At 39.1% G+C, this 60,948-nt stretch overlaps 1 long non-coding RNA gene across 1 annotated transcript; it reads right to left on the bottom strand.

Moving 5' to 3' along the window:
* Positions 1-7,487: 7,487 nt before the first annotated feature.
* LOC120487756 (uncharacterized) lies at positions 7,488-27,552 on the bottom strand. Its single transcript, XR_005624490.2, has 5 exons — positions 27,196-27,552; positions 18,870-19,195; positions 15,373-15,495; positions 13,980-14,155; positions 7,488-8,034 (listed from the first exon to the last, which is right to left on the bottom strand). It is a non-coding gene; the product is annotated as an uncharacterized LOC120487756 (long non-coding RNA).
* Between the last annotated feature and the right edge of the window lie 33,396 nt (positions 27,553-60,948).

Here is a 60,948-nt window from a genome sequence, read left to right as displayed (position 1 = left end):
TTTCCAGTTGTGGAATTGTACCCATGAAGTTGGTCAGATTATAAGATCACCACACCAATATGGAAGCTGTGTGTAGTTTGAAGTCTGACCGGTCAATGTCATTGTTTTGTAGTAAGAGAAGAGACAATAATATCATGCAATCCAGAGAGCCTTTTCATGTTCCTTCGCTTATTGTTTGGTGGACAGGGTCTCTTAGAAGTGGATCATGATGATGGTGCTGCTCAAAATAAAAAAGATGACACTCAAAGTAAGGTTCTTAAGTGTTGCTCAAGACCTAGTGTACAACTTCAGTTGTGGTAAACACTGGACTCCCAATATTGGTCTAGCAAACACATTGCACCAAGCTACCAGATCAAAAGAACTGGTTGAGCTGTTTCACATGGCTGGTCACTTCATAAGCTACAACAACTTAAAACAGGTTGATACAGCTTTGGAGGAGAGAGCACTTCTTACAATGGACGTGGATACAGGAGCAGTGGTTCCACCAAACGTTGTACCCAACAGATTTGTGCACTTCCAATGTGACAATATTGATATCAATGATAGCAGTTTTGATGGTAAAAACAGCTTTCATACAACTCAAGTCGCTGGATGGCAGAGGTCCAGAAGAAGACATGGGACTGAATGATCTCCATCCATCTACAAAGACTAGTCTTCAAGTTCCTGAAATCATGGAACAACGTTCTCCAGCTGCAGTTGTGTCAGGAAAAACAGAACCAGGATCAATTATACAAACCAACTAGGAATGGTACAATGAAGAACTCCTTGATAATCTATCAGCATGTGTAGCACTTTCCAAGGACATGGCGTTTTTCATCAAATGGCAAGATGCAGATATTAAGACAGGTTAGACCAATTTCACGGTCACAAGTATTGACTATATGCCAATTGTACAAGCTTCCGCCAATGAACTTACTCAACACAGTAATACAGAGATGCAGGCACACTGCAACAGCACTCGGTCAACAACACGTGGTCCTTACAGTTGACAAAGCACTTTAAAGTAAGCTTATGAAACTCAAATTAGGGTCCGCTAAGACGACGCCGCTCTCTCTAAACAGACTTTAAACTGAACCTGTGATAAACGCTGATGGCATTCACATGCGCATTAAAAATTGATTCTATAGTTATGTGCATTTGAATATATGTGCGCAGGTTTGTAATTCCCTACAAACCATGCCTAAACAAACTATGTCTTGCCTATAATTTTGATACAGAATTTTATTTTATTTTATCACTTCGGGTAGGTACGCGAACCGAATTTCCCACAATGCTTTATCAGTAGAGTGGAATAGGGACCCTCCATAGGGAGAGGCTAGTTGGCACCTCAGCACTGTGTTGTCATAGGGTCCAGGCAAAGGTCCTTCAAGCAAACAAGCGGTATGTCTTCCTCCGCCAGTGGGGTGAAGACTGGAAGATTCTACGCTGCTGCCCATCTTGATGTCACTCCCTCCAGTCCCAGACTACTGTTTGGAATTGATCAGCTGCAACTGCTCCAAGATGTATGAGTGCACGATGTAAATGTAAAAAGTTTCGTCTGCATTGCTCTGCTGCATGCAAGTGCAAGAAAAGTGATGCAGAATGTAGCAGTTGCTGAACTGAATAAGAGCACTGCTCTATGTTGTTGTGATCATATTTGAGAATCTTGTCGTTCCATTGTTTAAATTCACATTCACTTTTATATGCCATGCAGTTCATGTTTTAGTTAGTATTCAGCTACTGTCCAACTTCATAAGGTAATTTTATGCCAAGTTTCCTGTATTTCCTTTATCTGTTCAAAGCTAATGTTAGTGGTGTGGTGTGACACCTTGATATGTGTTGATAATTTGGTCATTTGTCTCAATTTGTAATATTTACAACCAATCTTTCTGGTAATATCTTTTCCATAAATAACCCAAAAGAAAATTTAGTTGAGTTTAGGTGAATTTTCAGGCCTTAAACTTGTTTACATGGACATGTAAATATTGAAAAGTAATAAACACTCTTAACATAATGTAATAGGATGATGGTTTAAGATATAGGCCTTTTGCAGCCACCAGTATGATGTTGATCTTCTTACATGGACATACTCAAATACACAAAATAACAGGTCAGTGTTTACCAGAAATATTGTAAGACAGAATATCTAAATTGTTCTGACTATTCAGTTTGTTTCCTTTACTCAATAAATGCTATATCACAATAAAAACTGTTTATCTTTGAGCTAGTGCTGCGAAATTTGGTCATTTTGGCGTATGAGGCGGTCATCTTGAATTTTACACTCCACTGAGTTTCACGTAAGAGATAGAGCTTGGCAAACAGCAAAAATGGATTCAGCATGAAAAATACCCCTAGAATAGTCTATTTGCCAACTTTTACTCAAAAATGCCTGAAGATTTTTATTCAGGCACATTTTTGTGATTTCCACCTGGTCTATTAGCTCACCTTATTAGATAGGCTCCTTGCATGCTGGCTAATAACTTTTTTAAAGCTGGTTCTCCGACATTGACAGCGCTGTGTTGGACTGATTTGTGCAGCGGTGTTCCAAAGGGCAACATGATCAAGACTTTTGCACCGGTGTTCCAAAGGGCAACATGATCAAGACTTTTGCATCAACATACACGCCACTTTCAAGTCAAGTGGCATGTTATCTATACACATTTTGAGCCATTTTGTGAGATCAGTCTGCAAAGGGAGAGAGAGAGGGCGTGCATTTATCGACGGGCAAAGTTTGCACAGACATGTAAGATTTTCCCATCCTCACCGACCTCATAAAAGCCTTTTAAATGATCTTACGACGCCTCCTCGCTCCTCGGTTCACAACCACTTGAATGAACGAGTTCACTGTAACGTTCATCAGGCAGTAATACAGTAGGCTACGTTCAGTTCACGTTCGCCCAAAATATGAACGAGTTCATTAACTATCGTTCATTGAACGCGTTCAGACACAACACATATTACAAGCTCAAAATAATTATTCTCACATTGTTTTAGAGCAGGGGTATCCAACACGTCGCTCGCGAGCTATCAGTAGCTGTGGCCTGATTTTATTGGTGGTAGCTCGCCTGCTCACATATCGCGTTCACATATTTTGCACGCTCAAGTACATTTCAAATGTAGGCGCGCATCAAGCGCCGAGCGCGCTCATAATTGAAGCGACACGCTCATTTTTTCCAGGCGCAGTATATTTGTACTTCGTGGTTGTCTATGACAACTATTGACAACAAACCCACGGTAAGCAGTCACGAGACTATATATGGTAGCCCATAAGGGATAAAAATAATAATAATTTAAAAAAAAAACGCGGCAAACGCAACGGCGGGCCGCACTAACATTAAACTTTAACATCAAGTAGGGGGCCACAAGTTTGAGACCTCTGGCCTAACAGCTTGGATAACGTGCACAATTGTGTTACGATTCAAAAACTTTATTGTTCATTAGACGAAACAAAAGCATTTCATTTTCAAATTCGTGTAAGCCGTGAGAAAGATTGCATACGTAGGTATATATTTTTTAAATATATATAAAAGCAATATTCGAATAGTAACTTCAGCGTTTGAATAGTATAGGTTTTTTAAATATTCGAATTATATTCGAATTTCGTTCCAACAGCCCTAATATATATATGTGTGTGTGTGTGTGTGTAAAAAATTAATATATATATATATATATATATAAACTAGTCATAGTGGCCATTGTAAATGAGGGCCACCACTGGTCCCTAGTTGTAATTATTTGTGGTATAGAACAGTTTCACTTGAGTTTTCCCTTTTCCACTTAATACTGATTCGGTCTTGACTCGGACCACAGTGGGAGGAGAAGGACTCGTAATTTTCAGGCCGAATCCTCAAAAACAATTTTTCCAGTGCATTTTTTATGTTCATCTAAAAAAAACAACAACACATAACAACAATAATAATAAAATGCAATGTTCATGGGCATTATTTGAAAATGATATCCCCTGGTGCAATGCAAGTATCCTTGCCATCAGAGCCATCAGTGTCTTCATTTGCTGCCTGGTGTGAGCGGCGGCAAGATGAGCAACGAGTCTCCCATCATCAAATTCGCCTTTCAGAACCACAAACCATTGGTGACCATAGACCAGCATTATATTACTGACAGAAAAGAATGGTTTCACTTAAAAATTTCAAAATTGAAACTACTGCAGAAACGGAGACACCTACATTTTGGATGCCCTACTAAAAAGGAAGAATTTAAATAGGAACACAAATAACGAGCAACACTTCTAAATAAACTTAACTTAATGAGGTGATCATGTAAGAAATGGCGAGGTTGTTTGTTCACTATCTTGGTAGTGTGTGTTGCTACCTGATCATCTGTTTGCTGAATTACCATGTCATTTTGGATTTCTTATCTTTGTCTGTTTTTGCCTTCCCGCTGGCAGTAATAAAACCGCTCATTAAGAATCTTCCAAATCTTCCATTTATGTCTAAAATACTAGAAAAAGTTGTGTCTGTTCAATTGTGCTCTTTATTGCAACACAATGATATCTATGAAAAAGTTCAGTCAGGATTCATAAACGGCGCAAGTTCAAATTACAAATGATTTACTTTTAGCTTCTGACCAAGGCTAATCTCAATACTAGTTCTACTCTATCTTAGCGCTGCGTTTGACATGGATCATAAAATACGTGGATCGACTACAAAACGACACAGGTGTTCAGGGACAGGCATTAAAGGACAAGTTCGGTATTTTACACATATAGCCCTGTTTGATTGTTTCTGATGAAATAGAACGGTTAAGATTGAAATTTGGACAAATGCTGCTGGCCCGAGAATTTACGGTTTCTGTGGTGAAACTCACAGAGTGGTGTTCACTGATATGCTTACTCAAAAACCGCTGTAAAAGTTGCTTTCCAACAGGTTTTATCAGTTTTTATCCAACTCCATTGACTTGACTTGACCCATCTGCTTTTCTGCTGTAATCTCGGGACGCTAGTCCCGCGGTAAATCGCGTTCCTCAGCTCCAGTTTGTATCCAGCCTCTCATGGAGTCTTCAGATGCCCCAACACCGGCGATGAGACGACTAAACGCCCGTGAAGAGAGGATTCAACGCCGGCGATATGTTATGCTCTAAATTATACATGATTAACAAACAATATTTTGTTTTCGATGTACATTTCTGAAAATGCACTTTCTGTAAAGCTCGTTTGAAACAATATGTATTGTGAAAAGCCCAGATAAATTTGAATTGAATTATACTTTACAATCTATACAAAACAATTTAATTACACAACACATTTCTGTTTTTGTATTATATAATTACTATATAAACAAATCTGTAATTGTGTGGTCTTCTTAAAGTGGTTGTGACTTGTGAGTTCCTCGGGTAGATACATATTCACCTGTGTGATGGACTGTTGATGTGTTGTTGTGATGTGTGTTTTGATGTGCTGTTTTGGATGTTTATGATCAGTGATGATGAAGCAATTATGAGTTTTGGATGTTAAACAGTGGATACATGGATTTTACTTGGACCTAAAGCATATTTTGTCTGTAATTCATGGCTTTCAATTGAAATTAGTGGAAGTTTGCTACAAAAATCTTTAAAGGTCTTTTTCTCTATTGGGAGTTATTTCTGATTTACAGGGTAACAAAAGGAGATATTTATAATCCCCTTTGGTAATGTCTTTTCATTGAATATATCAACAAAATGAAAAAAATAATTTTGAACCTTGATTTTTCTATGGTCAGATTCGTAACTTCAAAATATATGCAAATTAGCACATTTAATTAGATATTGTCACCATTCAGCTTCTGTTTGACTGTCAGTTTGTTTTGCCACATGTGTTCCCCAGACTGAGTTTCCTGCCACCAATCTGTTTTTATAGACACCCATCACATTCCTCACAGCTGCCTGTCGTTTGTTGCAATCATCTCTGTGTATTTATGCTGTGTTCAAGTCATCTCGTATAGATTGTAATTACGAGTTGAACGCCACCACAATGTCATAAATACCAGTGGGGAGCTCTGGATTTTCTTTAAACCCCGATCTGTACGAGTTGGGGGCGTGTCAGTGAGAAACGTTCATTCAACGTCTGTTGACGGTAAATTTTAATTGAATTTCAATGTTTACTCATTGACATGGTAAGGCTTTTTCATTTATAAAGCAAGCTCTCTGCACAAAATATGATATCATTGTAATATAAAATTATACCTAATGATAGAGTTTACATTGGTTTCATAAGCTAATAAAACACATAAAAAGAAAAACACACCTGATGCATTTTTTTATTAGCAGAGTTAACAAACCTTGCTGTATTTTCGTGTAATTCATTAAAAGAAGGTACACCGCCATTTTGCTCCGACGAAACTGACTTGAACGCACCTCACGTCGTAGACACGACTTCCCACCTCGTACGTACGAACTTCCCAGGAGGACTTGAACGCAGCATTAGTTCCTGCTTGTTTTCAGTTGTGTCCGGTATTGTTTGTGTTTTATACCCGTTTGCTAGCCTGACTTCGTCATACTCATATTCTAGTGAGAATATGAGTCTGATACTGCTCCATAGGGCTTTCATTATGAGGCGTGTCTTAACCGAAGCCAGAAAAAAAAACTCTGCACTCAATTGGAAAGTCGGTAGACCTACAACCAATCAGAGCAATGTAGTAAGTCAACTACTTTGCATAGCGCAATTTTCAACTAACTTACTTATTTTAGAAGTAAAATAATGAGTGTTGCTTCTTTTACTTGGTCCTTCATGAGTGCGACCAAAGGAGAAACCACAACGACCATAGGCTTTTCATTACGTCCCATCTTCTTAGCCACCATCGGAGCCAGCTGATAAGTTACACTTTTGCCGAATCATGTAGGAAGGACGGCGAAAATATCTTTCCGATCGACAAATGCCTTGATTGCGGTTTTCTGTTCGACTATTAAAATGAATGCGCTGTCGATTCATTTTACAACAGACGCGACAACGGAATCTATACATCTCAATTATCCAGCTGCAGTCATCTCTGAGGGAAACCAAAGCGCTCTTTGATAACGTGATGATTACGTCCTTGCAGATCATCTGTCCATCATCGTTTAAAGCTCGCCCTGGCAATTTGATTGGCCCGTTAATTTTTTGACTGATCATAATTTCTCCTCAATGGATCGAGTCCAGACCAAACTTCCCGACCAAAAAATGTTGTGGGCGGGGTTCGGGCTGGCATCCAGGCTACCCGTTTGCCTGTCTTTACAATAAAACTCATCTTGGATTTATTCCTTCTTCTGTCATTCCCGAACCACCCCGTGACAGATATAGTCTGATTAGCATATTTAAACATAAAATTACAGAAAACTTGCAATACTTTTTTTTCTCCTGTGGAGTAATCCACAAGTAAAGTTTCATGGTGATAACCTGTAAGTTATAAATGTATTCACCTGTAGTGTCTCGCATTAAAACAAATACCTTTACCATGCATTAATTAACACTTGTTTTTATTTATTTTAACATGACTCCCACATTCTATGTCCTTTCTCTTGGACAGCATGCACTGACTGTTATAGGGTTGAATAAGCAACATATTCAGACATTTTCTCAAAATGAACTGTGTAAATGTACTTTTAGATAATGCTAGATGGAAAACTTCCACAGCCTCCAAATAAAATACTTCACGTTCTGAAGATTAATTATGTTTAGTCCATTTACTTCTGTCTCTCGGTCCTTATAATACACTTGGCAATAGTAATGGGACTCCTGACTATTATGCCAACAGGGACTTTAATGACATTTTATTCTGAGTACATAGACATTAATAAGGAGTTGTTCCCCCTTTTATTGATTTCACTTTTCTGGGAAGGCTTTCCACAAGATTTTGGAGCGTTTATGTGGGAAGTTTTGTCCATTCATCCAGTAGAGCACTTGTGAGGTCAGTTCTCTGATGTTGGATGAGAAGGCCTGGCTCACAATTTCCATTCCAGATGATCCCAAAGGTGTTCGGCGAGGTTGAGGTCAGGGCTCTGTGTGGGCCAGACAAGTTCTTCCCCACCAAAATCATCCAACCATGTCTTTATGGACCTTGCTTTGTGCACTGGGGCACAGTCATGCTGGAATAGAAAAGGGGCCTTTACTTAACTGTTCCCACAAAGATAAGAGCAGAGCAAAATGTTTTGGTATGCTGAAGCATTAAGATTGGCTTCACTGGATTTAAGAGGCCTAGTCCAACACCTGAACAACATCCCTATGACATTATCCCTCCTCCACCACACTTTACAGTTGCCACATGGCAGTCAGGAAGGTAACTCTCTCCTGGTATCCACACCACCAAACAGAGAAGCTTGATTCATCACTCCACAGAACACATTTCCACTGCTCCAGAGTCCAGTGGCAGCATGCTTTACACCAGGGTTTCTTAACCTTTTCCCGACTGTGACCCACTTTTTTTGCGTATGCCAGTCGTACGACCCACTAAGGCTGGAAATAATTCAATAACAGAAATGCCGCTTATAGGCTACTACTCTGTAGGCCTGTGTTTATTATAATTAATTTCACAAAAACACAGAAACATTTTCAATTGACAGACTATGAGGCAAACGGATTTTTTATTTTTTTTTTACTCACGTTAACGTGACACTTGAGATTGCCGCTCTGAAATAATCATATCCAGACGCGGTGGAATTTGGGAAATTGCGACTCGTAGTGTGGCACACAAACTAGCTGTTGCAACTATTCCTGCTTTTTGTTTTTGTTGCAGTCACTGCTACTGACTTGCAAAGATAGTTAGTGCTAAATGGCAAAAGAAACTTCGTTGCACATTGTGTGAGTTCAGGATATTCTTGTCTGGTTTGAATCCAGAATGAGCTCAGGTCTGTTTTGCAAAATGCAAGCTGCAGGCTGCCGTCAGATTCAAGTTCCACTAACTGTGTTTGCAAATTAATGGGGAGTTCAACATCTACATCACTTGGATCTACTGAAAAAGGATTGCGAATCCCACACATTCCCAACTCTTCGGTCATCTGGGAAATAATCCGAGAATTTCTATGTTAATCTGGTCAGGTGTTCACGGACAATTATCTGTATGTCGGTGCTGATGTGAGGGAATTCCTGCAGAATATCAGTGAGGTTAGGAAACATATAAAAAATTTTCCACAATACCAACTCCCATTTGAATGTTTCAATTTTGTCAGCCATCAAGAAAACACTGTTGTTTCTCATCTGAAAGAATTGGTTTAGCTGGTCAAAGGTATCGAACATGTATGCCAGTTTCCTGAGAAATTCAGGCTCCGTATAATGCTTTGCCAGGGGAGACCGTTTCTCCTCCAGAAATGTGTACACCTGCTTGCGCATTTCGAAAAGACGATTAAGAGCTTTTCCTCGGGAGAGCCACCTAATTTCGCTATGATATAACAACTGGTGGTCTGATTCCTGCTGGTCACACAAAATTGAAAACAAGCGGGAACTGAGAGCACTGTTCTTCACTAAATTAATTGTTTTGACAGCAATGTCCATTACCTCATTTAAGGGCACTGACTCATGAAAGCTCATTACACATCAGTAGATCCTCATGTGTTGCACCTTCGTAGTTGTAGCGTACAAAAGCAAGCAATAATGCCATCTTTGAAATATCCGTTGATTCGTCGATTTGAATGGCAAACAAGGGGCTTGCTCGCACTCGATCCAAAAGTTGCATTTCAATATCATCACTCATGTCTATAATCCGTCTGGTGTACAGTGTCGTTAGAGAGTGGTATTTCTTTTATTTTGCTAGCAGCACTTTCCCCTAGTAACTCGCGGCACATATCAACTGCACATGCGATAACTAGCTCTTCACCAATATTAAACGATTTCTTAGCATGGGCGATATGGCCAGCTGCCAGATAACTTGCCTTCAGAGTGCTTTTTGAAGCTATTGTGAACGACACAATACTACTTTGATGTCTTTTAAGTAGGTCTTGCTTTCGTACAAATTAATCCACAGGTTTGCCCACACATGTTGGATGTTTAGTCTGTAGGTGATGTTCAAGTTTGGATGGCTTCATGGATTTATTTGCCAAGACCTTACCACACTCGACACACTGCGGTTTTCCCACTTGTTTTCATCTGAAGAAGTAAATCCATATTTAATATAGTCCGGGTTGTACTTGCGTTTACATTTTGCTGCCTTTGAAGTTGAAGGAGTTTCCGAATCTTCTGCTTTTTTTCTTTTAAAAAACGGATGCATTTTGTCAAGCTCACAGGCCCGTGGTTGTGTATAATTTAAAGGGGGGGGGTTGACTGCTTTTTTTTCTTTGCATGTGGTGCAATATAACATGTATTCGTTGTTTTTCTTTTTTAAAAAGTCTTATTTTTCATAAACTTCACCTTTATTGTCAGCCACGCTATCCTCTGTACTCGAACGAGCGGTTGACTTCCTGATTCTATGAAACCACTCCCTCAGAAACAGGCAGTGGGCTCAGATTGGTTAGTTTTGGCCGGTGTGTTGTGATTGGCTAAACTGTCGCTCACATTGTCCGGAAGGTTAATGCCCATTACCTTTACGGGCGAAACGTGCCATGAGCTCTGGTCTAGATGTAAATAAGGTAATAAATAATGGTGTCGAGCTGCAGTATCAGTTTGAGGCAGAATCAGACCGAAAAAGCCGTGATGAAGAGAGTCAAGCAGAAACTCACACGGCTCTTACTAAACGTTTCTGAATGATAATTTGCAACATTTATTAACTTAATACACGTTTGTTTTTAGGGGTGGGGGAAAAAATGGATTCTTATATGCATCGCGATGTGGACGATTCTGAATCGATTCACAAATGTCAAAAATCGATTTTCAAAAAAAAATTATATATATATTTATAATAACGTAATATTGACGACGGAACTCTGAAGCGCAGAAGTTCAGTGGCGTGCACATAAAAGAGACAGACGCGATGACTGAGCGCCGAATCCAAACACCCTCCTCGTTAAAAGCTGACGTGTGGAGGCGTGTGTGATATCATGATTTTTGACCGTGGACGATTAAATGTCTCCACGATCTGCTTTTAAATAAATATCATAGTATCGTGTAACAGTGCATTCTATTAGTTCAGTTCTGGCGACTCTGTCTCAACTGTACAACGCGACGTAGCCTACACATCACACGTTAAGGAATAGGTACGGGACACTGCAATTCACAAAAGTTCATTATTTGCATAAGCCTAGTCGGTTAAACATTTAATTCACGTGCTGATGCGCTGTTCTAATGTGTGCTTTCCTGAACGCATACCCCCGACGCTCACAGGCACAAGCCTGTCAAACAGCTTCTGAATACTGGACTACATTATCTTTCGAGTCTTATAATACTAATATTGTTAAATACACAAAATGTGTAAATAAACAGAATTGGCTATGTCTTCTAAAGTGAAAGCAAACATCTGAGAGAAAATCTGGTGTAATATGCATCTATTAAATGTGTCGCATGCTGGTCTAAAAGCGACAGGAGTAAATAGTACTGCCGCTCGTCCTTAAAGGGATGGTTCACAAAAAAAAAAAACTCTAATGTTGTTCCAAACCTATATTAATTTCTTTCTTGTGCTGAACACAAAAGAAGATTTTTTTTGTTGAATGTGGGTAACCAAACAGCAACTGTTCAGTTACCACATTATTCAAAATAACTTTTATTTTCAACAGAAGAAAGAAAGCTGGAAAGGAGCTGGACAAGAGCCACACTAGTTGTAAGCTTTGTAGAATAAAACTAAAATATTTCGGAAAATATAAAATATATAAGTATGCTGCTAGTTCAGGCACACATTTATTTTCCTGTTGGTTCTTTGCAATGTTAATAAAATATATTGTACATTAATTCTTCATGGGTCATTACTTTGTACTTTTAAAACAAAATATTTATAGTCACACACACACACACACACACACACAAAAGATTCAGATAATCGATTTAGCATTGAATCGCAAGCCCTCTGAATCGTAATCGAATCGAATCGTGAGGTGCCTAGAGATTCCCACCCCTATTTGTTTTACACGATAGCATCTGACTGACAACAATAGCAACTGACTGGCTACTAAACAGCATTGGCATTAGTTTACGTTCTTGATCGAAGCGAAAATAACATCATAAAAATTATATAAATGAAAAATACATTTACAACATTAGTACTCATACAAAATTCAGGTTCATAATGTTTGAACGCGTTTGTCGTAGACACAAAATAGCACAACTAGCACCCTAGTGGCTATAAAGCCAGCGCTGGCATTTGAAAAAAATAAAACACAAGGCTACGTCTGGAATTATACATGCAAATACATTTAAAATGATTAAGTCTTAGCCTACTTACAGGTTGTGGCCCAACAACTGCTGCCTCTTGTTTTAAAGTTGGAACTGCTTCATGTTTTAGTAACAGTTTCTTGTTGAATCCGGTGTTGAATTCATGGATATTCTGGAAGCTGTCTTCCGTAAATGCACAGCACAGAGAGCTAGATTACGATCGTCACTTTCAGGATTATAATCAAACGTAAATTGTATCCATTGTTGACGAAGTACAGCATCCGTGGGAAGCTCAAACACAGAAGACCTGGCAGCTGTGTGAACACAACACACTCGACCAGCCACAGAAATATGATCATGCCCTTTTCTTCATAGTCCGGAGGGAGGGGTTGATGTAAATGTGTGGGTTAGTGACATCTAAAACCCAGCTGTAGTCCCAATCGAGTCGTTTTTGTAGGCAATATACTTCCTGATTTTTAAAAGACGATATCTCTGCTTACACTGAACTTTCAGTGCTGCAACTTTGCAGATATGCACCAAAAGCAACATTACACACTATTTAAAATGAAAGCTCAGAAAACAAAAAAACACAAAGAAGTGTTTTCTTTGTCGGCTAAGATGAAGCTGACGATGCTTACTCGCATTCTTCAGTAGTTAATGTGCCAGAGAGAAATGGACATTTAGGATTACATAAACAGAGAGCAGTTTGTAGTTGTTGTTTTTTTTCGGGTTGAATTGTTCCGTTTAAAAGTACATATGCTGAGTTTCGTTCATTTATGAGACGAGCCAGTTCATGCGCTGGTGCCTCCGTTTCTTCTATCGTCTGCTATAGGTTATTTACTTCTTATTTATTAAATCCAGGAAATTGGTTGATGAAGCATTGATAAAAATTATTAGATGCAATTAATACAAAACGAAATTCTGGTTAAAGAAAGGTTTTGTGCTCTCTTTGATGTTTCTGTGAAAGTTTTAAAGCATCTTTTAGTGCCGTTTTCAGAGCACTCATGTCTGTAACGCAGAACAGGTTTGTAACAGTTTTTTTCCCTTCTAAATGCGAAGATAATAAAATAAAATTAAACTACATTAATATTTTATATACTGTGGAAACTGAGAGCCAACTTTTCTTCATCTGGTGTGTAGTATAACTTTGGTTTGCGCAGTGTAATTCACATAATCACTAAAAAATATTTTGAGTCATGTATTTTCGGCTTAAAGGGATAGTTCACTTTGAAATTAATTTTTGATATGTTTTAGCTTACCTCAAGGGCATCCAAGATGTAGGTGTCTTTGTTTCCACAGTATTTTCAATTTTGACATTTTTCGGTCAAACCGTTGTTGTCTATCAGTCATATAATGCAGGTTTAGGGGGTCCACGTCAAAGAGCATGCACAGAGAAGACCAAATTAAACATGATTGAATTACTCATAAATGTAAGGACACATTGATGGCCTAAGACACAAAACGAGCGGTTTGTGTAAGAAAACTAACAGTATTTATATCGTTTTTACCTTGTGTAACCACAGCCACGTCCAACTGATCTGAATCAGTTGTCCAGTGTCCAACTGAATCATGTCCAACATTCCGCCGGAAGTGATCGCTTGCGCGTGTGCGTCACTCATTGTTTACACAGAGATTTCGGAAGTTTTACCTTTCACTAAACATATTTAGATATATCAAAATCATCTTCCATTGCGATTTCCTGTATATCTAAATATGTTTAGATCTTCACAGTGAAAGGTAAAACTTCACGTATCCAAACCTGGTCCTGTTATTGTGATTGAATATGCAAACTGTCACTTACCCAAAACAGGTGAAATTATTTATGTTCTGGGGATTCTTCATGTGTCTGTTTCACAGGCATGAGTGGCCAGAATTAAATTAGAAGTTTGTCCACAGGATCCCCTTCTTTTTTTCCCGTCAGTCATTTCTTGGCTTCTCTCTCTTGGCTTCTCTCTCTCTCCAGGGTAAGAGGGGGTTCTGGAAGCACAATCAAAACCAGATGAACTTATTATGGACTAGAGACAATAAATAACGTTGTCAGGGGGACCACCAGCATTAAGCCTTCATGTGTATACTGTGTGTAAGGGCAGACTCTCACCAGTGGCATGCTGTTTCTCATGTTTTTATTGTTTAATTAAATTATATATATAATGAATCATTCATTTATAATTTATATAATTAGATCTACATTTTAAACCTACAGGCTGATTGAATCATAAATCCTATATTTATAATGTATTGCTAGTGACAGCCCTTAAATTAATGCATTTCAAATAAATTAATAATAGTCTTACAATTTAGCAGGAAATGCAGTTTTGTACAGTAAGGAATTTAAAGCAAAGTGGACAGTGAGGTGATTTAATTCTGGATTGAGTGCAGATCCAACAAACTGTGGCATGTTGCTCTCTCATAGAGCTCATGGACTGGACTGCATTTATATAGCGCTTTCACAGACCCAATGGCCACCAAAGTGCTTTACATATTGCCTCACATTCACCCATTCAAACACCGACTGCGGTGCGAACCATGCAAGGCACCATCCAGCTTGCCAGGAGCAGCTGTGGTTAGGGGTCTTGCTCATAGACACCTCGACACTTGGTCAGGTGGAACTGGAGATTGAACCACCAACCCTCCGGTTTGTAGACAACCTACATGAACCACTGCCGTCCCGACTCGACTCATAGAGCTCATAACTGATGCAGGCTCCATTGTATAACCTAAATATAGGTTCTCCCAATTGCTTCCTCTTTCAACCATGTTTGAATTGAGTTTGACCAGAAAATGTCTATTTGAAGAGAATTGGCACTCTCTGGTTACTTCCTGTTTCTGGACTGGCTGCAGTAACACGTCTCTGTCCATGCGGGGACCCTCGCAGGCGAGTGCAGAATGAATGGGAGTCTATGGGGTTTCACCCCCAGAAATCCACTTTTCTGAGGATGTAATTTTTTGTCAAGTACTTTGAAAGTTGCATTAAAAAGGGGATGGGGGGAGGGGGAAGGGGGGTTTAAGATAATACACTCAGCTGAAAATTGCATTTTTAATCTGTTCTTAAAAATCCTTTCAAAAAATGTGGTGACGTTATTATGAAAATATAGATATTTTCATACAGCATGGCAATTCACTTCAGCACTTATATAACGATATGAAAATAAAAGTGCCTTAGGTATATACAAATACAGTATGCAAAAAATTACCTTCGACAGAAAGTCCTCCTTGAGATAATGTTTCTGATTTTGCTTTAGCTTCAGATGCCATCAAACGGGGTCTCTGGTCGTAATCAGTCGCAAATCGCGTGTTCCGGCCAACAACGGACCAACCTGTAAGAAATCGAAAGGAGATCAGTACTCATTCATTTGACTTTTGGCCTATAATCTATATTGAACTTGCGGAAACAACAATAAAATCAACATTGATTCAATGACAAGCAGGAGAAAGAGATACATTTAGCTGTCTAGCTCAAAAGACACTCATTCAGTCTGCACTCGCCCGCAATCACCTCCAGTGGAATTCTAATGGAACTGCAACCAAGATGATACATAGGGGCTAATAGGAAGTGCCAAGGCTCTTCGTAGACGGGCTCTGGTTTGAATGAGATTTTATTTATTAAAATTGTCTGGGTTATGTATGTAACCTTGACTCCCTGAGAAGGAGAACAAGATGCTGCGTCAATGATGACACTATGGGAACGCCTCCAGCGTGAGCCAGTGTTTGCAGCATGTCATCAACTCCAAATTATCTGAATAAAGACGTGTGGGAGTGGCTAAAGTATGGCAGTGACGTAGCTTCTCCTTCTCAGGGAAGTGTTGTATACGTAACCCAGGCATTCCCTTTTAAAATTGAAATTGCCCCGAGAATAAGTCCGGCCTTTTAAGTCAAAGAGCCAATTGGTAAAGTCATTGTGTCACTGCAGAATCTCTGGTTGCCATAGAAATATGACGCACTTGAGATTGCACATTCGTGTTAGCTGCCTGGAGCAACCTGAATCTTTAAATGCTTTTTAACGCAATTTGCTTTTTAACCTTATTTTATGGCTCACACTTTTCTTATCCTAATTTAAGTTGCAAGTTACAAAAATACTCAAGCAGTTGTGACTGACTCTTATGTTCTACGAGTCCGATCGACTCAGGTTTTACGAACAATGTTAAACAGACCCGGGACGCAAAGTAATAGATTGGGATCCGGACCGTGCTGACCATTTAAAATATAGACCTGAATCCGAACAGGTCTCGGGTCGGATCCTGGGTCTTCGGGTGCTCTGTGTAGACCTCTACTTTGAAACTCATGCAGGACATTTCTTTAACAAAGGTCTTTAACAAAACCTGTACTGCTGAGTTTCCTCAATAGTCCAGTGCATTTTCGCCAACCCAGATCAGTGCAGGAAACATCCACAGAAGCATTCTGCATTTCTGTGGCAAGTCCCGCCAAAAAGCTTTGACAGTGCTGGCAACCCAGTGAATGGAGACAATCTGCCCAATCTTCAGCAGTGAGATGTTGACACGAGCGGCAGCATCATAGAGCAGTCTGCCATTTTTTGGAGATTGATGGTAAAACTTTTACAACTTTGAAATAAAGATTTTTAAGTGGTTACATCCAGTTGAACACTTAAATGTGTCGTCCACTGCCAACTTTAGCTTGTGTGCAAGACAATGAATGTGCTTCAATGAAGGGAAGTCTTTTCTCAACTTTGCAATCAGTCTACTCTCTTTTTCTGTCATGACTGATGCTCCATTTGTGGCAATGCTGACCAGGTGTGATTTTAAATATTCATTGTCCAAACTGTTGTCAAAAGGGTCTTGCAATGCCTCTGCGGTTGTTCCCTTATCTAGCGCTATATCTACAATACCCTCTCTGCCTGTCACATCTGCTCTCAAATAAATGATTAAATATCTTTTCCCAAAGTTATTGCTTTTGTAACGGAGGCCAGCTGTACGAGTAAACCTCATGGAGGGGTTACATTGGTGCCGTGACCCGGATGAGAGTGAGGTTCAGGGGGGTGAGTGTTACGGAGGCCAGCTGGTAGTTTCTATGCGAGTAAACCTCACTCCTCTGATCTCAATAGGCGCTCTAGTGACAGACGCTAGAGGCTGCAGTCTTTAGTCTCCTTATTAGAGCACCCGACTCTCATGCCGGAGACCCGGATTTGAGGCCCGCTCGGAGCAGGTTGAGTAGGACCCGGGTGGAGGGGTTACTCTTTACATAAACTGCCAAACTCACAAAACAATCAGTGTACTTCACAGCAGATATCAATGACTTTTTCATTTTAATGGCAATGTGTTCAATCATGGTGATGCAAGAATGAGCTGATCCGTATGAAGAGTCCATTTTTGCTCCACTGACCTCTTGAAGCACAATTTTACTGTATGCTAATCTCTCTTTTGCCTCAAAGTAGGCAGTTATTAGAATGATGGCTAATGGGGAGTATTGTTTCCTCCATACTTCTCACTGATGTCTCCAGGTATCTGACTTGCTCTGTGCTTTTGTTGTTGTTGGGGGTCTGTGCTCAAGAAACATATCTCTCAAGTCAAGTCAAAATTGATTTCCATAGCACATTTAAAAGTTGCACCAAAGTGCAGTACAATAAAATGTTGAGCGTATAAAAAAAAAGAGGCGTTAAAGGAAAGCATGCAGTGGACAAAAGATAAACACATTAAACAGAATACTTTCTAGCTGAATTCAAATGGAAAAAAAAATTACAACATTTTCATTTTTGGGTGAAACACTATAATGAAAGTAAATGTTACAGTACACTTGAAAATACCTGAATGGCCTTGCGTTATATAAAAAAAGGTAACACTTTACAATAAAGTAGTTAATTTGAACTAATAATGAACATACATATACAATAAAGTATTTATTAATCTTAGTTCCAGTTAATCTCCACACATGCTAATATACTTGTATTATTAGCAAATTAAAAGTATATATTAACATAGTCAATGCATGATTAATAAATGCTGTACTTAAAATAATTTTATTAATTCTTGTTGGTTTATGTGGTAACACAATAAGGTTCATTAGTTAACATTAGTTAATGTATTAACTAACATGAACTGATAATGAGCAAAATATTTATTTATTAATCTTTGTTAATGTTAGTTAAAAAATCCAGCTGTTCATTGTTTGCTCATGTTAGTTCACAGCGCATTAACTAATGTTAACAAATACAACCTTGGATTTTAATAATGTATTAGTAAATGTTGAAATTTATAGCTAAGATTAATAAATGCTGTAAAAGTATTGTTGATTTTTAGTTCATGTTTACAAAGGTAGTTAACTAAAGTTAACGTATGAACCTTATTGTAAAGCGTTTATGTTAGCTATAGGATATATAGTATTAATGGAAAATATAGTTCTATTAACTCTTTTGTTTTGTCCTCATGCCCTGATAAAAGATCCTACCAGTGGAATTCAGGCACATCTGTCACAGTTGATAAGCTAGACCTAAATTGAAAGCAGAGATTGTTGTGAGAACTGAGATGTGTTTTATGATCATTTTCATCTGTATCAGTAACTCATCTTGGATGTAACAGGATACTGGATGACTGCTGAGCTGGGTTCACCACATTAGAGCTGTTCACAACCATACAGCACACTTCGCTTGTAAAGCAATCATTTACTCTCTCACTGTAATGGCAGTGCTTTGTGCAATCTGTCAAAAGTGACTTATGAAATCCAAACAAACGTAACGTACGGTCGTACGGGGGAGCTCTGGGCTCTCGCTGGGCCTGCTGTTCTTCAGAGGCCTGATCAAATGTAGAAGGAGAACCAAACCATGCGGTTCCAGCAGAGCCGTTGCTGTCAGAGTTGGGCTGTGTTTGGGCTGTGGGCCCGACTGGTGGATCTGATGGTGTTTGTGTGGCTCCAGGGGTCCGCCGCTCTCACCGTGCCCAGGGTGGAGTTCTGTTGGCGGGTCTGACCCTCAGCAGTGTTGATGTCCTGGAGAGCAGAATTAATTCATCGGGCAGTCATGGTAACGTTAGCCTGAAGCTCTCGATTCTCGAAAGATCACGGGTGCAACTGGAGGCCAAGAGAGTGTGTGAACATATGAAGAATATTTAGTATGAAGATCTGTGTAGTACTTACAAGAATACCATGATTCCATGATATTGTCATGGTACATGTTGAAAAAAGTCCAAAACCCCATAATTCCCTATTTTAGCGATATAAACACATTCGTCTAATGCGCACGGCGCAATTGCACTTAGTTCCGAATCCACTTTTAGTTTAACGTCGGAATCTAATAGTTTTGTCCTATTCTCTTAATGAGTAATGGGTGTGTTTTGGGCATAGCATGCAAAAAACTAATCAGAGTCTCATCTCCCATTACCTTTAAAAGCCATATTTATATGACGGAATTTGCAAGCGGAAAGATTGAACGCTTCTCTAGCGAGGAGACGATCATCTACTGGACAAGCCAGATTCAATAATATGTTTATGTATACTATAATAATCGTTTACGTTTAATCCTTTTATTTTTAATATTTGGCATGTGTGTGTAATAAGCAGAGTGTACGTGCATTGTGGACCAGCCTATTGGCGACATTACTAATGTGCCCTTTAAATAACATAAAATACTGTGCCATTGACTTTTGACCAGGTTTCAGTTGGTCAATAACTCAGTCTATTTCTGTTCCTCTGAATAGCAACGCACTAACAATGCGCCAACACACACCTCTATCTCAGACCAGCTGCCCATGCGCGCATAAATGGGCTCAAATGCATTTGCTATTTAAAGGACAACTCCGGCGCAAAATGAACCTTTGGTCTAATTACACATTGTTACCTAGTCAACCGTTATCTGAGATTTGTTTTCATGATTGCCAAATGTAAATAGTTTTATCTCTAAAAACGTCTCGGGTTATGACTATAACCCTTGTTCCCTGAGAAGGGAACGAGACACTGCGTCGATAAAATCGACTCTTTGGGGACGCTCCCTAAGCGTGCGCCTCTGAAGTACGAATGAAACTAATCCAATCCTGATTGGTGTTGCGTCGTGACGTAACATGTGACGGCATACCCGGAAGTATAAAAGTGACGCTGTCACAACACACACTAGCCTCGCGATGAAGCAAGACGCTCAAGGGTCTAAAACGGGGCGTGGCAACACGACGCAGTGTCTCGTTCCCTTCTCAGGGAACAAGGGTTATAGTCATAACCCGAGACGTTCCCTATCGAGGGAACTCAACACTGCGTCGATAAAATCGACTCTTTGGGGAATGAGTACCCACTAGGCCACGCACCGAACAGACCCGCCCCAGCCAGAGTGAAACTGATTAGGCACTCAGCAAGGGCCGAGTACGTGTGCACCGGGCGTACTGGGAAGGTTGAGACTATAAAACCTGATGAAAGTATGTGGGGTAGCCCAGCCGGCTGCCTCACAAATTTCCTGCAGAGGTACTCCCGACAGAAGGGCCCTAGAGGAAGCCATGCCTCTAGTCGAGTGAGACCTTAAGGCCAAAGGTGAAGGAACCCCGCGCACCTTGTAAGCCTCAGTAATAGCTTGGACAATCCAGTTACTTATAGTTTGTTTGGTCGCCGGGAGCCCCCTCTTAGGTGACCCAAAGCATACTAACAACTGGTCAGATCTTCTCCAAGAAGCAGACTTTTCCAGGTATACACTCAAAGCTCTGACGGGGCAGAGCAAGTGAAGCCTCTCTTCTTCCGCCGACACATGAGGTGGAGGATGGAATGCCTGAAGGACTACAGAGCGAGCCGTACTCGATGGAACTTTAGGCACGTAGCCCGGACTCGGGTGCAAAAAGGCCTTTAGTTTGCCAGGGGCAAACTCCAAGCAAGCTGGCGTTACCGCCAGGGCCTGGAGATCTCCCACCCTCTTAAGAGAGGTAATCGCTAAGAGAAAGACCATTTTTAGCGTTAAGTCCTTAGGCGAAGCCGACTCTAAAGGTTCGAAGGGAGCGAGGGACAACCCTTCCAGAACTATCGCCAGGTCCCAGGCAGGAACCCTGGACCTGGTCGCCGGCCTCATCCTCCAAGCACCACGGAGAAACCTAATGACCAATTGGTGCCTCCCCAGAGGTCCACCATCTACTGGCGCGTGGAAAGCCGAAACGGCAGCCACGTACACCTTAAGAGTGGACGGGGAGAGACCCGCAGAGAAACGATCCTGAAGGAATTCCAGAACTGAAGCCACTGGGCAGTTTACTGAATCCAACCTTCGTTCTCCACACCAAGTGAGAAACACCTTCCACTTGAGGCCATATAATCGTAGATGGAGCCCTAGAGCTAAGTATGGTTTCAACCACCTCAGCTGATAAGCCAGCATTCAGGTACTGAACCCCCTCAGAGGCCAGACCCACAGCTTCCACAACTCTGGGCGAGGGTGGAAGATTGTGCCCTCCGCCTGAGACAATAGATCCCTCCTCAGAGGAATCGGCCACGGCGGAGCTATGAGGAGTGATATTATATCCGAGAACCATACTCGTGTCGGCCATCTCGGGGCAACCAGAAGTAGACTGATGCCCTCTTGACGGACCCTCTCCAGGACCCCTGGGAGCAGAGCGATCGGGGGAAAAGCATACAGGCGAAGCTTCGGCCAAGCCTGTACCATGGCATCCAACCCCAGCGGGGCTGGATGTGAGAGGGAGAACCAAAGTGGACAGTGGGACGTCTCTCGAGACGCAAACAGATCCACTTCCATCGGTCCGAACCTCTCCCATATCGACTTCACCACCTCCGGATGAAGTCTCCATTCCCCGGGCCTCAGCCCCTGCCTCGACAGGATGTCTGCTCCCCGATTCTGAACCCCTGGGATATACATTGCCCTTATTGACAATATCTTCCCCTGGGACCAAAGGATAATCTGATGCGCCAGTTTGCACAGAGGGCGCGATCTGAGTCCCCCTTGTCGGTTCAGATAGGCCACCACTGACGTATTGTCCGTCCGTATTAGGACGTGGCGACCCTCGATGTCTGGAAGGAAGCTCCTCAAAGCCCTGAACACAGCCATCATCTCCAGGCAATTTATATGCCAAGTGCGATGATGGTCCTGCCACAGACCCCTGGCAAAGCGGCCGTCCATGACCGCGCCCCAGCCAGACGCTTTCCCGGCGACATGACACCCCCAACACTGGCCCTTGGGATAGGAACCAAGGCTTCTTCCATATTTGCAGAGACTGAAGGCACTTGCGCGTTACTCTGATCATACGGAACGGATTCCCTTTGGGTGAGAACCCCTTGGTCTTCAACCACCACTGGAGGGGTCTCATGTGAAGGAGGCCCAGAGGAATAATATTGGATGCCGCTGCCATGAGGCCCAGCATACTTTGAAAGTGTTTCACAGTGACGGCCTGGCCTAGCTTTACCCTGGATACCATCGCCAGAATTGACTCGATACGTGCGGGAGACATGTGTGCCTGCATTGTAATCGAGTTCCACACGACTCCCAAAAAGGTCGTGCCCTGGGACGGTTCTAGCACACTCTTCTTCAAATTGAGTCTTAACCCCAATTTTTGAATATGGCCAAGAACGACATCTCGATGCCGAACTGCCATCTCCCGAGACTGGGCCAGAATAAGCCAGTCGTCGAGATAATTCAATACCCGAATCCCTTGAAGTCTCAATGGAGCAAGGGCCACGTCCATACACTTGGTAAATGTGCGGGGAGAGAGTGCTAGGCCGAACGGAAGAACCCGATATTGGTACGCTTCGCCCCCGAAAGCGAACCTCAGGTACCTCCTGTGACATGGAAGGATGGAGATGTGAAAATAGGCGTCTTTCCGATCTATCGTGACAAACCAGTCCTCGGACCTGATTTGATTCACGATTGTTGGAATGGTCAACATTCTGAATTTGAACCTTCTCAGAGACCGGTTCAACACCCTGAGATCCAAAATTGGCCTTAACCCCCCATCCTTCTTTGGAACTATAAAGTACCGGCTGTAAAACCCGGACTCCCTGTCTACCGGAAGAACACGTTCTATGGCTCCTTTCGACAGCAGAGTCTGTACTTCTTGTTCCAGCACCTGAGCCTGCTCTGGGACCACCGCAGTGAGCACCACCCCAGAAAACTTGGGGGGGCGGTGCGCGAACTGCAGTCTGTACCCAACTCGTATTATCTGCAGGACCCATGGAGATATGTTGGGAAGATGATACCATTCCTCTACAAAATCTACTAAGGGTACCAGCCTCTCGAGGCTGGCCTCTGGTGTCTTCAGGGTATTCTTTTCGACTACCTGAAGCTGAATATTGGCAGGCTGTAGTCGATTCGGTCCCTGCGACCATAACCGATGTTTTAAAATCGTCTTTTCGCTGGAAATTGATGCGGCCCGAAACGCTGTTAACGGCGGACCTGCATCTTTTCCTAGAGGGCCCCGCTGTGAGAACAACCTCGGTTGTCTCACTGCGGAGGGGGCAGCCCTCTGAAGTCCTGCCGTGGCTAGGACCTCTTTTTTCGAAGTCCTCCTAGCCTGAATGACGTCCCTCAGGTCGCCCCTCTGGCCGGAGGACTTCTGTTTTTGGGAGCGTTTCCTCTGTTGCCAAGACCCCGGAGGGGGGGCTCTAGAGGAAACGCTCTCCTTCTGCACTGTCCTGTGGGAGGAGCTAGCTGATGGCTGGGGCTGATCGCTTTGCCCCACCCTACTAGATTTGGCCTTTGCTTTCCGGGGGAGGTACTGCTGGAACGCCGCAGATTGTTTTCTCGACTCCTGAAACCTGTCGACAACCGAATTAACGGCGTCGCCGAACAGGCCAGAAGCCGAAAGCGGCGCATCCAGCAGGAAGGACCTATCCTTTTCCTTAATTACAGATAAGTTCAGCCACAGATGCCTCTCCGTGGCCACCATGGCCGCCATAGAGCGGCCAATAGCGCTGGCTGCTTCCCTAGTGGCCCGGAGAGACAAATCTGCGGCCTTCCTCAACTCCGAGATGTCCTCAGGAGTAGGCCCCTCCCCCTCATCCAAATCCTTCAGGAGGTCGGCCTGGTATGCCTGCAAAATCGCCATCGAGTGCAGACATGAACCAGCTCGACCCGCCGCCATGTAAGCCCTGCCCACTAATGCAGATGTTTCCCTGCAGGGCTTACTAGGCAACACCGGGGTCTTTAGGGAAGACGCCGATTCGGGAGAGAGATAGCTCGCTAAAGCCTCCTCCACCTTCGGCATCTTCCCATATCCCATATCTCGAGCCCCCACAACATTTCTGTAATCTATTATACTGGGACTCGAAATACGGGACGAATGCGGTCTTCCCCACGTTCTCGAGATCTCCTTATGGAGATCGGGGAAAAACGGCAGACCCCGGCGGTGAGGCTGTGACCTGCGCTGCAGGTAACGCTCGTCCATTTTACTTGTGACTTGCGTTTCCTGCTCAGGTTGTGGCCAGCTGATGTTTAGTCTGGCCACAGCGCGCGTCACAACCTCCACCAGCTCCTCATAATTCAGGCCGCGTGATGGCGCGCTGAGATCACGGTCGTCCGCATCAATGCTGAGCACGTCCATTTCCTCAGAAGCAGACAGCTCAAGCATCGGGACCTGATCGCGGGCAGGAGAAACCGCAGCGCGGGCTCCCACACCACTCTCAGAGGCCGCGGGATCAGCCGATGGAGAGCAAGAAAATGCCTCAGCATTCTCACTCTCCTCCGCCAGATCCCGCTGTGAACCCCAGGATCTCAGTCGCCGCATCGCCTCGACATATGCGGGACCGGAACCCTGGGGAACGCGAGCCTGACCGTGCTCATCAAAGCACGCCAGCCGGGAGCGCAGCACTCTAATAGGCATAGCCTCACACATTTCACAAGCAGCCCCCTCGAGAGCTGCCCGTGCGTGCTGCACTCCCAAACAATTCACACAGAGAGAGTGTGCGTCCCCACCCGTGATGTAACGAGGGCAGGGATGCACACACTTCTTGAACTGCTCACTGGCCATTCTTTCCAATAATAAGGCAAACAACTTACCAAATCAGACTGACAGTTTCAACATAAAACTGAGTGATTAGCTATGTTGAATATCTTGCTCCAACAAATCCACTTTTTATCAGATTAAATATATTAAAATTTCACGATCTTGTTGATGTTTACACAGCAGTTGTGATGTGCAAGGCTTACAATTTCAAGCTTCCTCACTGTTTACAAGAGATGTTTCGAATCAGAGAATCGAGATATAGCCTCAGAGGAACTGAATTGTTACAAAAACCCATGGCTAAGAGTAATACCAAGAGAAGATGTTTATCAGTTAAAGGAGTAGATTTATGGAACAGTCTTCTTATTCAACTTAAGAGCTCTAAAACTATTAAGGGATTCAAGAAAAGATATAAGTTGAACATTATGGAAAAATATAGAACACTTGAATGAAGAATATAAGAAAAGTAAGCGATAGTGGAAGTATGACATAATTTTGATTGTTGAGGATTAATTTTTTAGTGTCTACATGTTATTGTAATAGTCAGGATAAGTTGTTGTTGTAAAAGGGGTTAGGCAAAATAAGTCTTGACTTCAGCCTAAACCCCTTCGGTCAGTATTTATGTGTTATTTTTTATTTTTATTTTATATATTTTTTTTCTTTCTCTCTTTTGTGTTACATGATTTATGACATGATTTCTAAATGACTGACCGAAGAAATAAATAAATACAAATACAAATAAAGCGCTTGATGAAGAGCGAAAGCTAGTGTGTGTTGTGACAGCGTCACTTTTATACTTCCGGGTATGCCGTCACATGTTATGTCACGACGCAACACCAATCAGGATTGGATTAGTTTCATTCATACTTCAGAGGCGCACGCTTAGGGAGCGTCCCCAAAGAGTCGATTTTATCGACGCAGTGTTGAGTTCCCTCGATAGGGAACAGTTTAGCCTATAACGCTAGTATAATGCTAGTATATAGGGCATAGAGTAATGACAAATAAAAATCGCTTGGTATTACCACTAACAAGGCTCAAAATAGGCCCACACTAACACAATAGCATAATAAGGGTCCCTACATACAAACCGAAGCATTCAGAACTTTGTCAGTGTCCATACAGTTTAATAAGAAGATGTTTTATACACACAGTCAACTTCGCGAATACAGGAAGAAGCCATCTGTGAAAAATAGCCTCTACCAGTCGATCTACGAACGCCGATCCAAGTGTGCTGAACTGTCCAGAATCTCATATGGTCCGTTGTTTCCGGAAGAAACACAAACACGAACCGTTTTCTTATCTTCAATATGTACACGTAGCCTACTGTTTGCGATCACCTTATTCACATCTCACCAGCGCACATGGATCGGTGTTCGTAGATCGACTGGTAGAGACTATTTTTCAAAGATGGCTTCTTTCTGTATTCGTGAAGTTTACTGTGTGTATAAAACATCTTCTTATTAAACTGTATGGACACTGACAAAGTTCTGAATGCTTCGGTTTGAATGTAGGGACCCTTATTATGCTACCGTGTTACCGTGTGGCTATTTTGAGCCTCATTGTTAGTGGTAATAACAAGCGATTTTTATTTGTCATTACTCTATGCCCCATATACTAGCGTTATACTAGCATTATAGGCTAAACTGTTTTTAGAGATAAAACTATTTACATTAGGCAATCATGAAAACAAATCTCAGATAACGGTTGACTAGGTGACAATGTGTAATTAGACCAAAGGTTCATTCTGCGGCGGAGTTGTCCTTTAAACAACAAGGCGCAGGACATGAAAATGATAACTGCATCGGGCTGAAACTGGCAAATAACACTTGCGTCTCGCCTGGCGCTACATTGCGCCATGTGTATGATAGGGCCCATTGTGTCATGACTAAAAATGGGTATCATGGTACATACCATGGTATCATGATTTTAAAATACCAGAGTATATGTCTAAGTACCTATAGTATTACCATATTGTCATGTACAATAATACTGAACTACCATAGTACATGTCCGAAAAGCCTTGGCATTACTACACATGGTACCTTATCTAAAAAAAATTAAAAAGCATTACGGTACCATATTTAAAAAAAAAACAACCAAAACATGTCATTGCTATTGATCCATGTCTAAAAAAAGCATGGTGTTATCATGCATTATTATTACCATGTTACCGTCCAAACACATCACGATTGTACTATGATCCTTGTTGAGAGTTTTCCCCTTCCCCGTCTCTGTCTGTCCAGCGCTTTGTGTCGTGATGGATGTGAGGGTTGGAGGAGATCTCATAGCTGTGTTCTGTCTGACTCCCCCAATAATCACAGCCAGCTCCGCCAACACAAACACGAGCCACGGCACCCAGAGCGCCAATGCTCCGCCGCTATTGTGCTGTGAACGGTTCCCACGAAGTGACTCAGACGAGCGCGGACAGCCGTGCTGCTTTAAATGACGAGACTCTGGTGCAAACCAGGGTCAGCAACTGTGCGACTGTCTCGAGTGTTGAAGATTGGGTGGTCAGGGGCTGCGTTCACTGCAGAATAGACTGATTCAGTTAATATGGCGTTCATACAGTACAGGCATGCAGTGCACATGGGAACAGCAAGGACCATTGGATAAACATATCGTATTTCATATGTTTATTACTATTATAGTGTGTTGAGATCAGCAGAATATATAATATCTGTCACTGAATATCCAAATCACTCTTTTGCATCTGAACATCTTAAGCAGAGTCATGTTTTCTGAGCTAATATATGGGGACAGTTTGTGACAGTTGTGTAGAATGGACCTAAAGTCCCCTATGGTGAAAAACTAGCTTTTAATGTTGTTTATGTGTCTATGTGGTGTTTTTTAATATGCTTTAAGATAAACCATGTGTAATGTGATCGTCAACCAGTGTATCTCTGAGCTGTGTTAGTGAGTGGAGGCGGGGCTCATTTACATATTCATAGAACCACGTATACTAAATGAGGCAAGGGTGTCGGGTTACATTCAAGATATTCAAAGCATGGAGGAAAAAACATTTAAATATATAATTTTGGTGACAAAGATGAGTTGTAAGGGATAGAATTATTGACTACAGGGCAGGCTTATGCAAAATTCAGAATTTCAGAATTGGCCTCCTGTCATGCCGCTCTATCTGAATCAGTAGTTATGTGTGGTTTGTTTAGGTTCGTTACCATAGTAACTCAGTTCTGCGCATGTGCGGAAACAGGAAGTAAAGATCCCCATCCGGTGATCGGCTATAGTAATGTGTGAGCTCTATCTGTCGTCAGTTCTGAATCCTTCGCTTTTCCTTTTCCCCCTTTGCTAATGCAACGTCTTTTCACTGTCATGGACTATGTTCCATTAAGCTTAAACACTCCCAAGATTCTCAGTAAACTTCTGGAAATTAATCATCTGTGTCCTGGAGTTTCTTGGGAGTGTTTAAGCTGAATGGAACATAGTCCATGACACCTCCATTCAATTCATGAATTGGAATATGAATTGAATTGACTCCGCCCCACACAAAGTTGAATTGGTATTGGAATGACAGGAAGTGGAATTAAATTCTTGGCAATTCAAAGAAATTCCACACAGTCACACAACAGAAAGAATGTGTTGAATCTCACATAGGGGAGAGCGGGGCACAATGTAACACTTTTGGACTTTTATAGTTTGTGCAAATCTATTTAGAATATTTTTCCCCCACATTAATTTCCCACATGTCTAGAACAAATATGTGGTTTTGTTTTATTAATACAGTGTATACTTTTTTCTTGATTTACCCTGAAAGAAATGGTGGGGTACATTGTAACATCACTATATGACAGCTTAAAATGCTATCTGATCTAATAAAAAATACAAGTCAAACCAAAATATGTTCTTAATAAAATACAATTATTAATTTTTTCATATAAAATAATGTAATTTTTTAATAATTAAAAATAAACTAATTATTGAGTTTGACAACAAACACACCGGAAAACACAGCTATAACAATAATAATTAATCATTTCTGAACATTGACTCTCAGTCTTTATTTACATGTTTCTCCTGTTTTTCTTATTATAATTCATAAAAGTATCGAATATAATAGCATATTTCTAATCGGGGCACATTGTAACGCAGTGTTACAACACACCCCAACTGCACAACTGGCGTTTATACCCTGCTATGTTTTTGGCTAATTAGCGAAGCATTAAAGAACTATATCAACTGTTAAACAACAGATTGGAGATTAAAATAACATCAGATTTGTCTCATTTTAAATAATACAAAAAATAGAGATGAAAAATTAACTTAAGTATGAAATGTACTATGGTTAAATTAATGTTCAGTGATATCTTACAAAGATTTCTGAATTTTGGCACATTTTTTTCTCTATAGTTTTGAAATGACAACTAGTAAATACACCAAGTTTCGTCATACTGATATATGTGTGGACGTATTTAAAACAAATGTGTTACAACTAGCCTTGCACTACATTGTGCCCTGTGCTCCCCTACATTCAGTGTTAAGGCCTGTTCACACCGGAACGAATTTCGCACGCGTTATTCGTCGACGTTTAACGCCTCGTAACTAAACAATGGGCGCCAATGTGAGTGTTCACACCGATGCGAAAAACGGCACGCATAAAAGCGTCATTTTTTAAAAAAACGCCTCGGGTTCGTTTTTTTGGTTTGGCGCGCCGCGTCAAAACCTATTCGACCAACGAGATTGGCGGGTTTGCTCAAGTGTCTGGTACTTCTGAAGTTACAGTAAAACACAACATGGGGGCGCTCAAACACAAAACGGTCTTGCCGAGCGAAGAAGAGATAAGATACCTATGGGCAAGATGAATGTTGAGCTGCTGGTCTCGGAGCATAAAGAGCTGTATGATAATATTTATATTAGTATTTCTGTAATTACTGTAATGTAGTATAGGGTGACTAATAGTCCTGTTTTTTCCCGGGACATGTGTAAAACGATCACTTTGTGCTTTACAGAAATCTGAGTGGAGATGAGAACTGCGCATAGTATTAGTGTGTAGTGTCAGTTAGATTTTGACAAGTGAGGAGAGGAGAACCGCTCTGCCAACTCTTTGTACTCTTTCTTTTCTTTTATTTTTCTATTGTGACCAGATGTTTGTTTGTGTTTTTTCTCTCTCGCTCGATCCCCATGTATGAGGACGAGTGTGACGTTTGAGTGGTTTTATTAAACGCAGGGAAATACGACAACTCTCGTCTCTTGTGCATCTGTTCATCCGACAACTATAGTGCTATGTTTTTATCTCTGGGCAACATCTCAACTTTGCGTTACACATGTCCTGTTTCCACGTCCTGTCCTGACTGTTTTTAAGTGATGAAAATGTCCTGGTTTAAAAAAAAAAAACTGCTGGGAAAGATCAGTTCTACAGCAAAATATAGATGGGCGAGCAAGGTGGACGAGGAAGAAAAACAAGATAAAGAGAATGAAAACTAAAGATATAGATTTTGTTAGTTGGTTTTTGTAAGTTTGTGAGAGCTATTTTTTGTTACATTTGGAGGCATTTCTTTTAGTTATTTATTATTTATATATTTATTTTTCTAATACAGAAGACATTATTTCATTCGGTTTTTTTTCTATCTGTCATAATAAAACATTGAGACATGAATATGATCAACCTAGTATAGTATTCTATTATTATTTCTGTTTTACATTAAGCGCCATCTAATGTCAGGGAAAGAATTTGCATGTTCACTCGGCTCATCATCAGCGAAAAACGCTTGGGTGTGAACACAAAAAACGCGTTGAAAAACGCTGACGAATAACGCGCGCTGATATTCGTCCCGGTGTGTACGGGCCTTTAGGAAGGTTACTTTGGGAATGTAATTGCTCACTGTTATAAGTTACCCATTATAAATGTGGTTTAGATTACTTTATTTGGATTACTTTATCAATGTTGAGCAATTTCCTTTTAATTTGTTTAGTAACTAATTTAATTACACATTTTGCCTCAGGAATACAATTTAAAGGGCACGTATTATGCCCCTTTTTACAAGATGTAATATTGGTCTTGGGTGTCCCCAAAATGTATTTGTGAAGTTTCAGCTCAAAATACCCCATATTTAATTTACTATAACCATTTAAAAATGTCATTTTGGGACCTGATTAAAAATGAGCTGTTATGGGTGTATGCCACCTTAATGCAAATTAGCTACATATCCCCGCCCTGCCTTTGGATGAGGGCGTAACTTGATACCTATGGCAGTCGGTAAGCAGAAGGGGAGAGTGAGAGACGCGCTGTTTTGTCTGTCATTCAGCGTACGTTTGAATCGGAATATATAAATAGTACGAAGAGACTCCGGCAGAATAAACACATGAGAATGGACCAGTACGTCTAGGTATGGTTATTTGATACATTTATGTACTTATAGCGTTGTTGTAATCGAGTCTTTTTGCAAGTATGGATGTGCAACACACACACAGACATGTAAACACACAAACACTAATGCTGGCGCATTTTTTTAAACTACATACACATTCTGTGATAAAGTTTGCTACGTACAAGCGAAATTACATTTATGCGAGGGACCTGTGGCGTCATGTTTAGCTTGTCATACAGGTGCTTCTGTGGCAAATGTGAGAAGATGGCTAACTTAAAGAACAACATCATGTATGCAGTTTTTAATACAAAATCTTTAAATATATATTTATAAAGTGTGGTTACACACTATACAAACAATGTTTAAATTATATACACAGACATCCTACGACGACAACAACTTTAGACGCATAATTTGTTGTTGAATTGGCTGACAGACTGAAATGACTATTTGCTCAAAAATCATAAAATACACTTACTAGAGGTGACGTTGGATCGCAAACAGTAGACGACAATCCTCACTTGAGGATTAATTTTTAAGCCACAACAACAGGATTAACCCACGAGTCCACGACAGAACACTTATGTTTCCAAGAGACATTACCGGCTGTGGTTGTAACAATGGAGGATGGTGTGTACAGATCACCGAGGGCGGGGTCTAGGCCACAACCACACTGTCAATCAAACCCCTGTCTCCCTTTCTACGTCACAAAGAGCTGGATCTCAGAACAGCTCGTTCTGAGACAGTGCATATGATTTATTGAGATTGTAAAAAAACCACTGGGTGGATTTTTATCATTCTAGGGTGGTTTTGCTCACACACTGCCGACACACATTTATGTTCAAACACCATGTAAAAGTTAATTTTCCATAATAGGTGCCCTTTAATACAATTACATTCATTTTGTAATTCAATAACATAATTTCATAACAGTTAATTCACTCCTCAACCCTGCATACATTTTGTTCTAATATAAATATATATATATATATACACACACACACACACACACACACAAATGTCCACCTCAAAAAAACATTTTTTCCCCTAAAGATTTACTAAAGTAACTCTGGGAAATGAAGTTCCACATAATTACAATTACAGTAAATCAAACTTAATTATTTGTTAAGCGACTAGAGCTTTTAACATTCATTGCTGGGGGAAAACATTGCTGGTAGTTAAAACTAATATAATTTATATAATATGTAATGCAATCATATCTGACATATGCTGTAAAGCTTCATTGTTAAACACTTCACTTAAAATATCTATATGAATTTCTTAGAATTTTTATATAGTTGCAATTGGCTTTATGCACAGCTGCATTACTTCCGGAACTTAAGCCAGCTCCTTTTTTCCTGTCTGTCATTATTGGACAAATTGATTAATCCAGGTGTGCCTGACCTCAGTAGTCACGGCAACAATAGGCAGACACACCTGAATCAATCAAGTTCGGTCGATAATGGCAGACAGCAAACGAGGAGCTGGCTTAAGTTCAGGAAGTAGTGAAGCTGTGCATAAAGTCAATTCTTCGATTTGTAATTCTAGGTCCTGATTTTGACATCAATTCAAATTCAATTCCAATTCAAGAATTCAGTAGTCATTCTCAGTTCAATTCTGAATTGTGCACAAGCCTGGTTACAATTGTGTTTTATGTCACATTTGCTTTTGTCAACCCTATCAGGTCGTTTTAGGGTTTTAGGTGTACGTAATTTTAAAATGGAGCCTTAAAGCTTTTAGCGCCACTCACTGGACATTTGATGGACATGGTCAGAAACAATGCTCAGGTAGGCCGTGGCATTTAAGCGATGCCCAATTGGCACTAAGGGGCCTAAAATGTGCCAAGAAAACATCCCCACACCATTACACCACCACCAGCAGCCTGCACAGTGGGAACAAGGCATGATGGATGTTCTCATTCTGTTTACGCCAAATTCTGCCTCTACCATCTGAATGTCTCAACAGAAATCCAGACTCATCAGACCAGACAACATTTTTCCAGTCTTCAACTGTCCAATTTTGGTGAGCTCTTGCAAATTGTAGCCTCTTTTTCTTATTTGTAGTGGAGATGAGTGGTACCCGGTGGGGTCTTCTGCTGTTGTAGCCCATCCGCCTCAAGGTTGTGTGTGTCGTGGCTTCACAAATGCTTTGCTGCATACCCCGGTTGTAACGAGTGGTTATTTCATATCTATCAGCTTGAATCAGTCGGCCCATTCTCCTCTGACCTCTAGCATCAACAAGGCATTTTGGCCCACAGGACTGCCAAATACTGGATGTTTTTCCCTTTTCACACCATTCTTTGTAAACCCTAGAAATGGTTGTGTGTGAAAATCCCAGTAACTGAGCAGATTGTGAAATACTCAGACCGGCCCATCTGGCACCAACAACCATGCCACACTCAAAATTGCTTAAATCACCTTTCTTTCCCATTCTGACATTCAGTTTGGAGTTCAGGAGATTTTCTTGACCAGGACCACACCCCTAAATGCATTGAAGCAACAGCCATGTGATTGGTTGATTAGAGAAATTGAACAGGTGTTCCTATTAATCCTTTAGGTGGCTGTATGTTATTGGTCATGCAGAATATCTAAGTTCTCAACATACTTCATAATCTTATTTAATCATTACTGTGTGTGTATGAGCATTTAAACATATTTCAGAGCTAAATTCTAATAAACTTTTCTTGGGTTGAAAACACAAGAACTAAGATCAGACTAAAATACTGAAAATAAGTCAGTTATAAAACAGATGAGCCAAGTTGTTCGCAATTTAGAAAGTCCATTTTATATTTTTATATAGAAAGTGTTACGTTGTTAATATTAGCTCAGTTCCTCTACATAATATTAACAGATACACTTTTGTTTTCTTTAAACTATACACTGTAAAAAAAAAAAAAATGTGTTCAATTTATGGTAAAATACCAGCAGCTGTGGTTGCCAGAAATTTACCGTATAAAATAGGCTTACGGTAGCAAGTCTGATTGTTCACAGGCAAGAATTTACGGTAATAAGGTTTTACAGGCTTAACTTAAAATTTACGGATATAAACCGTATTTAATTATCTGATGTACTGTTAAATTATCGACCATGTGAAGTGTTAATATCTGTTTTATACCATTGTAATATACTGACATCCATCAATCAAAGCAGTAATGAGAGTCGCATGATACTGTATATGGAAACTCATCAAATGTAGCTCTTTCACAAGAAACTTAATATTAACATATAGAATCGGCACAGTGTCATTCACTCAAACATTAAACACCATCATGGTAACACACATAAAATCTTAAAAAGCCAATAAACATTAATTTAACAACATTAAATGTCTCATAAAAAACCCTAATGTACCTAACTGATTAAAAAGACTAAGCAAAATATATGAAGAAACAAGTTATTTCAACAAAAATACAGCAAGTGTTGAGTGTCACGCAGGGAATTGAGGGAATGTCAATTCATTTTCACTTTAAAAACTGTAAATTTAACAGTATTTTACAGTAAAATTACATGGAATTTACCGTAAGATCTATCACAGTTATTTACCTTATATAGTAAGGAAAGGTTCTGTTAACCAATTAACAGTTTTTCACTGTAGCATTTTTACAGTCTTTTACTGTTAAAATCATGATCATTTTTTACAGTGTAAGTAAATAATGAAATGAACAATAATTAAGATTTAAAAAGTGACAAATGGAACCTTATTGTAAATAATCCGCTTCTAACATCTAAGAGCAGAAACTCGACAGTTGCGATGTGAATATTTGTGCGGCTCTAGGATTGTGTTTGCCAATTCCTACTTCTATCTTATTAGCTAGAGCTCAGAAAATCTCTTCCTGTAATGGGGTGTTTTCTTTCTTTTTTCTTTGCTATGGCTACTTCCAACCTTTATTTAGACAGGGAAAACAGGAAGAGTGAAATTTTATGGCCTATTCTTTCAAAAAGACTCACTGCCTGAAAGAGACATTTATGTGTCGCTCAAGCCTGCAGATTTACTGTACCAGCGTCGCACTGGATTTATTTCTCTTTATTTATCATTTTCCCCTCCTTTCTTAGCTTCAGGTTTTTCCCATGCGTGTTTTAGGCTTGTCGTTTAATGCTTCACCTAACAGGATTTTGGCATCAGATATGAAATAATCTCCCTTATGTAATGTTTGTCTGCAGTCATTGTGACTGAAGAGCATTACTCGTGGGTGCTGTGATGTCTTAAAACACTGTACTGAAGTTGACTTGTGTGATTCTGCACTTTTTCATCTTGATTTACTGACCTCAAGTCTGGTCGTCAATTTCCATTCTTACGCTACACTGAGAAAAACTATGAATGCCAATACATTAGACAACAAAATAAAATGTATTTTTAAAGGCAGCCCAAGCACACTGCACAAGGAAAATATTTCACACGCAAAATAATTAAATGACTGAACGTTTCACTATGCAAATATTTTCATAAGGACACTGTTCGTCTGGAATGATGAGAGTGAAAGTGGTCAGTTTGTGTGTTTTTCACCAACTTTTTACAAATTTCTTTAATAAGAAATGCTGTTATTTTGGAACATTCCATTTATCAAATCAGCCTGAAAAAATAAATGCAACACAATGTCCCAACAAAAATACGAAGCAGCTCATAATTGATAATAATATGAGCCATTATTAGTAACTAAGCACCAATAATAACTGCAGTAAATCAGCATATTAAAATGATTTCTGATGGATCGTGGAAATTCTGCTTTGATCACAGGATCACATTTTCAAATATATTACAATAACAGTTCACTTAAATTGAAATAATATTTCACAATATTACTGTTATTTTTATTATTTTTAAAAGTGCAGCCTTGGTGAGCAGAAGAAAACATCAAAAATAGTATAATTATCCCAAAGATTTGATTGGGAGTGTACTGATCAATACTCTGTGTATATATTAGGTGTCCGTGGTTTGCCTGACATGTTCAGTAATCTGTATCATATTTGTTGATGAGTCTGTGTGTGGGCTGACAGACGTCTCATGGGAGAGCAGGAAGAGAGAGCAACAATAGCCCACACACACATCCTGTGAGTAACAGAACATACCCAAGACTCGACGCAAACAATTTACTGTCACATTCCCACATCCCAGGCTCTCCTTCAGGGTTCCAGGTTTTGTTGCAGCGGCCGAGTGAAATATTTCGCAACTTTGCATGCGGGTCACTTGTGTGTGTGTGTTTGGTTATTTTTAGCTGCTGTCTCAGATCAGACAGAGTAACAGATGGTCTGGGTGGACGGAGTGTCTGCGTGGGAACTTTGCTCTCTGGATTGAAGGATCCAAATAAGGGCCTGCAACAGTTACATTTGGGGGGGAAAGTTATTTGAACTTAATTAAATTATGGAAAACGTTTCCAATGTTAATAATGGGATGATGAAGTAAAAGGAGACACAGAAAAGCACATGTAAGCTCCACTATTCAGCACAATGCAAAAATCCAGCATCACTGAACATTAAATACTATCAGGTTTTTCTCTTTACTTACTTTTATATTGTAACATTTACTTTCAAGCATACTGGAGTTAGGAATCAACTGTGATGTTCATATAAGGATTCAATCAAATGTATTACTTTATAAAGTAGATAAAATATACTAAAAGTTTCTGTTGTCACTTTCATCATAAACTATCTACGCTCACTACAATAAGTGTATACCAGTGGCGGCTGCTGGTCTTTCAAAGAGGGGAAGCTCTTTTTTTTAAACTCGACTGTCAGGTGTGGGGATGGTGAAAAGAGCGAGGACTCGATGCAGACTTGATGGGCTTTATTTTATTGATAAAAAAACAAACAAGGGGAATAAATTGGGAGCAAAAAAGGCAGGTAACGAGGGAGGACAGGTGGGGCAAAATAACTAATAATCAGGAAACAAGATGGGAGTCGACACAATGACAGGAAAGCACATATGGCACAACAAACACATGACAAGCACAAGCCATGTGCTCATACCAAACATGACAAAAACACATGACCAATAAAACAAATTAAAAAGCAATTGTGCTCAAACAAAATGAGACCTGAAGAACGATGAGAACACTCATAAGACACGTGTTCACACAGAACATGACAACATGAAAGCACACAGCTAGTTTAAAACACACTACACAGCACAAGACAAAACATGACATGAAAGCACGCGGCCGATGTAAACACAAACCATGTGCCACACAATACACAACACACTGAACAGAGCGAACACGACAAGACAGAACGCTAACGTCAAGCATGAGTACGACCATAAGGTCATCCTGTGCACTCACAACCGAAAACAAACACGCGGAGAATGCATGTCCGAATCCCAACACAAAAGTGAAACCAAACTAGACAGATGTGCCGTGATTCAAACACCACGCCCGCACATGTAACAAGACACCTGACATCGACGGAAGAAATGTGGGAATTAGGTTGAACTGTGAAATATCTGATGAAAATTGCAAATACTAAGAAATATGTTACAGTAGTTCGTCTTTCGAGTAAAATACACACAAAATTTGCGACGAGACTGAGCACGAAGTCTTTAAACTAGCTTCCGCGTCAGCGATTTTTTTATTGGGTGAAATCGCTGTCAATCAAAAGGAGATGCAATCCTCCAATCATCACGCGGACGCCCGGACGCCAGGCCAGCCCACTTCCCTATTCACCCCAGAGACGCCCGGCGTCCGTGGGCGGGACATAATCGCAGCATTTATCCAATGACAGTCTAGTTTAACAGCACTGAAAAAAACTGTTCAAAGCAGCCCCATTGAAGTCAATGGACGCCGAGCTTCAACGGGGAAATGCCATAGGAAAAGCATGCACTGTGACGCGCTACAGGTATGCATGAGAAGGAGATCAAGTCAGCCGACCTGCTATTTGTTGCTTATTCTGAACGAACTCGTCTTCGAGATTACCGTGTTCTAACGCATTTTTACTCATTAAAATGTTAACACAATAGTACACATTTGATCATTATTTGTTTGACATTATAGGGGAAGCTGGGCTTCCCTTGCAGTCTTAAAGAAATCTCCACTGGTGTATACTGATGTAGGGTTATGTTCTATATCTCAAATATACAAATGTCATTTTATAATGCAGATTTTATTATCACAATGTTCAAAATATCCAGCTAAAACTACCACAGGGGTGCTTTTTTCTTGTAAAAACAACTATTATGATTAACTTCTTATAGTATTTGTTCCACATTTGTGTCCAGTTTTGCCTGCGATATTTAACACACATCATTTTGCTACAGGATGACTGGTGGGATGGAGAGAAGGATGGATGGATGGATGGATGGATGAATGAAGGGGTGGAGGGGATGGTGGGTTGGAGAGATGGATGGAGGGAGATGTGGATGGATTGATGGATAAATGCATGAGGGGAGGGTTGGATGGATGGATGGATGGTGGATGGGATGGAGAGATGGATGGATTGATGGATAAATGCATGGGGGAGGGTTGGATGGATGGATAAATGGATGAAAGGAGGGAGGGATAGATGGAGGGAGGGGTGGATGGGAGAGATGGATGGATGGATGGTGGTTGGGAGGGAGGGATGGATACATGAGTAAATGGATGGAGGGAGGGAGGGGTGCATGGATGGTGGATGGATGGTGGGCGGGATGGATGGATAGAGGAATGGTGGGAAGGAAGGGTAAATGGGTGAAGGGAGGGATGGATGGATGGATAAATGGATGAAAGGAGGGATGGATGGATAAATGGAGGGATGTATGGATGGAGGGTTGGATAGATGGGATGGATGGAGGGAGGGAGGGATGGATAAATAAATAGATGGATGGTGGGATGGAGGATGGACAAATGGAGGGATGTATGGAGGGAGGAATGGAGGGATGGATGAATGCTATTATGGTTGGATGGATGGAGAGGAAGGGATAGATGAATGAATGGAGGGATGGAGTGAGGAAGGAATGGATAAATTAATGGAGAGATGGAGTGAGGACGGGATGGATGGATAAATGAATGGAGGGATGGATGAATGCTGTGATGGGTGGATGAATGGAGGAATGGATGGATAAATGAATGGGGGGATGGAGTGAGGAAGGGATGGATGGATGAATGGAGGGGGGGTGGATGAATGGATGGAGGGAGGGAGGGATGGATGAATGGAGGGAGGGAGGGATGGATGAATGCTATTATGGTTGGTTGGTTGGTTGGTTGGTTGGTTGGTTGGTTGGATGGATGGAGAGGAAGGGATAGATGAATGAATGGAGGGATGGAGTGATGAAGGGATGGATAAATGAATGGAGAGATGGAGTGAGAAAGAGATGGATGGATAAATCAATGGAGGGATGGATGAATGCTGTGATGGGTGGATGAATGGAGGGATAGAGGGAGGGATGGATGGTGGGATGAAGGGATGACTGAATCAATGAATGAAAATAAGAGGTAAAATAATATGGCAGTAATCGACTTTGACATTTCTCATATTGTTCTTCATTTGATTCGTTTGAAACTGCTGTTTTTATTATTTCATGTCATTCATGTTCTTTTATTAAAGTGCCCGAACCCTTTTCTCTTCCACATATGATTATTATCTATGATATTTGTACCAAGTTTTCCGAAGCACCTTTTTTTTTTTGTTTCCTTCCATTAAAAATAATATAAACAGTAATAAAGAGAAAAGAGAACCCCCTCGACACAGCACTTTTCTCTGTAATCTTACTGGACTGGATATTACTGAACTGGTTTTGATTTCGAGTATATATCCATACTGAAACAGGTATGGTCAGACTGAAGCTGAGACGCGTTCGCTCTGCATTATAAAACTGAAGCCAGTTGTTCCAGCAGAGGGAGACACAGAGACTCCCAGTGAGACCCGTTCCCTGTTCACATTCAGCTCACTGGTTTCACTGAACTGAGCTGTCATCTGAACTCTAATCTTAGGAATACAACCTTTCATTTGAAAAATCTATTAGTAATTGATATTAACAATAAAGGCTAAATGCTGCAGTAGTATAGTGTATTATTAAATCTAGTTAATAATGGTAAAATGAATAGTTTATATATATAATTTATATGTTTTCTATAACAGTTGACAGATTTTTCTGTTAGTACATTTATTTCGGATTAATATTTTAAAATCTTACAAGTTAAATTTTAAGAAACAGTCTATTAAAAATGGTGTGTGTGTGTGTGTATATATATATGGGTGGTCAACTCTGTTATTGAAAACGACTCAGTTACCATCAATGTCAATTCTGTTTAAGGTTTTGATTTAAAAACTATCATTATATTTTGTTTTATTGTTAAGTAATGGATCAGAAGCTGATTAGCATAATTCCCACAACATGACATTTTGAAGTATTTCGTTCACTTTTAAAGCTATATTTAGAGGAAATTCACACAATCATGGCAACTTTCTCTATCCTATTATGCTTATGCTCTCAGGGAAAATGTGTAACATTTGTTAACTGTGTATATTTGACCCAATTTGTCTAAAAAAATAATTGACAGATTTTTACTATTAGTACATTTATTTTCAGGATTAATATTTTAAAACATAAAGTTCAAGCATATTAAGAAGTTTAGCTTATTAAAAAATGGTTCAGACATAAATGTATACTGCACTTCATTGGGGGGGGGGGGGGGGCTTTAATTATTATTATTATTTGCTTTTTGACTTATGGTTGCTGTTCTTGTGTATACAGTACATGTACTTTTGCTATTATTTTATTTTCTCCTTTCCTTTATTTTGAATTCATTATTTTGAGTTCTGTTTGAACATTTGCATCATATGACATCATAGATTATTGCATCATAGATCCATAATTGTATATATATATATATGTATGTATTATGTATAAAACATACATGTGATATATTAACGGTTTTTGTACTTGTGTGATGCATTTTGTTTATGTGGAGAAGATCATAATAAAGTGAGCAAACTGTGATGGCATGATCGATGTGAGTCTCTTACTGACGCTCAGGGTTTGATCTGGAGCCGCGAGTCTTTGGTGGTCCACACACACACACGCATCCCTCCTGGAGCTCAGGATCAGGAATCTGGGGTGTAAACACGCTGACCCTGGATCAGAGGAAAGCTTGCTAAACATCAGGGTTTTTATGCACTGAGGTTTATGGGTGGTCAACGCTCAAATTTTTTTTTTCTGTTTTCTTTTCTTATATTCCCCGGCTGCATTAAATGACACGATGTGTTATGGCAGCATATTTTCTCCACAGCGCTGAGCTCTACTGCTGAGTTTGCTTGATATCTGACCAAACACACATCTAGGCAACTTTACCCTGAAACACACATCGAAAGTGTGACTTACTGCTCAAGAAACACTTCTCATTATTATCAGCGTGGCTTTATATTTAATAATATAGTTGTGGAAACCATGATACTTCTTCTTCAGTATTTTTTTTAATGAAAGTTGAAGTTATTTTATAAATAAGTTAGAAGATAGATAGAAGTTTTATAAATATAAGAATGCAGTATATTTTGGCTCTCACATTTAAAATCACTCTTGACTTTTGTTCTGTTTGCTCACATTGTGGATTTACGAAGGCTCTGAGACAGAAACCTTTATTTATATTTCATACTGTTCATATTTTACACTGGGTCATTTATTTTAGCTTCTTCACAGGACGTCCTGTGGCAGGTAAAGATGTAATGCTATATAAAAGTAATAAAAACACTGACTTGCCTGGATTCTCTGATGCGGCTTTGGTTCAGTTTAATACACTTCAAAGGTTGCCATTGTCGTGACATTCTGTACGTTGGATTTTTCATCAACTATACAGGAGAATCAAACTCATTGTTTCCCACGAATGTGATTCCTGCATAAACACATTTATGCCACATCTGTGTCTCATTATAAAGTAAATGATTTCCATTACATGCAGTCTGACCCTTAACACATAACACAATTTAATAATTATCATATTTATATCTGTGAAGTGGCTTCTTTTTAAACAACCTGACAAATAGGAAACAATATACTCTGGGAAATTTCACGAATGCATCTTTATATATTTTTTTTTTTAAATTTTATTTAGGATGCTCAAAAGAAAGTGGAGAAATAAAGTTATTCTTTACTCCTGAAGTGTGTGGGTTTTTTTTTTTTTTTTTTTTTTTGTAAACTTCATTTTTCTTATTTTTTCTTATTTTTATATATATATATATATATATATATATATAATAAAACATAAGACATATATATATATATATATAAATAATAAAAAATAGGACATATATATATATATAAAATAAAAAATAAGACATATATATATATATATATATATATATAAAATAAAAATAAGAAAAAATAAGAAAAATTAAGTTTACAAAAAAAAAAAAAACCAAAAAAACCCACACACTTCAGGAGTAAAGAATAACTTTATTTCTCCACTTTCCTTTGAGCATCATAAATAAAATAAAACAAATAAATAAATATAAAGATGCATTCGTGAAATTTCCCAGAGTATATTGTTTCCTATTTGTCAGGTTGTTTAAAAAGAAGCCACTTCACAGATATAAATATGATAATTATTAAATTGTGTTTAATATATATATATATATATATATACTGTATATATATAATAAAAAATCAGAAATATATATATATATATATATATATGAAAAAAAACAATACTACAATAACAAGATACCAATAGTTAGGTAAATAAATGAAGAGTCACAAAGATATAATGCAATATAAAACCAACTATAAAGTTATCACATTCCCAAGTGATCTAATACAGGCTATTCTCGATGCATTTAATATATAATATCCAAGTAAATTTAAACAAAGAGGTCAAATCAGCCTTAGGTTACACTTTATTTCAATAGTCCACTTTAGACATTCTGACTATAACTAACTTTGCAACTACATGTCAACTAGCAGTCATTAGAGTATTAGTACGGCTTAGAATAAATTGACATAGTTGCAAAGTTTCTTACAGTGAGAGGAATATCTAAATTGGAGCATTGAAATAAAGAGTTAGTAAAGGACACTGAACAGTCGTCATGCGGCGTCTCCTCTCAGACATCATCAGATCATATTTCAGACATGAGCTCTGTGTGACACTGTGAGAATGACTGTTGTCTGTCAGTACGAATCACACTGATCATCATTGCAGTGACTCTGTCAGTCAACAGCAGACAAAGAAACACAGAAAGGAAAAAGATCTCCTGCTGTCGACCAGATAAAACACACAGAACGTGGATAATTCATCAGAGTCACCGTACTGGGAAATATTAGAGTTACAGGCGGTGACAGGGAGAAATGCGATCGCGGGGAAATATCTGAATGTATTTATTTTTCCAGTTGCTTTTCTGCCATAGACATAAAGACCACTGAAGTGCTAATTGTTTTTGATGTTTAAACCAAAATGTGTCAATCGAATTATTTATTATTCAAGTTCTTATAAACAAATCTCAAAATCATAATAAATCATCTGTCAAAAATGTCTAAAACAGAAATGGCACACTACATCTAATCACATTAAGAATAGCGGTAACACTTTACAATAATAACGTCTCATTAGTTAACATTATTGATCAATACATTTACAATACATTGTTCATTTTAAGCTTTTAAGAGTAAGTTCATGTCAGCTCAGGTCCATTGATAATACATAATATTAACAGATACAACTTTTCATTTAAATTATAAACTTTGTAAATGCTGTAATTAGTTAAGAAATGCTTTAGAAGTAGTTTCCGTTTTAGTTCATGTTCACTAATGTAAACCAATGAAACATTATCAGAATAACACCATCAATTGTGTCCATAAGCAGTCATCACTGCTCAAAAACCAACACCAAAGATATTAAAATCTAAGGAACAGTTGATAATTCACAGGACACATTAAAAAAAAAAAGAACGTCACTCTTGGATTATAATCTGCAGCAAATGTTTAAGAATTGAAATAAGGCCATAAAAACTTGAAATTAATTCCCACAAATTAATTTGTTCATGAAAAAATAATCTAATACAATATTCTATATCTGATAAATTGTGTAATCAAATAATTGAATCTTGAAATCTCGATAATCTTGAAAAAACAAATTGCTAAACGAAAAGTAATGGTAGTGACCTATCATAACCTGTGGGGAAATATGTGCCAGTGCGACTGGAGGGCAACATTTCGCTCACTTAAAAACTGGCGTCTCTAGCCGACCTCAAATCCTGTGACTGCAAAATCCCAAGCATTGCTTTACAGCGGGACAGCCGTGAGTTTGCTGAAATCCAGCATACCACAGCAAAGTGTGTGTCAATCTCGCAGAAACACAAATATGCTTCCCATATTGGGATATTGTATAGTATACCTATCAAAGATGTCCTTCAGGAGCCAATAGCCATAAGAGAAGAGCTCTGCAAAGGGAACCTGATATCTGTATCGTGTGTTTTACAGAGAGTGAATCCAATTATTTTATACAATATAGATTATTTCAAAGCAGCTTCACATTGATAAACATGAAAATATCAGTGCAATATTCTTAAAGGGATACTCCATTTTTTTTTTTTTTTGGAAATAGGCTCATTTTACAACTCCCTCATAGTTGAGTTTTACCATTTTTAAATCCATTCAGCCGATTTTCAGATATTTAGAAGAATATTGTCAGTTTCTGGTCCCAGTGACTACGGCTGAATGGATTCGAAAATGGTAAAACCCAACTGTTTAACTCTGAGGGAGTTGTAAAATGAGCCTATTTCCAAAAAAAAGTGGAGTATCCCTTTAAAACAAATTAAATTTAATCTGTAAAGCAGCTCTACAAAAAGGCAACAGTGTCATTGTACAGTAGTCTTTTAAATCATAATATACTTTTAAAACTCTTTTCATTAAACAGCTAGTTAAAAAAAACATTATTTGCACCACACAGACAAGACAAGAAAAAATAAATAAAATAAAAAATAAAAATAATATAAATGAAAACTCTACCAATTAAACCATAACTCAACACATTTCTCACCACCAGAGCATTTTTCACACTCCACCTTGCATCAAAAAAATCCATATAATTTGTTAATATACAATAGGCATATTCTACAACCCGACACTTTACCAATGATTTAAACCACATCAATATTTTCCCCCTAATTTTTACATGTGTGGGATTTTAGAATTGCCAACTTTGCCTGCATTAATATAAAATTCCCAAGAGTTCACTGTGCTTTCCATTCCTTCTTGTACTTCAAACCCATAATAAACACTTTTTATAAACATAAATCCAAGTACAGTGAATATTTTATGCAACAATTCAAACAAGGGAGTTAATCTAAAACAATCAGAAAAAAAGTGAAAAGCAGTATCAAGAATATTACAAATTGGAGATCTCCAGATCTCTTAAGAATAGGGGGTTTATACAAAGACCTCCATGATGGAGTTATCTCTGAAGAAATTGATAAATATTCTCTCCTTTTAGCATCAGTATGACTTTTCAACTGAGCATAAAACAAAGATTTCACACACATTCCATACAACATCTTCTTTTGCACATTTTGAAACAATACCTCCTTAAATCCCTTTAATAACAAAGAGAGAGAGAGAGGGAGAATCAAAATCTTCCAATGGAGTCAGAAAATACACTTAATTCAAAAATAAAATCAGATTATTTTGCAAAAATGTTGATGATTTTTGTCAGAAAACAAGACTTTATATAGTAAAGATCTTGTATGTTGATATCAGGATGTTTAAATATTTCTACTGAAAAACAGTTTAGGGTTTAGTTTTGAATGTTGATTGAATCCCAGCTAAAAAAATGTCTATCCATTATGTTTTACAGTACAAAACTGCGATTGTAATTCCTTGTGTCCAGACACTTTCTGACCTGGTGTCGTGAATTTGGTTCATAACTAGTCTGAGAATTCATTAATGAGCTCTATACTTGTGGCCAAGTCCACACACACACACACACACACACAGACACACACTAAACTGCCTCTGCTCTCTTTCACTGGACCCTTGAGTAAGATTCAATCCTGTATCCCCTCAGAGAGTCTGAGCGCAGGGTCATTGCTTATTATGTGTGTGTGTGTGTGTGTGTGTGAAGTGAGAGAGTGATACTGAAAGCAAAGCCAGCCAATAAATTATATTTCACCATTTGTGGAAGCTTTCCAGAATATTCCCTGAAGCATGAATTATATGAATTATGGTTTGGATGTGCTCCTTGGTCTCATTGTAAATTTACATTTCACGCATATCTCTTGTGCATTTCGATGCGTCCGGTGCTCATTTGTTAATGGCTGTTATTTGACCGCCAGCGGAGAAATATCTGCAGTGGACAGAAAATGGACAGAAGTCTGCCACAAACTGTTCCATATGTCATATCAAAAACTAATGGTTCGTTTCGACTCGCTTAGTACTGGTGTGTGTGTGTGTGTTTGGGAAATGAGCTCTATTACATATTTTTGTGTGGTTCTTTGGAGTAACTAGATACTGCCCTATAATGACACACCATTTTGAAAGTAATTTCCACATGGTGTGAAACCATTGTGATTTTGAACCTTTTTACACAGCATAAGAATGTTTTGTATCCTAAAATGACGAAATTAACTGGTTTTACTACAGTTAACATTACTCTATGTGACTGACTCAACCTCCTTCTGTAGCTCACACCAGTGAAAGTCACATCGAGGGTCAGATCAAGCAGATACACAGGCATAGCTCTCTTAGGCAACAAATGCAACGTTTGCACTTTCACAGTTTGTCCAAAAATATATAAAGATATTATATAATGTCACAAAATATATGGGAACACTTTAAGGCGGATGCACACCAGACATCTAGGTATCGCACACCGGACAAACACCATTTGAGGTCAACAATATTGCTATGCTTAAGGACATAATGAAATTAACATACTATAGGTGTGTGTTTCCATTACCCTTCAAATTGCGCAAAAACTTTTTTCAGGCAATTACAAAAAGGAATATTTCACAAAACTGCAATGGAAACAGTTTTTCCATATTTCCAGGTCACCTGGCGTCCGTAAGAGTTTATCATTTTTCAAAGACGGCGCGGTATGTTTAGACAGAAGACGAGACAGAGTTCGTTTTTAAACTCATAAAAGACAAAAGTATTACGAGAATACTGGACTTATACCACAATTTATCAAGATCTCGAAGAAGAAATGAGGGAAAAACACCCAGAAACTCCCCATGTGTGCCGATTTCAAGTATAAAGGTTTTTATTGGCATTAATACTTGGAAATACGCCAACGTCTCCTTCCATTAAAACAATGACTAGTCCATTGACTTCGATATACGTGAACCTACCAATTCTGTTGCCATAATTTTTGGAATGACTTGTTGCGAGAGAAAAAAAAAATGGCGTTTTAGTCGCATAATGGAAACTGCGTCATTTCGTTATAGTTTAGAAAATATCGCAAAAGTTTTGCGCAAAACTCTAATGGAAACGTGGCTACTGTCTGTACTGTACGTTGTGTTATTTTAAATAACACAATTTAGTCCCTGTCCCGTAGCTCAGTCCCTGAACATTTCATCTCAGGACGTACTTACGTTAACTGAATTATCCGTGTTTTGACTTAAATGATTCTGAAGTGCAACTTTGATGAGTTTTTAGTCGTGCTTTTCATTGTCGCGCAGAATTTACGTTTTTGTGAAGAGAAATTAGCTGGTGGATTTACTTATTGGAGTTAACGAAAGTTATCATTAGCATTGCAATGTTTGAAGCAGATGTCAACAATGTCCAACACATTCTCATCCTTTGGCGTCATATAGGTGACATATGACATTTCGTCAAAATACTATGCACATGGCACCCTTTAGCGTCAATATAACACGCACTGTAATGGTTAGGTTTAGGTCTGGGGTAGGGTCTGCGTCTCATATTGACGCTAAAGGATGCCAATCACCTGTATGACGCCTTGGGTTCTGTGTGTTATATTGACGCTAAAGGGTGCCATGTGCGTAGTATTTCGACGAGATGTCATATGGCGTTAGGGGTGTAAATCGGACAGTTAATCACGATCCGATACGATATCGATTCTCTCAGCCAGTGATACGATATTTACCGATACCTCAAAAAATTCTATGATACGATTACGATTTGATTAGATTTAGGGCTATATCGATCAATTAATCAATATTTAGATATTATATGCCAATTATTATTATGTTTTCTTTTTACTAGCCGAAGAAGATATCATCAAGTTTGCTGAAATCCATCCTCGATCACTTTTAGTCAGCTTTGACGAAACTCCTCTAAGCTAGCGTGTCTTTTCAAAGTGACAAGCAGCCTTGTCACCTGACCTGAATACTGCGCACTGATTTGCTGAAACAGACTTTTCGGGGCTTGTCCTTTCTGCTGTAAAACATAAACTTGGAATGACTTTTCAGTGGAAAATTCCAGCTTGTGTGTCAAAGGGTTCAGTCAATCCTGTCAGGCGTCTATTTCAGTGGAGAAAACTTACGTGAGGATTTGGACTGTGTCAAAATAAAGGTACCGTATATCAATATTGTAAGTGTAATAGTGATGCATCGTATCGTTAGATGTTTGATCGATGCATCGATCCATATCGATGTATTGTTACACCCCTATATGGCGTCACCTATATGATGCCAAAGGATGAGAACGGGCTCAAATGTCAGTAGAACAGGAAGATTATAAAACGAGCGGTTCATCCATAAATCCGTATGATCCTACATTCATGCTGTGGAAATACAAACTTGAAGACAGAAGAAGCGCAGCGCTGTAAAGAGGCGGAGACACAGAAGCTGTGTAGGCTACTCTATCTCTCTCAGGTTAGTGTATGGGGGGAAATGACACAACAGAGCAAAATGAAAGATTAGAAAGATTAGAAAAATGTTTATTATTTGTTTTTTAGTCATTATGCAGGAAGTAATGCAGGACAAATGAGGACAACATTAACACTTAAGCTACTACAACTAATATGGAAACTAACTAATCAGGAAGTAAAATCAAAACTGAATGAGATAGGCTCATTAAGAACTATAAACTAGGACAAATTATAAAGAATTACCAATTAATTACTAATCACAACATTAACGTGTGTCTGAGACGTGAGCAATTTTCCTTTTTTTTACTCTGAATATGGTCATAAAATGCATCACTATAATTACTTAAGTGTTTCACTCTTCAGGAACGACTATTTTCTATTAAAAGCAAAGAAAAAAACGTTTTTTTTTTTTTTTTAAAACGCCATTCTTTTAAACTTTCTTTAACTTTCAAAAAATCCTGAAAAAAAATGTGTGATGGTTTCCACAAAAATAGGAAGCAAATGTGATGTGTTTCTTGAGCAGGAAATCATCATATTAGAGTGATTTCTTAAGGATAATGTGACGCTGAAGACTGGAGTACTGATGCTGAAAATTATACTTTGATCACAGGAATAAGTTACAGTTTACAATAAATAAAACTAGTTTTTGCTGTTTTTACTGTATTTTTGATCAAATAAATGTAGCCTTGGTGATCTGAAGACTTATATATATTAAAAAAAAAAACATAAAAAAATCGTACCAATCTTATGAATGGTAGTGTAAATGACGAATGTCGTGATATCTCAGCTAATGGTCCTGTTCTCTGCTAGACTTGCATTATAAGAGTGGTGTAAATGTTTCTTCTTTGTATCACAGCAACATGTTCCCAGCGGGTGGTGCACTGGCGCTGCTCTACTCTTCACTTCTGCTTCTCAGCTCGACTCTGAAACTCAGCTGATACTACAGTACATCAGTGTGATTCAGTTACAGCAAAACAGCAAATGCTGTACTTCTATTGACCGTTCATCATGTGTGAAAATGATTCTTCGTGCTCCTCCCGACCATTCTTTCACAATCTGAGCCTGATGAATCTTGACATCGAGATCCTGGAATATGGCCATGATGTGTCTTCCTACACGGTTGATTAAGAAATGAAAAGCTACACACTCCATCAATTAGATTTAGAAGAACCGTTGCCAAAAACATAATAGCCACTGCAATAATGATCCAATCATAGACTCTTAAGCATTTGCCTATTTAAATCCAGACGTGCGCAAGCAAAGCATAGCTCAGCCCATCTCTCTCTTGCACATGTTTGTGTAGCGGTATGTGGTTCTCTACCACCCGTGAGCTCTGCAGGAGGAGGGATCGCATCTGACCTTTTGTCCAGTTGAGCTTTGAATGATGGCTGGTGTGGGAAAACCACCCAAGACTTCTGAGCTGCTCTCTCGGGGACAACGACTCCAAATCATCCGCCTGCTTGTCAAAGTGGACAGCGAGAACACGGGAAGTCGCAAAAATGTCTTCCTTTATTGCTGATTACTGACCTAATGTAACAGGCACCAGCTGCAGTGCCCTTGAAAGCCACCAGAGGGCACTCCACGACAGACTTTTGACATTCCCTCACAAACTACATCTCCCATAATTCTCAGCCTGGACTCATTGTTTTCACCTGTGTCTCATCTTGTTTGCTCACCCTATACACCTGGTTCTTTCCAACGCTATCTCACGACCAATTCGTACGAGTGATTAAAAGGTGGCTAATTCGTACAAATTCGTACGACCGCAATCATACGAATTTGTACGATTTGTCTAAACCCACGTGATGGGTAGGTTTAGGGGCGGGGTCAGGATTAGGTCATTGGTACAAATTCGGTAACTCGTAAAATATGTACGAATTAGCAAAAATCTTATGAATTAGCCACCTCGTAAAATTTTTGTGAATTGCCGTGAGATCGGGTTGTTCTTTCTGTCATTCCCTGCGAAGTCTTGTCTAGTGTTGCATTTTTCCGAGCATTCTCCCTGGTTTCATGTCTCTTGGTTTTGGATTTCTTGCCTGTTCCGTGGATTACTCTTTTGCCCGTGTTCCCTGCCTTGTTGTGTTGGTTTGTATGGACTGCCTGTTTGTGTTTAACCTTGCCTGTACTTTGGATTACCCGTAAGCAGACCAATAGCTGAATATCTAAAAATAAGTTAAAATGGTTGGTTCAACTCATTTAATTGTCTTATTTTTATATAAATGAGCTTAAATGTTAAGTTAACAGAACTAAGATTTAAGTGTTGGATTTCCTTAAAATGTATACACCATTTTTGCATCAAACTTTTTAAGTAATCCCAATTTGGAATAATGTTACTTATATTATATTTATATATATTTCCTTTAGTTATATTTCCTTAAATATTTGAGTTCACACAACATTCTTTACTTAAACATATATGCATCACATTGCACAGCACAACAAGGTTTTTTTTGTTAAATATAAGTAAAATTATTCCAAGCTGGATTACAAAAATGGTGTATATATATTCTAAGTATATCCAACACATCATTATTTAGAGTGCCGTTCAATAAATACTGCATTTGGATCCTCAACCTTCTTGTCCCAGAGCAGTTTGTGACACCTACATTTATTTCAAGACAAACACAACTCTTTCGTAAAAGCTTATGCTCTACATTTACAGGTTACTGAACTGAATGAGTACTTATATGTTAATGAGATAATGATTGTGATGTTGTTTTTGCAGCTTAAGGTGTCATTTTGAGTTCTAAATGTTACGACATATTTACAGTTTACAAAGGGACATCATATGCTATGAATTAAAGAAATTAATAAGCAGTAATTCAAAGGGTTTTTAAGTTTCATTCCCCTTTAGCTGTATCTAACTCACTGTATACTTAAAATATTCAGTCAAATCACTCTGCACAACATTTCACTTTATTCCCCAAGCTTTGTCCTCCAAACTCAAACATTTTTGTAACCATTATTTCCCTAACAGTCTATTTTGGGAGCGTTCAGACATTTGACACGTGAAGCTCCAGGTTCCACCTTATAAACTCTCTAAAGTACTTTCTTTGGCAGGTTCCTCCTGTGTTACGTTTGTGGCAGTTAAGCTTCTCCAAGATTAAAATCATGGGCTGCTTATACTGGAGGAATCTACATATGAGTGTCATCACAAAAATGATGGGCCGATCCGGCCAATCCCATCAGCCTCTGGAACCTATTCGCATTCCAGAACCAGCGTATCTGCTGTATTCTTTCACACTCCTACTGTCAGTGTTTTTGTGTGTGTGTCAACACAAACACCATTGTGAGCATAATGATTTAGTTTGAGACAGCGATCCCAGAATGCACTGTAGTGCACTGAATTAGAAAAAAATGACAGAATTTTGAGTTGACAGAAATGTTGATTATAAATGCTGTAAATTGTATAAAATACAAAAACATGGCAACATTTTTTTCTCTCTCTATGTATATATATATAGTTCCAAATATAATAAAAGGAATTAATTTATAAGGTGCGAGGATAGAGCTCTAAAGTCTTTATACAGTATATCTCAAAGATTTTCTTTGAACTTTATGCTGAAAACGTGCTCAGTTTAGTTAAAATTGTCTTTGTCTTACTCTTATTGATTTTTGTCTTGTTTTCCAGTACATAAATCAAAACATTCATAAATCAAGATACAAGATACATATATATGCAAAATAAACAAATAAAAATATAATAATAATAATAATAATAATAATAATATGAAAGAGTTTAAAACAAGAAATATATATATATATATATATATATATATATATATATATATATATGTTTGTGTGTGTGTGTGTGTGTGTGTAAAAGGAACTTTTATACATGGCAACCAATTCTTATGTCTTGTGTCATTATATATCTCAAGTAAATCTCTTAAGTTAAGAATGTTCAGGTATTTGTATCGGAAAACAAGATAAATACAGAGATAGAAAATATTTTTGCAATGTTTAATAAAGTGTTGTTCTGATAAAATGTACTCCTTATTAAAGCATCTAAATTTTGAATGAATAATGGTGATTATTATAACCTCAAATAACCTCAAAATTGAAATCAGAGAGCTTATTTTGATCTGTTCTTAAATGGAAGTTGCACACATTACCATAACAACAGTAAAAGCTGCGGGTGCATTTCTCACTCTCCGTCGAACGAGAGAAAGAAGTTTGGAACGGAGCATAAATGTTGATGATGAACTGGCCTACTTAGTTCTCTGCTGGCCTAAATTGACTCATTCATATCAGATTTGTGATTTAGTCACATTGTAAATCTTTCTTTTGTTTATCTCTCATCACATATATCCTCATCTGTAAATATGCCTTTTGCACAGTGTCTATGTCTGGATAGAGGAGTATGCATCACTCCAATCCCACTGAAGGCAGATTCTCCATGCGCTCCAAGTTCACTGAGCAGTCATATAAATCTCCTGCTGGGATCAGGGTTCGCTGTGTGGGCTGGAAACGACCAGGTTCCTCGAGTAGAGAAAAGTGCACTGCAGTAGTTCTCCAGCCTCTGGTCCAGCTGGCCTCGAGACCTGAAAGATGTGTTTGTTGTACAGTCGGTGTGGCCATCTGGGTATAGACCTCTGGTCACCGCTTTGCAGAAGTGAGCGTGGCGTCAGCTGCCAGAAAAAACACTAATAAAGCAAAAAGACCGTTCTATGGTCGTCTCTCCCCCTCAAAGATGGATTTCCCTCGCTGTAATGATATTCGGGAGGGTGTGGGAGGGATTTGGATGTGCTGGACATCCTACAGTCTCTCTTTTTTAATCTCTTGTCATGGTTTCTATGGCCATCTCCACACAAACAATATGTCCAAAGAGGCGGGGAGAAGAAACACATAATGAAAACGAAAATAATAGGCTAATGTGGAAGTTTGGGTCACACACAGGCAGTGACACAGCATATTCAGTACCATTAACTGCCAATTTACCAGTCCAGTTCTGATCCAATTCCAATTTTTCCCTCGAAAAACATATAGGATTATTATTAATATTGCCTGACAGGGACGTCCAGTAAACTCAAGATGCACTGTCGTTCAAAAATCCTTAATTGGGAGTTCAGGCGGAACATTATTTGACCCCCTAGCAGTGTTGTAGTCGAGACCACCTCACTCGAGTCCGAGTCGACACCGAGACCAGAGAGAGTCGAGTCCGAGTCAAGACCGAGTCCATAGAGAGTCGAGTCCGAGTCGAGTCCGAGACCAGAGACGGTCGAGTCCGAGTCGAGACAGAGACCAATGAGGGTTGATTACCTAATTTACTTTTATTTACTTAGTTATAGTTATTTACTATTTATTTTTACTGAATTTACTTAGAGTTTAAAAAATATGATGAGTTTAGGGTAAAAAGGCCACATAGTAGGTGGTGTTAAAAGTAATTTTATTACAATTTGTCATGCGCAGTTGCGCACTAGAAAATCACTGGGCGTGTCAATCAATTTAAAGAAATATTTTATTAACATACATTAATAATCATGAAAAATATTTTGAATTGAACTCGAGTGGACTCGGGAATAATTCCGAGTCCTAAAATAAAAAATGTTCGAGTACGAGTCAATTCCGAGTCCAAATGGACACGAGTCCATGACAAGACCAAGACCATTAAAATATGGTCTCGAGACCGAGTCCGAGACGAGTCCGAGTCTCGAGTACTACAACACTGCCCCCTAGTGCACAAACATTTGAGCTATGTCCACCTTGCAAAGACATACATGTAAACAGATGTTTGTGAGTTTGTATATAAACTAGGGCTGGGTATTTCGATTCGATTTCGATTCACAAGCTAGCAATTCAATTCGATTTTGATTCCTATTCGATTCAATATTGATTATTTTGGATATCAGTTACAATAAATGATGTTCGTGTGTATGTATATAAACATAATCAATTTTAATTTTTAACACTGTTAAATACTGTAAGGATACTGTTAAATACTGTAAGTTTATGGTATTCGTTTTGCTCATGTTACATTTTTTATCATTAGTTTGAATTAATTTGACAGACAGCATTCCCTGATGTGGACCAAGCTAGCACCTTTCAGAGCTGCCAACTCTCACAAATTCACCGTGAGACACACAACTTTTCACACACTCTCACGCCACACATCCATTTTGTCATGCACAGAAAAGGACACAGAGACTGATCTCAGCTCTCAGATTCTGTTCATTTTATTACGCAATTCAAACAATAAATGCAGTTTTGGCGCTTGTAAATGTTAGACGACAGATCCCTAACGCACGTGAACCGATCATCTCTACTAGCTAATGGTAAAAGAACACGAACACTGTTGAAAGATATGTTACAACTTACCAAAATGTATTCCTCATGCATAATATCGACCAATCATTTATTTAACTCATTCCTGAACTGAAATTTAGTAGTGGGCTGTATTTCCACACGACATCACGACATGACATCAGGTTCAAGTACACACAAGCCGGCGCGACTTACTCGTGGTTACTGCAGTTTGGCTGGTGGTAACGTTGCCCGCCCGCATACCGCCTCCCATGGCCGAAACTGGTATTACGACACCTGCCGGGCCGGGGCTAATAATTTAGCATGCTAATTTAGGTTATATCTCGGCGGCACTATAACTTGTCAGTTTTTTAATGACATCATTGCACTTATTTCTTCTCATTCTTTTGATGTGTGTAGCTCATTTTTTTGGATATTTTTACCTCAATTATTCCATATGGCACCTTTAAAGTAAATCCTGCACCATCTTTGTTTGTTTGTTTTGTTTTGGGTGAAGGACCCCAGACACTATAAATAGTAATAATAGATGTTATTTTGTACCTCCTGACCTATAGGGGGCAAATTACCTGCAGCATTAACCTCAGTTTGATTACTGTTACATTGTCCTATAATGATACTTGAATTTCCAGCTGGTAACTTGCCATAGACGTATACACTAGACCTCACCTTGGCTACGGCAGTTCAATGGAACGAATGCGTCAATAGAGCCGCCATCTTGAAACAGGGGAGCCCCTCCACTTTAATGCATCAGCGTCAATGTAGTAGACACAGGTCTAACGGAAATAAAATCACCATAAATCATCATGAATGCAATTGTTCTTGTTTTTTTGGTTTGTTCCAACAGTCAGACATGTATTTATCATTGATTCCAGAAAGAATTTTTTTTTTTTAAACATTCTTCCTAGTTCAGATTTCATCCGTGAACATCATACGCTGCACAAAAGTCCGCCACCATCAATGAATTCGACGTAAAGGCAAAGATAGCAGCGTTACCTAGCTACTTCCTATGACAAGACCCCTGTTCCAAGATGGCGGCGGTTTTAACGCATGCTTAGAGCCCCAAGATGAGGTCTAGTGTATATGTCTATGGTAACTTGCTCTACATTAATCATAGGAACAGGATGGCTGGCTAATGCTATTGCTAAATATGTTTCTCAAGAGGATATTAGCCACTTTTTCTACAGTTAAGCCAGTGTGAGCCAGGGCTAACAAAGTAACAAGCAGGGTCAATAGCTTAGACCTCCAGTTGCAAGGTCAAAATTAAGCTGCACCCAGAAGCCTTTGGGTCCTGGGCAAGGCAAGGGATATATTATGGAGCACCACTGCCTTATTTTTTCCTCCTGAAATCTCTCAACAACTGAGGTGACAGCATCGCCGAAGAGGGGTTCAAGGAGCTTAATGCTTCATGCTTCTTAGCTGGCCATTCGATATTTAATTTGGCCATGCACAACTGATAACCTCCACTAGCTCCTCATAGATAAGGGTAGGAGGAGACAAATCCTCTGTCTCTTATGTCTTGATTCTGAGCACATCCATCTCCTCAGACCAGGGATGCGTTTCCCGTACAACTATGTAGTTCGCTGCTTCACTAGTACCATGAATCGTTGGAGAAATCAATCAATCTAGTCACGGCTGTTTCCCGAAACCCATTGTGGCAAAGTATCGTTCAACCACGTTGGTTTCACCAACTCCACTTTTAATGAAACTGTTTGAGATCCAATTAACACTAGATTTTTCATATATAAATTACAGACATGTCATCTGAGGACTATTTCTAATTGTTCTCAGTTATTTATTACCAAACTCAATATTTGGCTCGTTCTTACATAGTAGAGCACGTTCGCACATGAGCACTCTTCAAAATTGGTACTTTAAATCTTTTAAAAAAACTAAGTCATAAATTACATTTGTACTGTATGTATTCTAAATAAAAAGCACTGGTTTTACTGAATGTCAGCTTGCTTATTTTGCTCAAGATAAGGATTTATTACGTCTAAATGTCATGCAATATAGAAACGATGCCTTTAACCACAGGTCGAGAGCTGTCGTTCAAACCACACAACTTTTTCGCTGCTGTTTGCGAATGTTCATTGGAACGATGGTTTCGGGAAACACCAACTCGTTGAACTGCTGATAATGACGGGACTTGCGACCATAGTTGGTTAACGATGCTTTCGGGAAACACACCCCTGCATAGCGTTGGAACTGGACCTTCACTCAGGGTGGATCGAAGAAACTGTAGAGGGTGCTTCCGGATCCAGAAAAAAAGTGTTGGATTTAGCAGATGAGGGTTGAGAAAGACAGAGCCCGTCCCTACCTTGCAGAAGCGGGACCAGAACCTCGATCAAGCCCTGGAAGTGTCTGCGGAAATGCGACTGGCCTTGACACACACTAGCAAGCTCGCCATTGACCCGACAGTAGAAATGAGCCTATTGATGATTGAGAGATCTCAGTACCTCTCAAATTCATACCACCATCTTGTTTTAACAGCACAGGTCCTTACCATCACTGGTAAACAATCTGTCCTATGACACAACTTTGTTTATTTATATAAATCTGTTTCTGGTCTAAAATATAAAAAAAAACTTATAAAACTGCAAAAAAAATTGCTATTTCACATACTGACAAGCTATGAAAGGTTGCAATTTTGATTTATATTACATATGAATACATGTATGTATAAATACATGGATAGCGAACACAGTTCTATCACATACCAAAAAGGGCTAACATGCTAATCATTTAACACTTTGAATCTCATAGATTTCTTTTAAGTCTAAAAACTCTAAAGAGCATTTAGTACTATTTCAAAAGAACACATGAAAAGAGCACTTGACTCACATGTAATCTTAAGGCTCATTGTTTTTATTTCTATGCTTTCACTTCCCTCCAACTCTTTTTTCCCCCCTCTGAACTATGTTTTTAACTTGTGGCTTTTGATGGCATCTGTGGCATTGTGCTGGGCATCCGTGACTCTGAACTGAACACAGCTTTTATCAGTACCAGTGTGTGTGCGTGTGTGAGAGAGAGAGAGAGAGAGAGAGAGAGAGAGAGAGAGAGAGAGAGAGAGAGAGAGAGAGAGAGAGAGAGAGAGAGGAGAGAGACCCCTGCTGTGTCGGCCAGGCATGCAGGGAACAGATAACCAAATCTGTGGGAAAAAAACAGGCCGAAAGGTAGAAAAAAAATCCAAACTAACAGGGTGAAAATAATAGGTTCAGTAATCTTACTTTACAGCAGAATTCCAGCAGGGTGTGAAGAAAAAAATCATGTTCTCATTGTTTTGTGTATTTGAGCACAGATTCCTGAGTGTGAACATGAGAAAAAGCAGACCAACTATGACTGCTCATCATTTTACATTAACCACATTATAATGTATGGTGAAACTGACAATGTTAATTGAGCTTAAACATCCTTTTGATAAGGAAAGTTCATAAGGAAAATAGCTATAGCTAAAAATGAATATTATACACTTTAGAGGTATATTAAATGTTTCATCTAAATACTTAAAAAATATAATTGACAATATATATATATATATATATATATATATATATATATAACTTTTATTAAGGTGCTTTCACATAAACTACACTTAAAATGAATCCAGTTTGTTTGTTTGTTTATTTATTTAAAAAAGGACAATGCACATTAATGAACATTAAGACAATGTCCAAATGTAAATGAGCCAGTTCAGTTAAAGTGAACCAGACAGGGATCATGCTGCAAGTGACCCACAAAAGGACTCACACAAACCATACCCAGATGACGAATGGTTCATTTTTGTGGGTTATATTAGAGGTGTCTGAGATTTTTTGCCGTAATCTCCAACTCTAATCAAACACCTGAACAAGCTAATTAAGATCTTCAGGATTACTAGAAAATTATAGGCAGGTGAATTTGATCATGGATCTAAAATCTGCAGGAAAGTGGACCTCAAGGGCCAGCGTTGAAAACCAACACAGTCTCATGAAGATGCGTATCTATACCACGAGTGTCATTTCTCGTGGCATTTATACGCCAAAAGTGTTTTTTTCGTGTATATGGTACGCACTAAAAAACCCTGGGTTAGGTTTAGGGGGGAGGAGGGTGGGGAGTTTGTGCGCATTATACGCAAAAAAGTGCGTATCATATGTACGCGAAAACCGCGTGCCATATACACGCAAAAACTGTTTTTAGCGTATAAATGCCACGAGAAATGACATTCGTGCCATAGATACGAACTTTCATGAGATCGGGCTGTGAAAACCACTGATTTACATGTTTAGTTTTGCCCCGTATTTTTTAAGATTATTTTAGGTCTATACCACCCCTTTCCAATCTGATAAAAATTTAATTCAGTTGGAACGATCAAGCTGCTTTATAGCTGAATGAAATTTGTTTAAAGCAGCGCTCAGTAAGACTGGAAACTTCTTTGCTGTTTTCTCGCAGGTTTCTCTCTCGAGCTCCCCCTACAGTTTCGGAGTATATATATATGAGAAAACTGTCGCAAACTCGTTGTCAACTCCCCCTCCCATCTCGTTCAGGCAGGCCATGTGCATTTGTTTTCAGAGAAGCCGGCGAACAAACGGATTTTGTCCCCACCATTTTTGAAACATCTCGCGGCACAGATGTACCAATGCAAATAAAACATCTCCAGTTAACAGCATTCGTTTCATTTGTTTGTTAAATAACAGGCGATCTAGCACTGAAATGTGTTGGCTTCTCTCAGAAACGCGCTTCAATCCGTTGCGGAGATTCTTTCCGGTGAAATCACAAATCAAAATGCACACAAACGTGTCCCTTTTTCTCATGGTTTCTAATTCCTCTCTCGTATATTTTTCCCCACTCATCAAAACATATAAAACCACTGATAAACATTATATCAATTCAACCACTGATAAACATTATTGGTTTTGATGAGGGGGAAATAAAAACTATTCGAGTGCGGAATTCTACCTCTGGACGGACCATCACTGTACATATCAAGGGCGAATATTTTCTATATACCCACTATACTCGGACATTGTGCTCATTTTTATTTATGTGCATCAGGAAGCTACAGGACATCGTCTTTCAAAACATTACCTACTCGAAAGAGAAAAAAAGAATGAATGCGTTATTGTAGCCTACCCAGCACTTTTGAAAATGCCCTTTCGAATGCGTCTCTGTCCCCAGCACATTTCAAACAAAACTGACGCCCGAGCCATGTCCACTGAGGTATGTATGATTCTCAGAACAATATTATTCAAATGTTGAGATAGTGTATATTTTTATTGTGTTACCAAACGTTATCAGTAACATTATGGTTAAAAATCAATAATACTATAAGAAATATTTCCGCTATTTATTTATTTTTAGTTTAGCCTACAGCTATAGCTACTTTGATTATGCATTATCAAAATACATGTTACGTTACATTCTTATATCATTTTTCTGGTGATCCGAGTTGTCTATCGTAACGATTGACCAAAGAAAGTCAAACACGTTTAATTTGTTTATTACAAGATTGTTTATTTTATTATTGAAGCTTGAGACCGGTGGTACTGGTGGTCTGGGGTGCCTCGGAGTTGATAACACTTGCCAACGCTTGTAGCTAAAAAGGTAAAAGTCAAACTAGCACAGATAGAG

This window comes from Pimephales promelas, chromosome 5 (genome assembly GCF_988280905.1).
Source record: "Pimephales promelas chromosome 5, fPimPro1.hap1.1, whole genome shotgun sequence".
NCBI lineage: Eukaryota > Metazoa > Chordata > Actinopteri > Cypriniformes > Leuciscidae > Pimephales > Pimephales promelas.
The sequence above is the reverse complement of the archived record's forward strand: the minus strand, read 5'-3'. Positions and strand labels throughout refer to the sequence as shown.